The sequence below is a fragment of the Paramisgurnus dabryanus genome, chromosome 8, assembly GCF_030506205.2.
Source record: "Paramisgurnus dabryanus chromosome 8, PD_genome_1.1, whole genome shotgun sequence".
In the NCBI taxonomy this organism is placed as follows: domain Eukaryota; kingdom Metazoa; phylum Chordata; class Actinopteri; order Cypriniformes; family Cobitidae; genus Paramisgurnus; species Paramisgurnus dabryanus.
Genome location: NC_133344.1, coordinates 35,519,739 through 35,585,847, shown reverse-complemented (window position 1 = coordinate 35,585,847; position 66,109 = coordinate 35,519,739). Strand labels below are relative to the sequence as shown.

Genomic DNA, 66,109 nt, shown 5'->3' with positions numbered 1-66,109 from the left:
AAATGTCATAAAGGTTTAAGCTCTTATATTATTGATGTTGTTTTGTTGTAAATTATAATTTTGTAAAGTCACCGTTCAGGTATTCAGTGGTTCCTTACATGAACCCTGTTCGGAACATTATATTGTATTTCTCTCCACAGTACTGACAATGCATGTCAAAAAATGCACCTTTGTGTGTGTTTATGTGGAGAATCAAGTTTATTTAACGACTGACTTAATTTTTACTAATAGTTTTTTTTTCAGTGTGCCTTCATTGCTTACATGCGCGAGTAGGCTACTGGTAAAAAATTTTGTGCTGTCTCAAAAACATTTGGACGTAATCTGGAGACCTGACAAGAATTGAAGTCCACAGATTCTAGTAATAGATCTACCAATGTCTGCATAAAAATTAAATAATGATTTTATTTATTGTTGTCTTTCACCCCATGAAATCTGCCTCCAAATTTTATATATATATATATATATATATATATATATATATATATATATATATATATATATATATATACTAATCAGTTTTGCAGTGACACCAGTGTGAGCACTAAACGTGAACTGGTATGAAAAGAGCACCGTGAACATTCTTCTTAATTTCTTCTTTTTTGTTGTTTCCCAACAAAAACATTACAGCTTACAGAATTATCATTTCTGTGTGAATTGTCATTTAATGCTATCTGTGTTTTCCTCTTCCAGTGGTGATTCCAAGGCCTCGGGTGTGTCAGCCAGGAGAAGTGAGAAGAGAGTATGAGGATCAGATCAGTAAGGTGAGGTCTTCATTAGGGATGCTCATATCAGTTAATTTTCCCGACCGACAACCGTAGCTTCTAAACCGAACATTAACCGTTAACTTATAAGATTTTAATATGAAATTGTCACTGAGTAAAAATACAGTTGACGGTTGTCTATGAACTAGTTAAAACAAAACATTTAATTTGAACGTGCAAACAGCAGCGACAGATTAACAACAGAACCAGGATTCATACATTATCAGATATTCACGCAACATTACCTTATTAAAAAGCACGCGATCGGTCCAGAGGATTAATATCCAAAGGGCAGATTGTCTCCGTTTCATCTACCACAGTGGTCATTTCTAAAGCAGGACGCTTTTCAGAAAGTTTTGCTTTTGCGTCGTCTTTCTCCGTTTGTGCAAAAAGAGAGATGTTTATGGTCAGGGTCAGAGGCCATCAGCAAACGTCTGTCCGGATGTGCGCGAGACGGACCACGTCATCCTGCGTGGACACGTGCGCGTCTCCGTTCAGCTTCCAAACACGCATACAAATGATTTCTCATACAAATGATTACTTTATCAGACCGTCAGAGCAGCAATCATTTGTGTCATTTACAGGACATTCACAAATTAAAGATAGAAAAGTGGCGAAATGTCTGTCGGCTCATGATGACATGCACAATGTATTAACAAATATTTTTTTATTTTAACTGATAATGTTAATCGGTCATAAATTCTTACCTTCGGTTAACGGTTAAACGGTCAATGTGAACATTCCTAGTCTTCATGATGGTCTAATGAGGTTTTTTAGATGCCCGTGCATAGAGTAACAAACACGCTTTACTGAATGTACACATCACAGTTTAAATCTCATGTTTACATTTACTGTATTAATGTATTGTCCCTGCATATTTTCTGTCACCCTTTGGTAAAATTTTTTTTTAAACTGAAGGCATTTAAAAAAAAGTGACTGCAGTTTTGTCCCCTTGTCATGCTGGGCGACATTAAAATGCGTCTGTGGAAATAGAATCGCAATTTTCCAGTTTTGTCATTACCTCATTTCCTGCAATAAACAGCTGGTGGAAGAGAAGCGAGCTTTGGAAGAGGCCGAGAGGAGAGCCAGTGAGGAGTACATCCAACGCCTCCTAGCCGAAGAGGAGGAGCCACTGGCGGAGGCAAAGAGAAGACTGGAGGAGCAGCAGCTAGAGAACGATGAGAGATTGGCCAGACTGCTCAGTCAAGAGCTGGTGAGGTCACACATCACACAGATGAGTTATACAAGGGTTGTCTGTCATTGATCATTGGACAGATATTCAAAGATTTGTCATGCAAATGTAGAATAATGATATACTGTAGGAATTAAAGTAATATTTAGCCGTAAATCTGTAGTGTTACATGTGAAAAACTAATGCAGATCTGCCAATCTGTACACATTTTGCGTAGCAGGTATGCATTTTTAACCTCAAAGTATGCTGGTACGATTTGTCCTGCAATGCCAAACTGAATTGTGGATCCGTTGCTCCCGGCAGAAGTTAAGAATTTTTCACCTTTTTAAGCACGAACGCGTACATCAGCCAATCTGGTGCGATCCAGCCAATTACGTTTATGCAAGACTGAGAATGTGTTGCAGCCACTGTGATTGGCTGTCGCCCACGCTTCAAACAAGCCTTCCATCAAGCTTTAACGCTTTCGCCTCATGTGAATGTACCGTAAACTACATAAAAACTTGGTGATGCCTCTCTAAACAAGCAAGAAAAATAAAGCGCAGTACTCTAAACAAGCAACAAAAAAAGAAAAATATGTCCAATCATAGCACAGGGTTCTTCCACCAAATATAAAGCGGGATAATTGATAAAAGTCGTATGGTCTATCAATTACAAGAGTCACAAAATCCCACGTGATCTCCTTCAACCAGCACTTTTTGACCTTTTTTTTAAACAGAGTCAAGACGTCTGACCACCTAAGGTAAACTGGTCGGGGTGGATGTGCAAAGTCGAAATACTGAATTAGCTTAATCCTATGAAGTCGATGGTCTCGCCCTTTCCTTTTTTAGAAAGTGGACTTGACTGCAAGATGCGCTAATGTTACTTATGATTTGTAAATGAGCATCAAAGTAACCATGATTTTACCATATACTGTACCATAGGCACCCATTTCACTGGTGGATTCTTACACTCAATAACGTGCAGTCATATCTGCGAGAGAGCATCCAGTTTACTTCACATAAAAACAGAAAGTTCTCTCCCAGTGAAGGTTATCCGCCTGACATCCGACTCTTGATAATTGTCAAGAAAATAAAATGTCATATACAAACCACCTCAAATTAAGTGTTATAGATGGAGAATATCTTGTGTCTCAAGCATCCATGTGATCGGTGCCTGTGCTGTACTGTGTAGTGTGCTGCAGTAAAAATAAACAAATAAATTAAAGACAAACATACAGTAAATAGTAGTACTGTCATAGTTATGGTTGAATTTTGAGCAGTGTTAACTCTAAAATACTAACTCAAAATGTTTAATTCATTCATAATTTACATAACAGATTGTCCAAACCTTTGAGTTTCTTTATTGTGTGGAACATAAAAGTAGTTATTTTAAAGAGTGTTGGTAACCAAACAGGTGTCTGCTTTCCATTGTATTTTTTCCTAGTCAGGGAAAACCAGCAGCAATTTTTTTTTTTTATATTTAGTTTTGGTTTCCCAAAAAATAAGGACAATATGAGGGTGAGTAAAAGACGACAGAATATCATTTGTGGGTGAACTATCACCAACTATTTAACAGAAATATCACTACTTAACAGTGTTTGTGCAGACATGCTTTTTTTTAGAGATTATGGCAAGATGATACCTCGAAAGTTACCAAGAGCTGTGTGCATGGATGGATGTGTTAAATTATATGTTAAAAACCTGTGTTCTGTCCTTTCTGCTGATGCTACTAAAAAAAATCACAAGTTTGGCAGGTCTGTACAGTATATATATAATCAGGGGTGCAAACTGATGAGTAATCATGCTTTAAGAACTGCATGTGCATGCAATAATTTGCTGGTTTTGCAATTGCGTTATGTTATACAGTATTGGTTTTGTTTGTACAGTGAAATGCAAAGATAATGTTTTAAACTGTGGTTAAAGTAACATTTGATTCAGCTATATAAAATATCCCCAATTTCGATGCTTCTCTATGCTTATAAAAGTCATAGAATATAGGTGTTCTTTACTTTACAAATTAAACAGAGAAATAACGCTGACAGTGTATGCTCTTAAATGCAGTTTCCTGGACAGGGTTTAGGTTAATCCAGGACTAGGCAGGATAAGCCCTGTCCAGGAAACTGCCCCTTAGTGCGAGTTTTGTGTCTCAAGATGGACACCAGTAGTGTTTATTTATCAATTATGCTTTTAAAAATGACTTAAATATCCCAATTTAACTAAGACCCAGCCCTGTTTTAAGATAATCCCTGTCCGGTAAACCACCCCTTAATGTCATAAAACTTTATTTACACCTGTGTCATTATGGTGTAAATAAACAGAATACAGATACACTCACCATAACGTTTTCTATAAAACCTGATTAAAACATAAACATCAAAAGTCACAATTCATTTACTTGCATATATCCTAAAAAAAATAATCTTTACGCTGTAAACCGGTTGAATTTAGATCATGATTTTGAATGGAAGCCTATGACGCCCTCTACCGGTTGGGAATACAGAGATGGCCACGTATCATGTGTGACAAGTATTCAAAGAGTATCAATAGATTTTTGTAACGTGTTTCAGAAAGATGCTCGCGGAGACAGAGACGTCTGAAAGTGTATCCTGTTTATTTCTTTGACAAAAGCAAAAAGTTTTGATGTTATTATAAATGTACACAAAGTATGGAGTATTTTAAGTTGATTCCACTTTGATGAGAAAAAACATCAGTCAGACTGCATGTTTGACAACCCAAAGGTGTTAAATCAAGTTAAATCAATGCTGTTTTGTTGTTGTGGTTGTCTGTTCAGAATTCAGGACCAATCTCTGAATCATCTTGGAACATTAAGCCCGTTGATGCTACGCCATTGAAGAAAAAGAAAACACCAGGAGGTGATATTGAGAAGTATGTGTCTTTTGTTTTTAATCTGCACCCTACTATGTTAGTTTTGCCATATATGATATTGTATTGTGTTGAGCAGCTGTATTTTTACAAGTTGTGCTAAATTGCAAATTAAAAATGAAGTCAGTTTTTAACAAACAAAATTTACATGCATTTACATTAATTTACATGAAAAATATGCATTTAGAGACTTCGCTCTTGCGGTACTTACGGGCTGTTTACACTTGGCATTATCATGCGTATTTGTCGATTGGATCACAAGTGGACGACGTTAATGTCAGGTGTAAATGGTATTCAAAACGTTTTGAGCTCGTCCACTTTCGACCACTTTCAACCACATTCAGAGGTAGTCGAAAACACTTTCGATCGGATTGCTTTTGTAGTGTAAACGCACATGTGGTTGAATGTGTTCGAACAGCCACACGCGACCCCCTACTCTCTGCCCATTTATCTAATTTGAGGTACTAAACACAAGTTTTACGTCTTTTCTGACTTCTGGGGCGAACACACTGTGAACAGCGCTATTTTTAGCCTTTCATTGATAAATCTAAAGCTCCTGATCTCCGCAGTTTCATTTTGCAAGCGTGTAAAAATCCTATTTCATCAATTGCACTGAAAATTCTGAGAAAGCTCTTACATACACATGTACAAAACACTGTGCAGCATTTTGTTTACATACAACGCAAGCAGCGGACTCCGACATAATATTAGTTCGCGTCCATATAAACTTGTCATTACTCCCGCTCACGTTTAAGTGACAGCTGAGAGACTCGCCCACCGTCTCGACAGACCACCCCCTCACAGTATTCAGGACAGAAGCGGTCGAAAGTGGACAAAAGAGATGGATTTTAATACCAGGTGTAAACGTGATGTGTCTCTCAAGTCCACTTGTGATCTGATCGACGAAAACACATCTTAATACCAAGTGTAAACAGCCCCTAAGATCGAAAACACTTTCTACCAGATTGCTTTTGTGGTGTTAATGCACATGTGGTCAAATATGTTCAATCAGCCACAAAATAATGCACAAACGTTTGACTTTGTGTGTGCCACATCTTACTGACATTTTTTGACATCCCTTGAATGAAAAGTAGATTATTATACATTTTTGTATAGAGTATAAGTAACAGTTTGCTCCTGTACCTCAGGTTTCTACGCCCAGTGCCTCATAAACAGCCAAACAGTGACAGCAGCCCAGACTCCTCCATTATGGCTAATAAGGTGATCATGCTTTTAAATGCAGTTACATATAAATACAATAATAAGTAATATAGATATCACATCTAAACTGTATCAAACACTGTGTCACAAATGAAAATAAATAGTTTGTAACAGTCTCATGATTAATCTTGCATTTAAGGAAAACATTCTGAACCATCCAAAAACCCTCCTGTCCCAATCTGAGAAGAACATGGCTGACCAGAACATACCTGTGCTGGACTACTATGGCAAACCTTCAACCTCAAACTCTAACTCAGACTGCTTAGAACAGACGTACAGCAGTCCAAACAACACTACATCCAAACGAAAGAGTTCAGAGATAGAGGTGGAAACTGAAGAAGATCTACTCAAAAAAAGACCTTGCTGTGAACAGCCACTGGTGGAAAGCCCTGTCCTATCAGAGATGGTATGGTACGAGGAGGCTCTGCGGAGTCGCTGGCAGCAAGAGGAGGAGGATCGACGGCTGGCGTTGCGACTTCAGAAAGAGTTGAACCGTGATAACAGCGTGGACCGCAGAAAGGGTTCGGCCGATAGCTATCAGCTTAGGCAGAAAAACAGCATGGCTTCTCCGAGCTCAAACCCGGATGAGGAAAGTACGAGAAGGAACAGTGCAACAAACACAAGGAGCTCCACAGGACGGAGGGAAGACAAGGAGAAAGCTGATAAGAAACTGTCTGGAACAAGCGCTCATCAAGTAGGGACAAGTTCTGGGAAATGTACCGTGTCTTCTCCTCCAGCAACAACAACTGTTCAGTCCACTCCTCTTAAGAAAGGGACCAAGCAGACCACCCTTACTGAAATGTTTACCAACATGAGCAGCTAAAGCTGTCCTCTCTAGCCTTAGACTGTTTTCTTTTATACTCCAAGGACTACAAATCACAACCCAAAAAATGTTGTAATGGGCACGGCTGCTAATAAAGAATGTTGTGTAATCTTTAGCATTTTCAACTTCTGTCTGTATCTGGTGTTATCCTCCTTTAGTGCCTTTCCATGCTGTTATTTTTTTAGGGGGGGGGGGGGGTCATACTATAAAGTCAAAATGCAATAGTTTTATTTCTAAGAAAAGTTGAGTAGTAAAGAGTATGTAATAGTTTAAATGCTGTCAAATAAAATAGTTTTACACATTTTATTTGTAAGCGTTTGTGGGTGTTTCTCACATAATTTCAATAAACGGAATAATCAGTTTATGGAAAATTAAGTGTTCATGGTGTGTGGTTATTTGACAAGTGTAAAACTAAATCACTAAAGCAAAAGTTCAACTAGGATTTTTCCAGATAATGTTAACTACATTTTTGACGTTTTTGAAGAACATACACTTTTAGAAAGGATGTGTTAATTTTTAACACATCTTTGTGCGTTAAGCATTTAACACATTATGTGTAATTTTAACACACGTGTTGATTTTGTGTTAAAATAAAACACAAGTTGTGTTAAAAGTAACACAAAATGTGTTGTTCCAATAATAACAAAGAGATGGGTGGATTCTGGGGGAACCCATTTAGTGTTAAACATTTGATTCTTACCAAAATGTTTACGCGCTAAAAATAACCAAAGAGTTATTTTTCCTATTTAAAACTTGACTCTTCTGTAGTTACGTTGTGTACGAAGACCGACAGAAAATTAAAAGCTGCGATTTTCTAGGCAGATATTAATACACTGCAAAAAATGACTTTCTTACTTAGAATTTTCGTCTTGTTTTCAGTAGAAATATCTAAAAATTCTTAAATCAAGATAAGACAAAAAATATACGATTTAAGTGAATTTGTGCTTAAAACAAGTAAAAATATCTTCCAATGGGGTGAGAAAATTTTACTTGAATTAAGAAATCTTATTTCACAATTTTTTTTCTCACCCCATTGGCAGATAATTTTGCTTGTTTCAAGGACAATTTCACTTAAATTGTATATTATTTGTCTTAAAACTAGACTTATTTACTAAGGTCATTTTGCTCATCAAGAAAAAGCATCTTAATTTAAGAATTTTTAGATATTTCTACTGAAAACAAGACAAAAATACTAAGTGAGAAAGTCATTTTTTGCAGTGTAACTATGCTCCCATTCTGGCGTAATAATCAAGGACTTTGCTGATGTAACATGGATGCGATGATATTACGCAGTGCCCGAAAATAGTCCCCTTGGTTATTTTCAATGACAGGGGACTATTTTTGGGCAGTACGTAATATCACTACACCTGCTGCAGCCATGTTACAGCAGCAAAGTCCTTGATTATTACACCAGAATGAGAGCATAGTTCATAGCCATATCTGCCTAGAAAATCACAACTTTTAATTTTCTGTCGGTCTTGGTGCACGATATAAGTACAGAAGAGTCAAGTTTTAAATAGGAAAAATCTTGTAACTCTTTGGTTATTTTTTAGCACAATGCTAATGGTCTAATCAGATTCAATGGATTATGCTAAGCTATGCTAAAATTGGAGATCACTTGAATGGTTTCCAAAACGGTAAGAATCAAATGTTTAACTCTAGGTGAGCTGGAAAATAAGCATATTTTCAAAAAAGTGGAGTGTCCCTTTAAAAAGATAGAGATTTAAATATACCAATGCAGCAGAGCAAGCCATTACACACAGGTCTGTACATAAGCAGCAGCAGCACCGTGGTTGAGATTTTTATATACAGTAGTTTTTTAAAAGTTAAGGAACACACACACAAATACAAAACATGGTTAGGCACAGCTTTAAAAAATTATTCAACTCACAGGAGAAAACAAGACAATTTTAGTTCATTTTAATTCATTTTGGTAGAAGAACTTCCAGGACTGCTCCAAAATAATAATTGTAAATTATTTGTGTAGAATTCAAGTTTGTATAGCTTTTGAGATACACTTACAGTATGCATGTGTGTTTTCAGTGAAAGTGTTTTGGGCACTTTGGAAAAGGTAATTTGGGTTTAACCATAAGTATAATCCTTGAATAACTCTTTTCTTTTGCCTATTTGAAGGCAGTATTGCATAGAACAAAAAAATCAACTGATCATCACAGATAAAAGTACAGGTTGGTCATCGGTGGTGTTAGGATATCAGTGTTTTATTAATCAAAATCAATGTCTTTATATCTCCTCATTGGTGTCAAATTACATCTTCCAATGATCTGATTTTTTTTGTAAGCTTAGAATTTCTTCTCTTTAGGGGAGACCGGGGCTGGTTGTCTCAGGGGTTAGTTGTCACACTGCTTATTCCAGACATACTACATAGCGCTGTGGTACAATTTTTATATCAATTTGTTAGCCTTTAATAGCTTACTCATTTGCACTTGTAATTTTGCAAAGCAGACACAAAACATTGAGGTGGGGAGAATTTTTTTTATTTTTATGGGTCAGAGTAAATTTTCATGTTGGTGTTGTTTTTGTGTTGAGATCTTGTAGGATATTAGTCATTCAAAAACAAAACACTCATTAAAAAGCCAAAAGTAGTAGCTTTATTTTGAGTCATCTTTTAGCTATCAAGTTAAATCCGTGTGGCAGCTAGCTTAGCATGTTTGTCAAGAAGTCAGTTGGGGATTTGTCTCAGCTTGCGGGGTTGGTTGTCACATGTGAGTATTGGACATGTAGACCTTTAAAGACTGTTGGTCTGTTTGTTTGTTTTTGTTTGCTGTTAAAATAAAATAAATAAAGCATTAAATAAAGAGGTTTTAACACTTCTCAATACAGTAGACAATTCAAGTAACTGATCACCCACTTTAATCCCATTGTTTAAACATAATGGGCATTGATGACACCTATCATAGGGGTGGTGTTCATATTAAAACTTATTTGCAGTTCCTAGCTTAAAAAGCTAAAAAGTTACACATTATCTTTTCAGATCCTAATTTATCATTGAAATCCTATTGAACCTCTATAGGGACAACCAACCCCATACCCTGTGACAACCAACCCCGTGATGGGGTTGGTTGTCAAATTGTGTCAGAGTGTCTTTGATGGTTAATTACTTCCAGTAACAATACATTTGAAAAGTAAAAAGTATACACATTTAAAGCCAAGACCCCAAGTTTTCATTTCATGTAGGAATTACTGCTGAAAGATTTTTTGAAGATGAGCAATTCATGCATGAGTAAAAATTGTGACAACCAACCCCGGTCTCCCCTACTTACATTGAACGGATAAGTCCAAGGCGGCTTCCATGTCGTTCGGCCATATTGATAAACTATAATAGCAGAGAGGGACAAAAAGCACTCTCAGGATGTCACACACGTTTATTCTTTGGTGGATTCTGCCTTTGGCAAAGTTTAGTATGAAAGTGTGATGTCATACCAGCAGCAACAACGCACATCATTAATCACCATCCAGATACCCCAACACCACCACCTCTGCCACTATTTGGCAACAGCCTTGACTTGATATTTACATGTTTACATCACTGCAATGCAGGCAACACTCTATCAAAGTCATTTATATTTACATGTTTACATTTCTGAAGTGTAGTCAACACTGTGTAAAAGTAATTTACAGTATATTTACATACATTACTGCATTGCAAATGTTTAAAGTCACTTATACTGTATTTACATTTTTACATTCCTGCAGTGCAGGCAACACAGGGAGGGTGAGAAAGATCCTTCATGCAATTTCCACATTGGGAAAAGCACACTGGAGCTACTTTTCTATATGATAAGCATTCAATTTCTAGGCGAGAGGTCATTGTTCAGGGAGCAGCAAAACGCAAAGTTTATCATCCATATGCTCCTGAAGATCTTCACAGCAGTGGCGGCTTGTGACTTCTCTTCCGAGGGGCGCAAATTCAAAATAAGTGTTCAGAGTGTCATGTGTGTTGCTCGTGTTTTTAAAATATGTGTTTATTGCGTCATGTGAACCATGTGCATCATGTGTTATGTCAAAATAAGTGCCTGCAGCACATGCATCAAAACAGTTTATGATAAAAGAGACGCTCACGTTGTACAAAATACACGCAAGACACTCACTTAACAGTAAACTCTGATTACACTAGGGCTGTCACTTTTGAGAAAAATCAAATTCGAACGGATTTTGAATATCATGCAATGTATCCGAATATATTCGAATATCTGGGCACCCCAATCTCCAGTAAAAGAGAGTCTACACGAAACTTTTCACAGCCCATGAGGATATGATCAGGAGTTGTGGATTCATCTGCTTGTTGTTGCCCTTTTCTCTTTTTAGCGCCGCAGTCATATTTTCGTTCAACATGTTGAGGTGAGGATGATTTGTGTGTAACTGAGAACTATGTAACGTAGCACGTTCACATATTACCTCGATCAAAATGTGTTTTGAAACTTAAAAGAGAATATTCTCGGGGTCTATTGTTCAGGGCCCTGGGCTGCAGCCTACTGTATGTTGCCCATTAGGATAATGCGGCTTTGGGTACAACCTCCTTCCTCAGCAAGCGACGCCCTTTAAGGGTCAATTGCACGACCAGGTCATCACTTTTAAAATGACTGCAGATCCTTGTATGAGATGTGATGTTAAATCCATACTGTAATGGTTAACTATATAATGCTGAACTGTATATACTTAAGTTATAAATCGCTGTCAAATGTATCGTATGAAAGCATTTTGCTTATAGTACCCTGAGCTATGAAATGCGCTATCCTTAAGTAAAAACGAGAGTTTGTGCATAGAGTCTATTTGTTCAGTCGCTACTACTCACTTTCAAAACTTTCACTGGGACTGCACTGGCATACTTTCACAGCTTTATACATTCCTATACCCCATCCAGAAACTTCTAGAACCATTCAGAAATGTCTAAATCTTCTCTCTTTTCAGTTCAATTAAAAAAAAAAACAAATATTTGCATTTTCTCTCAACAGGTATTGTTTCGAAATAGTGAAAACTTGTATCTTGGTATGAGCACCTTTTGTACTATTGCCTCCCTATGACTCTTCGCCTTTGTAAGTTGCTTTGGATAAAAGCGTCTGCTAAATGTACTCCTCTAATAAGGGACAAATACCTGCCGATTGCGGTTATATACCGTTCTCCAAAGCTAAACAGAGACTTTTTTATGAATTTGCTAACTTTATACAGTAGGTGGCATCACCACACAGGCTGAAAGGCTCCTGATTGTTGGTGATTTTAACAGTCATGATTGTTGTGATTCAGACATGTTTGCCAAGGGGTTTATTAGTCTTATTGTTTCCTTCGGCTCAATGCAAATGGTCACGGAGTCCACATATCTACACAGTCATACACTTGATTTCATTCTGACACATGGGGTTACTACGATATTGAAATTGTTGATCGAAGTTTTTCATTTCATAAACCTGTGATGTCCACCTGTTTTATTGTAGACCTGGGCCGGATTCACAAAACATTCTTAAGAAAAAAAATGTAATTGTTTTAAATGTGACATTTATTGTGTTGTCAGAAATGGCATTTTAAACACTGACAAAAATTAGTTTAATGAGGAATTTCATACTCTTAAAATGAAATTTAGTGGCTTGCTTCAGTAATATGTCATGAAACACAAATAAGTATTATAGGGGTAACCTCGAAGATTCGATGCTTCGATAGAAGCCTGATTCGACTACCATCTCACAGTCACAAACTGAGTATTTTTCACACAATTTACTTCCCTATACCGCTGTTTTCACTGGCCTAAAATGGGCTGTTGTCTTTCTTGTTCAATGAAGTCCCTCCTTTAGAAATTCATAATGAGTTCTGATTGTGTAGTTGGTTTACTGTGTTGTGACTCAACAGCAGCTTTGTTAGCTGGTGACTGGCTTTTTCCTGTGGGCGCAGGTTAGTAAAAAACGTTTATATTGAAGTCATATATCCATGAAGTTGAGAGCTGTAGTCCAAACTGGCCATTGCGTAGTCCATTCTGTTATGAAAATATATCGCTTGACATTGAACTTTGAGCTTTATAATTTTGAAGGCATAATTAATGCTCTTGTCACAGGATGACTAAGGGCGGAACCAAAATGGAGAGGAGAGGTTCCGCCCGGAGCAAATTTTGCAAACACCGGATTACTTCCTGGTTCTCCGTGGCAGCGCAAATCAAGCTGAATTCATTACAGGTGTGCAAATAAGGAAGCGATCACTGACTGGGCGGTCCCTATGATTACCGGGGACTTAAAAAGACGGGCTGATGAAACAGAAAGGGGTCGATTTCGGGCGAGCTACCTTCTGCCTGGGGCACCATGAAAAATACCAGCCACTGAAGAGTCCGCAGGCCCCGCTGATCCAGCGACCACCAGGAAGCGGGCGGAAAGAGTGCGGGGCTGGTCCGGGCGAAAGGACGGCGTGGATATTTCTAAGAAGGAGTTCAGGAAGTCGCTGTTGGAATTATTGTCATTGTGTGTTCTGCTTTGCAGTTCGGTCAGCGCGAGAGGCTGCTGAGGTTCATGGACGATTTGCTCTAGTGATATTGATGGAGAAGCATTGATTTGACTCACACTGGTAAGCGGAAGACTTTAAAGCTGTTGGAAGTAAGAGCGGGAGAAGAGGAAGAGAGAGAGAGACACAGGCTGAGTACATTTTATATTGAAGGCTCTATGAGAAGTAAGCCGGTTGTGCGTGCAGTATTGTTGTGTGTCTGCTGTTTTTAACAGCCGACCGACCGTGAGTAGACCAAGGAAAACGCTGGAAGTGGATTTACGGCGTGGTGAAGAGTACAGTATCCACCTACGGAGACAAACAAAGGAAATAGATCGTCAGTATTGTGAGTACTCTGTGTATAATCTCTTGCACTGTCGGAACCGCTGTTCCAACGTATATTCCGAGCCGGAGTCTAGGGTTTCGGAGAAGATTAAAGGACCACTGCAGCGATGTTTGTATTGCCAGCCATCTATTTACTATTCATCGGCCAAAAGGCCGCCGACGGAGAGGGGCTGTGAACCTATTTTTATTCACGTAGAAGAGTGAAGAGGGCCGTGGGTGAGTTTGAGACCTTGCTGTGAGATTTACACTTAAATGATTGCTGTGATGCTGTGTGGTGTTTCTAGCAGCCCTTTCCATTGAGCTGGCCGTGAGACAACAAGAGGCCGTGAGGCTGGCAGCCTATTTATTGTTTATGCTGTGCGTGTGGCCCTTGCATTGGGGATTCGGTGGAGTGCTGGTTCTGTCTTTGTATGCGGCCGCTCGTGAGTAGTGGGAGCCCCAGTATTGAGATTAACCCCTGTGTTACAGCTACGAGCCTACAGTGGGAGAGAGAAAGAACCAGAGCCTGTGACCGTGAGAAACTTACCTGTGTGCGGCCGCTCGTGAGTAGTGTGAGCCCCAGTATTGAGATTAACCCCTGTGTTACAGCTATAAGCCTACAGTGGGAGAGAGAAAGAACCAGAGCCTGTGACCGTGAGAAACTTACCTGTGTGCGGCCGCTCGTGAGTAGTGTGAGCCCAGCACTTCGAACAAATTGACTGTTTTTGTGTTCTTTCTGCCTCCAGGAGGAAGAGGAGGGCGCCACGGGATCAACAAACCAAGGCAGAAGAGTCTTATCTGTTGCCTTTCCCCCGAGAGTGTCTTGGTTCTCAGACACTTGGCCCCCTTGGTCCCCTCCCTCCTCCTCTACGTGTCACCGCCCACCTGGAGGGCAGAACAGAGACCTTTTAGTTTTAAACTTCCCCTTTCCCCATCCCCCTATCCTTTTTTAACTAATTTAAATAAAGATTACATTTTTATACTTACCTGTTCTTGTGTTGTTTGGTCATTGGGTTGGCTTTGGGACCTCCTCGAGGTGTAAACTAGGAAGGGGCGTGGCTTAACTACAGTAACGGCCAGCCCCGACCTGTGACACTCTAACAGCAACATTACACACCCACTAAAGTTTGAAAAATGGTATCACGAAAAACGGACGCTTTAATATGCAGCCTATTCTGATAATGCTATTCAAATAATATGTGAAAAAGTAGCTTCAATAAATATTTTAAACGTGTATGAATAAATCCAACAACTCCCAGTCAGGGGCGCCACTAGCATCTAAAGTCTTTGTCTGCTGCAATTCAAAAATACAGACCTATTACGTTTGCTATTGTTTTTGACCACTATTATCAATAGCCCGAGACCTACCATGTCTGTAGCTATAAGATGATTTATTGTGCAAATGTAAATTGAATAGAAAAACAGTACAGCAATCAAATATTAAGAAAAAATGCAACAAATTAAACAAAGATTAAACACACATGATATGGTGTGTATATACCGTACCTTAACCCAAAAACCTTTAGCTTCATCCACTAGATAACTGTGACCTGCCTGTGAATACCCAGCTGAAGTATTTATTTTTGATTTACTGTTTTCTATATTAAAATATTCTACATAACTTAAAGAACATTCTGTGAAAATATAAACTTGATATCTTTAATATTGACTAAGTTCATGTCAGCAATTGAAATCATAGTGAAATTAATGCTTGAAATCAAACTGTAATGCTCTTTATCTCACATTAGATTTGAGACTTTAGTCTGGTTTTCTCGCATACAGGGGTGCCACTAGCAATTTAGGGCCCTGTGATAAAATATGAGGTTGGACCCCCTACCACACCCATTTTGCATTAAAAAAACAAGCCAACCTAGCTATCTAAAATCTTTGTCTGCAAATTGATAATACAGACCTACCATGTTTGCTATTGCTTTTGACTACTATAATCAGGGGCGTTGCACAAGATCTCGGGTCCTATGCATAGGCAGTCCTGATGGGCCCCCATGCCCCACCCCCATAATATATTCTAGACTTTTCAAGGGCCCTCTCTTCCTTTTGGGCCCTGGTAATTGTCACAGGGTGACCATGGTAGGGCGTAACCCAAAAGCGGCAGAGATTGGTTCCGCCTGAAGAGGGTTTCCGCCCGGACCCAAATTTTCACACACCTTTACTTCCTGGTCTCCCTGGCAACTCAAATTATGGATTCACGAGCAACAGGTGTGGCAATTTAATGTGGCAGCTCATGATTGGGAGAGGTGATGCAGATGGGCAAGATAAATAGACCTGTGAAACACAAAGTGAGGGCTGATTTTCGGGGTAAGCTTCGCTCCACCAAGGGCGGATTAAACATCCACTCCTCTGAAGGCGTCGTTGATTCGGGGATCGCTGAGGCGAGTGGAAAGAAGACGGCTGCAGGAGCCGAAAGGAAGGAGTGGAGGCCGTTTATACAAAGATCCCACAGAGTTGTTGCAGTGGAGTTTTGGTCGCGTTGTGTGGCTGTGTAGCTGGGCTGTGTATTGTGGCGGTGCAGTTGGAACGGTGCATTGGAGCAGTGAAGCGGATGTTTTGGACACGAAGACGGAGTGAGGAACAAAACAGTGGCTGGAAACCCAGACAGAGGATTGTTTGGTTTGGCTGAGTATGATTTAAAAACCTCTGTTGTATTTGGGAATACTGACTCACCGTTCTGTAGAGGTGTATGTGAAACAGTTGGATGACAGCGATTGGACTTCGTGTTACACGAGAGGAAACCAACCAGTGGGGGAGCCGAAGAGACGAAGAGAGGAAGTGTGATCACCCCTCGTGAGTAAAGAAAGTGTATAATGGCATGTGTATATCAAGAATACAAGATTTAACGTGTGTGTGAGTTTGTAGTAACTGAAGTAGCGGCCCCATCACGGAGTTGACTGGTGGGTGAGCCGGGAACACAACACCACCGGGATTATCGCACCAGCTATATTTCAACCTCTGGCCTCTTCACTATAGCGCCCCGCGGATTCTCCGACCGACTCTACAAAAGACCCTGGCCTGACCTTATTGTTCACCAAAGTGTGTCGTGGGTGAGTCTGGATTTGACAGAGTGAGTGTGTACACGTGATTGTATTGCAGTGAAGTGCTGTGTACCTGTTGTCAGGAGCCATTATAGGTCGGAGTTGGCCGTATTCGAACAAAGACGACGGCGTACGGCGGGTGAAGTGCCAGTCTATTATACGCTGTCTAGCAATCTGGTGTGGAGGCCGGTGGGACACTACGAAGTCTCAGGTCCGAACGACGTGTATCACGGTGGTGACGGTGGAAAAGGGTACAAGAAATCAAGACCGTACGTGCGCCCCTGTCCAGAGTCCAGAAGTTCCATGTACGGGAAGGAGAGGGCAGCGTTCGGCTCGGCAGTGATGTTTTATGTTAATTATAAGTTTATTTTAATTCTACTTTTACCTTGTGTGTCTGGTCATTGGGGTGGCTTTGGGAACCTCCTCGAGGTGGAAACTAGGAAGGGGCGTGACCCTTTAGCTATCTTGGGTCCGTTCCGACCTGTGACATAATCAGTACTGGTTTTACCCCCAGTCCGACACCCCTGACTATAATCAGTATTTAGTCAGAGACCTACCATAGCTATAAGATGATTTTTTTTGTGCAAATGTAAATTTAATAGAAATAAAATCAAATAAATAGGAATGAAATAGGAAAACAGAGGATTTAAGATAAACTGACAGAGCTTAGATCAAACTTAGATCATGTGGCAGTGGTGAAGAAAGAAGGTAGCTCACACTAGACACTTAAGCTTATAATTTATTCAGTTTTTTAATAATGCATAAAAAATGCTGGTTGTATTCTGGTAAAGGGACTGAGAAACAATAATAGTCCTTATACCATTGCAAAAACCATTTTTTGGCATGGTGGTCTAAGACTTTGGGACGGAGCTGGTTTATTTGCATGCCGGTGCAGATAAACAAGGGCTTCATTGTTTTGTTTATGGGCAATGTATGAGTTTGGTTCTATGTAATGATGTGTTTTTGTGTTTCAAGTAGCATTGGATTCATATAAAAATATTATATATCATCACATGAAAACTGCAAAAGATAAGTTCTATGAAAATCTGAAGAAATGATCTCACCAAGCTTTCAAAATTATACATTTTGTTCTAGAAAAATTTCAAAGTAATTGTAACTGCTATTGCGTCGTTTTTGCTTTACTCATATCCTATTATGGTTTTCTTTTAGTGTTTCCATATTTGTGGTTTAAAATGGTTGCAGCACTTCCCAGTGTGGTCCCGTGCCTCTCGTCACAACATGAATAATACTCACTGCTGATTCCCTGTCACTCAAATCCCCCAGTTCTTTCATAATGAGTTTGCAACTTGTTTAAAAAAACCCTGGAAATGATTGGTTATTAATTAGCTAATTAGCTAAACTGAACTCTGCAACAAATACCTTGTCAAAAATAACAAATGTTTTGGTTTCCTAAAGACGAGGGGAGGGGAGACTGCGATCATGGATCACTGCTACACTCTAAGAAAGGATGTGTTCATTTTTAACCAGTCTTTTTGTTTGTTTTATGCTATTTAACACATTATGTGACCTTTTGTGTTAAAAGCATTTTTAGAGTGTATGTATTATTTATTATTCCCTTGTAATCAGAAATAAACTACTCTATAATTACTCTATTGTTTTTTTAATTATTTGTGGAAATTTACCGGAAGTTATGTTTGTTCCATGAAAGCCATTTATGTTGTTACTGCTGAAACTGTCTATAATTTCATGCTACTAGCAACTTCATATGGTATTGCAAAATACTGACTGTTTCATGTTACATAAACATTCTCTCGTTTTTCATTAGACATATATTACCCAATTTGCTGCAGGCTGATTTGTATTTTCACATCAACACAGTAATGTGTAAAATGTGTTTACACATATCTTGCGAATCACTGTATCAGATTCTTACTATTTGGTTGTCAATTTGCATTAGGCTGGAATTGAAGACAGTATATAAAAGTCAAATAAACTAGTGCTGGGAAAAGATTAATCACATTCAAAATAAAAGTTTTTTTGGCATAATATATGAGTGTGTGCTGTGTGTAATTATTATGCAAATATATAAATACACACATTCATGTATGTAGGGCTATTTAAGAAACATTTACATGTGTGTGTGTGTGTGTGTGTGTGTGTGTATATATATATAGATTGTTATATATTCTATATTATATATAAATAAATAAAAAAGTATATATAAATTAAAAAATCTGAAATGACTATATGTATGTGTGTGGTTAAATATACATAATAATTACACTCAGTACACACACACAAATTATGCAAAAAAAAATCACTTATTTTGAATTCGATTAATCACGATTAATCTTTTCCCAGCACTAAAATAAACACCACATTTCACTTAAGGCAAGTATTATCATATTTAGCCCCATAACATCCAATCCTAAAACATTTTAGTTTCACAGACTTAGCCAGGACTAGGCCTTAATTAAATTAAGATGCCTTAAAAAGCATGGTGTGGATCATGTTTATAAAAATTTATTCTTACCAATATATGTTTTGGCCATTGTTTGTATATTGTATATTATATAACTAACTAAATAAATATATATACATTTAAAATATCAAGATTTGTATAAAGTATAAGTTTGAAAATATACTTAATTTTTTTATTTTACTTATACATTTAAAAAGTATACTTTATGCATTTTATACAAACCTCAATATTTTGGCCAAGAAAAATATATTTTTTGATGTATGGGTTGTAAAATTAGAAATGAATTTGTTGCCCCTGAATTACATTTTGAAATGATAATTTTTACAAAATCAAAATATATTTATTTAAGCTTTACTTTCTACAAAATGTATTTAGCAAATATTTCAAACATATTTTTGGCCAGAGAAATTTATTTTTTTTGCTGTATTGAAATGGTTCTAGGTCGTACCTTAAAGGAACAGTATGTAAGAAATTTATATCAATTAATCATAAAATGGCCCTGATATGTCACTAGACATTAAGAAAACATTTTCATGTCAAATACTTATATCACTGACAACAGTGGTCTGGCCAGGATATTGTCATTTCAAAAGTGGAGTTGCAGCCCTCAACTGATGTTTATGTTGGCATTTTGTGTATTGGCCACCAGTTGTGTGATTGCAATACCAGTTTTAGCCACAAGTTTTGTGATTGCAATACCAGTTTTGGCCACAATCCTACTACTGTTCCTTTAAGGGTTGTCTGTGAAAGCGGGGTTATAATAACAAAGCTTTTGATCATTTCGCTGAACATATCTCAGTCTTTCTAAAAACCTGTATTTATAGCCATATAAGTCATGGATGTCAGTGATTCAGCTCACAATGTATTTTTCTCCTCTTTCTGCATTTTGACATTTAAAATCCCCCTGCAGAAGTTGTGAGTTTGCTGACTAATGGTGGTCTGGTCATTTGACTTCTGGTTCTGGTTCAGAGCCGCATCATCACTTACTCATGTAACTCCACTCATTGCATGATTGCCACAGTGGTGTCTATATCTAACAAGGAGTGCATAGTCTTTTAGTTTTTTAATATTATGATTTGGAGCAGTTATTAAACCGGGCCGGGTTTCCCGATAACGATTGAACTTAGCTCTTAAGAGCGCTTTCTACGAGCTACTTAACGAACATTCGTTGTTCATTTACGTGCGTTTCCCAAAGATGCACGTTAAACGATCGCTCGCAGCTGGGTTTTAAGTGCTACTTACGAGTCGCTATCCGTTTGTCAAGTGCTTAAATGTCACCTATAGAATGACTCGAATTTGTAGCAGAAGCTTGTTTAGGCTAATGATTTTCAGCTGATGTGCACTAATGTTTTTTTTATAATATTTTTCATTATTGTTTAATGACTAAATATTATAAAATTTAGTCATTAAACAATTATTTGTTTAAAATTATTTTAATGTTTTAATAATTTGTGCATAATGAAATATTATTTTCCGTATTTAGTTAGGAATCGTCCCACTGCGAAATTCCTTCTGCATTTTATGTAATAGTTTATATTATTATTATTATTAGTTTTTTATTATCTATGTTTATTTATTATTAGTGATTATTGCATTGTAACATACATATTTATTTGGTTTCCTTAATCAGATGCCATTTCACTTCAAAACAATTTTTTTTTTTACTGTAGATTAATTATAGAAGCAATTGGTAGGAACCATTTATCAATTTAATAGTACCAACTATTACCAAAATTATAATTTAATTGCTATTTAATTTTGATTTCTCATTTTAATTTTAAATATATTATATTAAAGTAATTTAAACAAATAAACAAAGAAGAACCCAATAAATAAACATTACATTATCGTCATTGCAGGAGTGCAATTTGCTGGTTGTCCTGCAGGTGACCTTGTAACTCTGTTGTCTTACGATGCACTTATGTATGAACGATTACTCCAGAGCACTCGTAGATCTACGATGATTTTCAAGTGCTACTTAAGTTACAAAGCTTTTGGGAAACAGCCTGTAATTTTAAGATGATTCGTACGATCGTTTTTACGATCAACTTAGCCTTACGATGCTTTTGGGAAACCCGGCCCAGGACAGTTTTATATAGGCAGGAAAGGACCTCGATATCTGAATTTATGTCACCCATGCTGCCAGTGTAAGATGTCAGCTGTCGCAACTCCGTCTCACGAAATTTCGTTATATAGTCACACACATTTTTGATTCTTTTATTGAGATATTATCACAAATTTCTGCGTTTTTTGTGAGGCTGTGTAGGCTGTCGCATACAGTCTTTACATTTTACACAATCTTGATTACCTACTGTATATTGTGGTGCAAATTAAATGCCTTGTTAGGGGCCACATCTGCAACCCAAACACTCAATGAGTGAGCGACCATCTCTAATAAAATAGTGGATGTTCTGGTAGATTTTGAATTTATTTATAGAATTAATAGCATTTGTTTATCATTAGCAAAGAGGAGCGAGACGATTGGCTTAAAACCGATAAAAAATAAAATGTTTATTTGAAAGATTTAGTTTTGGTATAGATGTAGGATTTTGTCTCTGAGCATGATTGAGCTTCTAATCTATTGCATATGTTGTATGATTAATATAGGTTAGTTAAGCTAAAAAAAGTTTGCTCCCAGTGAATATATAAATATGTCTTCATAAACTAATTTATCAATATAAATATTTCATTTCATTCAGATCCAAAATCATGACTCTCTTACTTGAATTAACATTTTTGCTTAACTGTACAGTATAAGGCATGTGAAAAGCTTTTGTTCACCCTTTAACCTTGTTTATGAATATAGCTGGATCTCAGTTCCTCTAAAGTATATAAAAATATAACCAAGGCATCAATTTTAAGCGGAAGCAATTGTATCAGCTACACTGTAATAAGATTCCGTAGAAATTACAGTATTACTGGCAGCTGGATGCTAGTAACTTACTGTAGATTAAAATTTATGTTAATTACCTGCAACAGTTTGTTCAAAGTTAAATGAAAATTAAATATTAGCAAGTCTTTATCTTTACAGAATAAAACTACAATAACAGCCTCAAGCAAAGCATTCTGGGAAACAAAATCTGAAGGAAAAAAATGAAAAAGGTTAATGAGGATTTTTGGTTCCCAGAATGCTTTGCATGAGGCTGTTGTTTAAAATTTGTATTCTGTAAGACAAAGACTTGTTAATGTTTAATGTTCATTTAACTTTGAAGAAACTGTTGTCAGTAAATAACATAAATTTAAATTTACAGTAAGTTACTGGCATCCAGCTGCCAGTAATACTGTAATTTCTACAGAATCTTTTTACAGAGTAGTGTCCATGTTGAACACTATTCACATTTTCAATTGTAAAATCATTTCTGAAGGCACAGTTTTTGAGACAGTTTAACAGGTTAAACTATTGCAATTCCAAAGTTATTTGATATAGATACGTTATTGAGATTTACATGTTCATCTCTGTCATTGATCTGTTATTTGTAATCATTTCCGTCACTGTAGACTGGCGTCATGTATATTATTTCACAGATTGTATTCTCTTTGAAAGAATACAAGAACTTTAGTTTCCACATCCTTGTTTTTTGCATGTGTCATAAAAACGTGGGTAGGCAATGATTATTTAAGTCGTGACCAGCTGAAGTTCCTTATCTTGGAATATGCTGGGTACTCTGATTTCCAAAAACTACACTTAAGTGAACAAAACATCAGTTTTCTCCTTCAGATATATTGCCGCCAATCTGTTTTATTCTACACTCTTTGCACAGGTGAGTGTTTGTGTTACATGAATATGCATTAAGTACTTCAAGCGTTATTAGTTGGCAGATAGTTTGGTGTTTTCTTATTTCCAAAAATGTAATACAATTATGTATTCAAAGTTGTTTAAGATATATTTCTAAGTTTAGAGTAATTATAAAAATGCTTTTTGTCGCCACTGTATTTTAAGTGAACAGGTTTTTTTAAACATTTAAAATGCTGCTTCTATTTCCTACACTCTTAAAATTAATGTGTTAAATTTACACATCTAATGTGTTGTCCTTAACTTAACACATCTTTGTGTTATTTTTGGAATAACATGCGTTGTGTTGTTTTAACACATCTTGTGTTGTCTATTTCATTTATTTGAAATCAAAATCAACATGAAATGACACATAATGTGTTAAATAGTTTAACACAAAACAATGTGTTAACACATCCTTTCTTTAAGTGTGGGAGAAAAGAAAACATTTATTTTGCAGACAAGAATTGCAACAATACTGTGCAAAAGTCTTAGGCTACCATCACCAGCTTTGTTGTTTAGCAAAGTTTTAATGTCCATCCAAATTTATTTTTCACTCTTTTTTTAAGATATAAACAAACAGTAAAGGAAATATGTACACAAAATTAAAAACAAAACAATTTTCAGAACTAAATGTCTTCTTCAGACATCAGTCAGTCTTTAGTGTGTGACCTCTGTTAGCACGAAACACATCTTTTTTTGAAAGATTTTTTGAGCAGACTGAAGTCCTGAAGTCTTTCGATTAGATTTAGAAATTAGGATTTAATTTGATTTAGGTTTAAGAGATCCTGCAGCTGCCTGCTATTGTTTAAGATGAAGGGGAGTTTACCATAAAAACTTGACACTTCAGCTTATACAGTTTTTATTACTACATACACATTTCCTGTATTTTCTGGTTGTATTGTAATAAAGAGACTGAGAAATAATTATATTTGATCACTATACAATTGCAAATACAACAAACCTGATGGTAGTATGGTGCCCTAAGACTTTTGCACAGTACTGTATACCAACAACATACAGTTTTATATATAAGATGCATTGTGTTTCCCATGAATTTATGTCTTTGTCTGTCTATATGTCTCTTATTTGTCTGTAATCAATTCTGAATCGCAAAGTTCTGATTCTGTGTTTCATGCACAGCTTGTACGTGTATACAGCTCTTTGATCAGTAGGAAGCCCTTATCATTCTACAATTTTGTTGTTTAAGAGGTGCACTGAAAAAAGCCACACTCGTCAAACACAATCATTCAACATATTTTTTATTGTCATGAAAATACCTGAAACAATTTGAAGAAAATCCAGATAAATATGGTTATTGACATTTTCTGGAATAGCGTTTGTAATGGCACTTCTTCTGCGGCACAAATGGAGTTTCTGCATGAGAGCTTTTGTATGTGGTGCATTTTACAGTAATTCATTCAAATTCATTTATTGAGAAAAGGCACCCAGCCCTAAATATATAATTAGAATGTGTCAAATATGATCTGATCTTATATGTCTTGTGTTCATATAAACAGGGTTTGTATGTGAGATGTGTATCGCACAATGCTCCAGATGTGTGGGAATAGCTCTAATTCCCATGGCAGTCGTGTGCATGGTGGCAAATGTGCTGCTGTTATTTCCTGACCTGAAGTTTCAATACGTGAAAGAGCATCATGTAACCAACGAGGCTGTGTTGAGTTCTGGTATATGGGCATCTGGTTTTTTGGTGAGTTCTCACACAAGCTGTTTGTAAAGTGATGGTGATTGGGTGATAAAGTGCAACAACATATTACTAATTGATTCTAAATAAAACAAAATAATTAAATTAACTATATGAATTAACTATGTAATTAACAATTAGGATTTATTATTACAAAGTTATTAATTAATATCAAGCTATCACTATTTGTACACGGTTAAAAATGTATTTTCTTCATAATAACAACATCTTTGTTTCCATCTATTTAACTTAATAATTTCTTTCAATTTAGTTTTTAAACTTTGAGTTTAATTTAATTAATTCGCAAGCTCACACTGTAACTGTGGAATCACTTTAATACTTCATAGTTCATATTAGTACCTCAAAAGTACACATTGATACCAAATGTATACATATCTTTACCTAAACGTTACAAATTAGGATATTCTAACGGACAGTTTATACAATTTTTAGATTTTTTTTTAAACATAATATGAGCTAGCTACAGCTAATAAAGTTTCTCATTATTCAACAGACAGGTTAATCTGTTACCTAATAAAGACTGCATGGGTAAATGTTTTCTTTTGTTTTAGTTTTAATAGATATTGTTCAGCACAATGCCATTGTTTTTATTGTTCTTTAAATAAATTAAGATGTTATGTCATTTGTCAGTGTTATATACACCACAAAGAGTCATCTGCAGGGTTTAGTTGCACATGATATAGCTGTCATGTGGATTTTCCACAGTAAGTGTCTCCACTTATGCTTATGTGTATGTTATGTGTTTTGTGTCAGGTGCTTGTGGCTGTTCGAGGATTTGCATCACACTCTGATCAGAAGGGATGCTGTTACTTTAGGACTCAGGTAAGAGCACTGCAATGTGTTTAAAATTATTACCAAAAATTGATCAAGCATAACAGTGAACATTTCATATACTCATGTGATATTATTATGTTGTCAACTTTAGTGCAGATCTTATGTGTTGTTATTTGTTTAGATGTTGTGTAAGTTTGGGTACACATGCTTGGCTCTGGTGGCAGCCGGGTTTTGTTTCATGGTCAGTGGCACTGGTTTGGCTCTTGGACCTCTCTGCCTGCACAATGGAACTGAGGGCCTAAAGTGGGAACGACCATTAAAAAAAGTTAAACATGGGTGAGTTAGACTTTAGATTCCCCTATATGTTTAGTTTTACAAAGATGATAGCTATTTTTTTAAAGGTGGCAAATTTTGTTTCACTTACCAAATCAGGTCAAAACCAAGGGGTTCCAAGTATACTTTTTTGGTTAAACTAAAAAATATCTGTTATTGAGCAAGTACCTAATAATATGTGCCAAACAAGGTCTTATCTTTCCCTGAACAGTGAGCGCATAAGGATTTATTTGTAATGATAATAATAATTATTTGTAATTTAAGTTGTTGTGTGTATCGGTATACAGCTATTATCCACTAGATGGTGTTCATACCCAATTTATAAAAACACATTTTCAACATTTTAAATTCCGTGTATGTTTTGATAACCATTCTGAATCTTATCTCTAACAAAACTCCTTTACAAAAATGCAATAATTTCAGCTTTTTGCTCAAAATTTGATATTTACCTATTTGAGAGGTTATAAAAAGAGAACAAATGATGATAAGATTAAACTTTTTCCCCGTTTTGTTTGTTTGAAAGCAGAGGGTCTGTTCTTTCATTTGATACATTTGTATGTTTATATATTCATAAGAACATTTTCATGGAAGGCATTTTGTAAAACTTTTGTGGAAAAAAAAAAGCTGGGGACAACTTAAAAAAAAAGGCTGGCGGGAAATGAGTTAAAGTACAGAAATGTAACATGCAAAATTAGGTTTCAAACAGAGATTGCGATGTGTGCAGTATTATACAATATGGCCAAAAAACAAAGAGAAAATATATGTACAAAAATAAAATTTTGAATGTTAGCATAGACCCTTTTACAGCCCACGTGATCAAATCACCGAAGTGTTGTTCCCCAGTGGTTCTAACGTTTATCAAAACGGTTTCCCAGCATCAAAATGCGTTTGGTTGCACTAATACTGTATATATATACTATTATACAACAGTTCTTTCTGGTTCTCGAATCTGATTGGCTAAGAGCTATGCGATATTGTGCTGATAACGGCACTGTAACCGCATCACCTTTCGTATCATTCCGCCACCTAGTGAATGGAGGTCCTAAGCAGGCTCATCTCTGAATGGAAAAACACAGACGCGCTGTTTTGAATCACTCTCCGTGTGTCTCATTAGTTTACTAGCTCATAAATCAGTCTGTGAATCCCCAATCGGAAGTAATTATTCTGTCAAAGATCAGCGCTCTTGGATGTTACGTTAAAGTTAATGGGAGAAATGTCTTGTCACATCGTGTGGACGATTAACACTTGGAAAGAGGAATATAAACACTCGTTTTTTTCTGGAGCTATATCTTTTATCAGAATGCGAAAACACCGTGGAAATGCAGGTAAGCACCGCAGCTTTTAAATGTGGACATTGATCATTTACTTTATCGTGATGTGACTATTAAAACATGTTATGAGATATCGCCACTGGTATATTTATAAGCAGCATGCAAAAACATCTAACACTTATAAAAAACCATTTTGTATAGTACTGACAAGAACAAAGTTTAATAATAATAATCGAGTGCTCGTATCACGTTAAGAATAAATGAGAAAGCAATAGTAACGTTATACAAGTATAGTTTTATTAACTTTTACCTCGCGCCAAAACAATAACAACACAAAAGACACTAAATATGAATAAAAAAACAAGTAATCGTTTGATCATGACACCACATACTGCTGATTTGATCTCATTTTGACGATCATAAACAAACAAGGCCAACATGAGAGCCAGGGTATCTCTGTCAGAGATGTAGCCCAGAGAGGGCGGTGGTCAGCGGGGCGAGTGAACACTCACGTCCGCTCATGCTTTGGTTCTCATTCGTACCGAATCTCAGTAAGCACTCGTTCAAACAGGCGCTATCTTTACTAATCGACTGCAGATTTAAATATAATACATATACATTCTCGACTAAACTAATCTTAAAACTACACTTTGTGACCAAGAAACGGTAATATAAAGAAACGGCTTTTCCGTCCATTGAGTTGTTATGAGCTTCAAAGCAGCCGAAAGTTTTACCTGTCATTCTGGCCGCCCTCAAATCCGTGGCGGAAGAAGTAGTTCCCAAACAAAGAGGCTTTTAAAATAACTCCGTTGTTGTTTTTTAGTTTTCGTTTTTCAAACGTGTGCCGTCGAACTGTTGTATAAAAGCAATATCGCTCTCGGAGTCGTGTGATATAGCTCTATATCATCACGGCTGTGATTGCCTCCGGCACTCGGCCTACGGCCTCGTGCCTCTGGCCTAATCACAGCCGTGATGATATAGAGCTATATCACACTCCTACTCGAGCGATATTGCTTAAATATATGTATATATGTATCTGGCCACTTTATTTTTGGCCATCTGCTAACGCCTTCTATCTATTCCACTATAGAACACAGATATAGTAGCAGTGTTTGAAAATGTTGATAAAGTCAACTTTCTCTGTCTGTGTTGCTTCACTGCTGATTCTTGCCATAATCCCGTTGCCAATATGCGCGCGCATACGTTGCCACATCATCATTGTGTACAAACAGTAAAAGGGTCTATAAAGACAATTCTCATGCATCTAAATGTCAAGATGATTGCTATGTTTGCTGTGTCCAATACCCTCAAGTCTATTATAAACATTTGAATACATCAGTACTGTGGATGTGTCACAGTTTTTAATGGGTTGCCTTGTTATCATTCCTTCTAGAATAAATAATGACGTAAACTGCATGCACATTCAATAAAATTGGTTTCTGAAATTCAAATGTTCCTCTGTGTTTCTGTTAACCCAGAGATACACTTTACCTGTATGAACCGGAGAGATGGGCATCAGCCTGTGAGGAACCTCGAGGTGTCGTCACCTGGAATGTCAGTCTTTTTTCTGTTTTAATGGCAGCAAGTGGACTTCAGGTCATCTTCTGTGCTATTCATCTCCTCACTGCAATTTTAGGTGTCCTTTGTGGACCAAACTGCTGCAAAAACAAGGTACATGTTTTGGCAGTGTGTCTTTACTCTTGTTTTTACATTTCTCAAGCAAATAGCGCTGTTAAATATTTGTTTCCCTCTTTTATTAGGTTGTTCCTGCTTAAGGAGACTAGAGGAAAGGTTAAGATGATCTGTATTTTCCTCTGCATGAGCTATGATTGTTTCATCTATTTAAAAAATATAGAAAATAGTCTTTGAAAATTGTCCTGTAGTTGACACCTTGATTTGTCATTTTAGTTCTCATTAAATAAGCTGTTTATTATGTACTGTATTATGATACATCCATAAAGATTATCCACTGTATGTGTGCATTAATTGTAGCTCTTTCATCTGTATGAGAGCAAAGTTTGTTGCTATTGAAATATAAATGTAAATTAGCTTTACTTTTTGTTGTTTTATTATTACTTTTTCATACTGTATTATAGTATGACTATGAGTATAAACACACAATTGCTGTTTACTAAATATATTGCTTCTAAGTAAAATTGTACAGTAGATTTATATATATATATATATTCTATATTAATTTATTTCTGTTATAATTTATAAATACAAAATACACAACAATATCAGTTGTTTTATTAACACTTTATGATAAGTGTCAGTATTTGTTAACATTATTTGCCTTAGCTGACATGAAATAACAACAAGCAGTATAGTTTTTCAGAATGTATTAATCTGTGATAATGTTATTTAATACCAATGCAATTGTCATGTTAGTTTATTATGCATTACCTCATGTTAAAAGTTTGAACTTTTTATTTAAAAATGTCATTAGTAAATGCTGAAATTAACATGAACTCACTAAATAAGTATTGTTCATTGTAAGTTTGTGTGCAATAATATTATACAAATACAACCTTATAAAGTGTTACTGTTTTTTCTTTATAAATGTATTATTTTACTTAATGGTTATAAATGCCGGTGTTGCATGTGCTAGTGGTTTAATTGTCACATTACTAAACTGCTGTAGTATTTCCAGAGTTTTATTCTCATTTACCCTAGTGTTGCATCCATCTAACAGTATTCTACTGAATTAAATGCATTGAACACAAGGGGGCTTTTTGTACATTATCCATAAGGTGTTAAAAAGTGTTTTTGCAATTGCAACCCTTAAAATCAACTCCAGACCTTTAATATCTGTCATTCATATGGAAATTATTTAACAAATAGACAATACCTGTCCATAAAACAGCTTTTAAGTCAACTTTCCCATTACTTTTGACCCCTTTAAAAAGGGGGAGCTACGTATTAAAAGTCTGTAATTCCTAAATCCTTCAGCCAATATGGATGTGAATACCCTCAAAATAAAGCTGAGAGTGTGCACTGTAAGACAATATTCATAATATGACTGTAACTGGAATACATTTTGGTAAACAGCTAAAATAACACAAAATGTGCCTCTGTCCCAATATTTATGGACCTAACTGTGTATTTAAAGTGCTTTTGTTCCGCCTTTCTTACAGTGCTGACACTGTGTTATAAATGTAGCAATAAAGCAGTTTAGATGTGGGTTCATAAACATTTAACAACATTTTATATATATATATATATAAAAAACATTTAAAAATGACTTGTAATGTGTACATATTTGATTTATTTTAAATAAATGTGAATGGTAGTTGCTCCTGTCCTGCTTTAATGTCATAAACCAATTTATCCACGCAGCACGCATTATGTCCAACACAATCATCTTGGGTTTGTTTGGGGTGCAGTGACACGCGGCTGTATACATTTGTGCTATGGATATCTGAGCTTAAGCGTACCGCACCCTGGTAGTACGGAGCGATCACACTTGGCAAACGAACCGTACTTTGGGGTTAAACGTACTCTTGTACGGTATGGTTCACATAATTATATAAATATAATTGGGTCCCCAGTGCTTCTAAAAAAGATCAACCCAGTAACTTAGTTTTGGTAAACCATTCTCTGCAAGCATGTGAAAAAATAGGTCATTGAAATTTGGCTCCCCCTGTGATGTCAGAAGGGGATAATACCACCCCTTAATCTGCACTATCCAACCACAGCACTGCCATTCAGTGCAGAGATCAGCTCATTTGCATTTAAAAAGGGCATACCCAAGATGGCACGTTTTTGCTCACACCTACAAAGTGGCAATTTTAACCTGCTATAATAAATTATCTTTATGATATTCAGGGCCGGCGTCAAGGGGGGCATTCGCGGACCGTGCCATTTATAGTGTGTATTAAACTGCTAAAGGCAATTCTTGAGGGCACTGTAGGGTATCCTGGAGAACGTAAAGGAATCCCCCTCACTTAATCCTAAGTAGATCACTAGAATTTTTTTTCATTTAAGTTTTAATTACATTTTTTCATTTAAAATATATTGACCTCTGACTGAACGTTGTGTATGTTTTAACAAAAAGATGCAAGCAGACAACATCAGTGAAATACCCCAATGCATGATCTATGGAAGTGACAAAAATAGAAACAGAAAGTGGCTAATTCATATGAATTTGTACGAAGTAAATCGTAGAAAAGGGAACTTAAAGCTTTATTAAAAAACAATAATGAAACATGTGCTTAGGCATCAGATAAACAGAGTGGATGTAGCCATGGATGATGAAAGCCTTTGCTGTTTACTCTTCCAGATCACAACATCTGGAACACAAAAAACTGAATTATTCGATTTTTTTATATGCACATGAAAAGGTTACAAGTTAAGTTAGCCATAAGCAATCTTTCCTACAATATTAAGACACTTATCATCAAGCCATACAAAGTGTGTCCTCTGCCTGTGAGAGACAGAGTAAACATGCTGTTACAACTCAGAAACAATGACCAACATGCACAGCGTGTTGTCCTAATTCATCACCACATTTTATTTAACAAACTAATGTGACAATAACAAAGGACTCAAAATGAGGCGTCACGAACCTACAGCAATTATAGTTTAACTATGATATTTTAAAAAGCATACTAACAAATTTTCCATGGCCCAGTTACAGTTTGTTTAACCATTATCTTTTTAATAAAACTACAGTAATACAAATGCTAAACAAAGATGGCTTTTTCATAGTAAAAGTACAGATGTATTTCTACTTATCTTGTCTGCATATAGTAGTGTGCAAGTGTACTGCTAATAAAATCACGGCATTGATTAATCTCTAACTTCTTCAACTTGAGTTAATACATATCTAGTTAACTAAACGTCATTTTAATACTAGCAAACTAAAAGAAAAAAATGATTCACACATACCGCAGATCCAGCCGCATGACTGTTTTCTGATTCTGCTCCACCACTGACTGCGTGCAAATAGACCATTTTGCAAGATGTAAACAACATTGGTCCAGAAACTTCCTTTTTCAGTTTGTAACTGTTTTCTTTATTTCACAGACATCTTAAAAATATTTGTTAAACTTTTTGATTCAGTTTTATATGTTCAGTTTTTGATTCAGTATGTTTATATGATTGTATTTTATCCCTAGGTTTATGTATTGTTAAAAAACTGATAACAAAACAGAAACAAGTGCTTCTGGACCAGTGTTGTTAACATCTTGCAAAATGGTCTATAACCACACTTGCGGTTTTTGCACTTGAAAGCGGGTGCATGCGACAGGAAGTAAGTGCGCAAGACTGTCCCATGTCTTAAAACTGACAAAGTGCAGTGGGCTAAACAAACACTAAACCCACACTTCAAAGCGATATTGGCCCTGTCCCAAATGGCTCACAACGGACTTATGGACTTTCTCAGAGTCCACACTTTGATGACATCATGTAGTGCAGACCTTAGGGACCCTTGATGCGAGTCCACGAGGGAGCTCCGGAGTCGTATTTTGGGACAGACTTGAGCGTCATGCCGAAAATAGGAAAAGAAGTTGTCAATGAACTCCTCCCTTCCGTCGTCTGATTGGTCTGATTGCTCGTTCGCAAAGACTTCTAGGTTGGTAAAGTGAACAAAACCTGCTGCAGTGCGGGCTTTGCAGAAGACCGCATCAAGGGTGCAAAGGGGGCGCTGATGAGCGCACTTCGAAGCGTAAAAATGAAAGATGGGACACCCTACGGACTTGTAGACTAAGTGACCATTTGCAATTTAAGGCCACAAGACCGAAGGTCCACATGAAGTGCGCCATTTGGGACAGGGCCACACAAGGCTAAGCGTGTCCCATCATAAATCTTATTCTGGATGTAAATCGTGAGACTTCTGCCCAAACCTCGCAAGATGTCGCAGAATTTTTTTTTTTAAAGTTAATAAATGGATATTACCTATTACGTTGGTAATAAAACTAAATGTCATTTGACATTTCATTGGTGCCATGTATTTTGTAAAACATGTGCAACTGCTTTTATCACATAATTAGAAACAACATTAATTGTGTCCTTAATTCATAGACTACTGAATAAACAAAAAATTTAGTAAAGTTGCGTGAACAAAATTTTTACAGGTGCAAAGAATTCTGCTTCTGAAAGTTTCACATAGGTGTAGATATCTTTAAGTTCAGCAAATGTTAATTTCAGAGAGTGTTCATTTTACTTAAAGAAAAACTTTAAAATATATATTTTAAGTAGCCTGAATAAAAAACGAATACGTTTTGGTGCAAATTGCTGCCACTCCGATTAACATTTTTACACTTGCTAAGTGTGTCCCATCGGGTAAATAATTCTACATGTATACTTGGGATCTTCAAGCCCACTAGAACACTTGAGCCAAATACAGGAAATATGTCACGTAAGTAGTCAAGTGGGCAAGTGCAAAGACCGCAAGTGTGGTTATTTGGACGCAGCCACTGTCTCACTGTCTCTGACTCAAGCTGATGATGGAACACACGCTGGCAAGTTGTATACACCCCAATCCCTTGAATCCGTCCAGATTGAAACGTAGAATTATAGCTTTATAGAGTTGCAAAGGAATTTATTGGTTTGAAAAATCATTGTTGTATTGCAGAGATAAAAATCCATTTATATTTTTATTTCTGCTCTGCTTTACTTATATTTGTGAAATTTAATTTTCCTTTGCAATACAGTATTTTTTCTCTTTCTTTTGCGATCCTTTTTATGCTTGCATTTTTTTGCTCAATACTTCATTTTTCTTTTGCAAAACTTTATTTAGCTTTGCAATATTTTATTTTTTTGCAAATATATATGGCGCTGTATTGACTCCATGGGCTCTATTTTAACGATCTGAAACGCAAGTGCGAAGCGCAACGCGCAAGTGACTTTGTGGGCGGATCTTGGGCGCTGTTGCTATTTTCCCGGCGTGAGAAATAACTCTTGCGCCGGGCGCAAATCAATAAGGGGTTGGTCTGAAGTAGGTTCATTATTCATAGGTGTGGTTTGGGCGTAACGTCAAATAAACCAATCAGAACGCTAGCCAACATTCCCTTTAAACGCAAGGGCGCAAGTTCCATGGCGGGTTGCTATTATTATGACGGATTTACCAGGCGCACGCCAGGAGCGGTTCACAGCCGAGGAGACCGACGTCCTTGTACGGGGGAATCCCACGCTTGCCAGCATAAATCGGGCACGCCGTGTAACGGGAGGTGGATCTGCCTCAGGACTTGACGCCAGCAGAGGACATCGCTGCGTCCACCCTCACCGCTGAAAGGGTTTGGGGGCTTTGAAATCGGACCCAAGAAACGCAAGCAAGGTCCAACCCCAAAGTACTCTTACAAATCAAGTTCATATACATTAAGGTTTCTTATGAAAACATTTTAACTATTATTTACATAAAATAAACGTAATACAGCCACACAACAAAGTTATGAAAATATTTTAATCGTTATTTGCATGAGAATAAATAAAAACTATCACCACAATGCTCACCACTATGATTCCCCTTATCTCGTGTATTAATATTTTTAAGTGTAACAATTTATGATTTGCAAAAATAACTGTTGCATCTGTGTAGATTAGATAAGCAAAGTGTATGCGCGTTGTGCACGCTATACATTATGGTCAAGCATGCGCCCTTAAAATAGCATAATGAACCACGCGCAACGCGCCACTGACTTTAGACTAGTTTTTTTTGGTTAGTAGCGCAATTGTTTTTTGAAACTGCAAAATAGCATCAGGGATGGTTTGCGCCGCAACACGCCTCCTTTTTGCGCTGAACCGCCCAGGGAGCGCAAGTTCATTCCCTAGTTTGCTGACGTGCATCTGTGGAGGTAAAAACCCCGCTGTGCGCCGGCGCAAAATACGAATGATACATGCGTCACTGACAAAGTCAATTGCGCTGGGTCCAAGATAGGGCCCCATATGCGTTTGCAATTTTTATGACAAGATCAGGAGTTTGTGATGCGCTGTTCTGTCCTGGTAAATAATCTCAGCTTCAGCATAAGAGAAGATCAGTAATATCAGAACGGCGATTAATTCGGCCTCATGTTGTACTCAGGTCAGTGAGATCTTATCACACCAACCTCAGAAATTAGACACGTTTTTCAGAATTTGATCAAAAATTTTTTTAAACCCTGGAGGAAACAGTACAACTAAAAGAATCAACTTGCAGGCTTGACACACTTCCTTTTTCAAAAAAGGTACTTAATTGTTTAGAAACTGATCTCTTAAAACTTGTTTTTTTTCATTAATATAAAGCTTGGAACAATTGAGCAATTGTGAAAAGCACTATATAAATAAAATTCATTGAATTGAATTGACAAACTCGCTCCAATTTAGGTAAGGAAAGGCAATGAAAGTATATTTGTATAGCACATTTCATACAGAGATGTCATGGCCAATCAAACTGAGGGAGCACATGCCCGCTCGGTTTTTTGAGCCAAATGGATTTTGCATGCAACCTCAAAATCAAAGAAGCGTCCATTAATCTGTTTAGTTGTCTTTTAATCTGTTTAATATGCACAATATTATCAATTCTGTGCTTCATCCTTGTCACTTTTCAGAGATTTTTGCAGTTTTGATGGTGTTTTGATCGTGTAACATTACTTTATTCTGGCGGCAGGCGCTGCAGTCAGTCGTCTCACGAGCTCTTTGCTGTTGCATTTGGCTATCTGAGAAATAAAAACGTGTAAGAAACGCTCACAACATTTCCAAACCCCAGTACGGTAATGTGCAGTTAACCTCCTCTGTGTAGAAAATGTATGGTGTAAAATGTGACAGTCTCGACGTTATATTAGTAGATTTGTAAATTCTTCTTGGTACAACGCCAAAGTTCGCCAGACATCACGGGGGCCGGAATCGCATGCTCACATATGAGGTACAATCTGTAACTCTAATAATTTTATCAAACATATTTCATTCATAAAAGCATTATTGAACATTAAAATCGATCATGTGGCTATAGCTTATGTCATTTTCGTTGTTTATATACTTTATGGATTTAAAATTACATTAATTTTATAGGATAATGCAGTTGTTGTGCAAAATGCATTTATTACACAAATAAACAAGCCATTAAACAAAACGTAAATAAACAAAATATGCCGTTTCTGATGTAAATATGATACCAATATGTCCGATTGAATAGTATTTGATATAAAAGTTAGTCAACATTTTTATTTTGGAGGTTTTAGCATGAAGGTAGGGATGCTCAGATTGTTAGAAATGTAAGTGCTATGGAAAAGACTGAAAGCTCTATAATATTTCGTTTGATGTCTGTGTATGCACAAATTTCTGTGAACTGTGCACACTGTGCCCCCTTAAAAAGATTGGTGCATGACGCCTCTGATTTCATACATAGAGGTATTTAAAGTGCTTTACATAGAAACAAGAAAACTCTATAAATCAAAAAGAAAAACTGTAAAAATAAGAGACATTTAAAATCACAATAAAAATGAAGATACACGAGCATAAAAATTAACAATTAAAAGAAAATAAGTGTGATTTTATAAAAACGGTTTAACGTGTTAAAAAGAAGAAGAAAAAACTGAAATAAAAGTGACTGCAGTTAAAAGAGCAGTAGCCTCTTTCACACAGTATTTTTTGTAAATTACCATGAATTAACCAGTTAATAAAAAAATTTAATCTCGGTTAGAAAGTGGAACTTACCACTAAACTGGCGCATGGTGAGCTTAGTGTTGCATTTGTAAAAATGGCGGGTTATTATGAGTTCATACCCACAGTCCGTATTTTGTTGTTTTTACTTCTTTGGCAAACGCTGACAGTCACGTAGTTGCTCGTGACCAAACAACATTTCATTAGGTGACTTTAAACGTTACTGAACTCAAGATGTTATGATTGACCCAAAGCTGTCAGTGCGTTCTGACGTTGTCCGTTATAAATGCTGAGGATCCTTGTTTTCCGTTCACAAATAGCGCTTACCAGCAAATGACTAGTAATCCTGCAACCTTTTTTCTGCTAAATTGACAGCACTGATGTACCAGAAAGAGTATGTTCACATATGACCTGTTAAAGGCGCAAATGAGGATGTTTTCGCCGACTGAGAATCCAAAAACAAAAAAGTTTTTGAAATGAGCGCATGCGTAAGAACAGCCTCCCTCCTTCACAGCTCTTTCTAGGGAACGCCTTCCAAAACTTGTGCATGAGTATTTGAACACGAGTGTTTGTTTACCACTGGCATATGCTGTGTCGCGTCAGTGGATTCATTATGTGAAATAATATGATAATAAACACATAAGATATAACGTTAGATCAGTCGACGCTACTCCTATTTCAACTAGCATGTAGCAGACTGGTCACTGCCTTACAACTAAAGAACAAGAACAACGTCAATATACCTGAATAACAGTACAACAATAATTATTCCCCAAATAAAGAATAATCACTGTTACCTGTCGAGAAGAATTTTTGAAAACTGAACGTCTCTCTTGACACCTCTCTGTTCCTTCATTGCTCTCCAGCGTTGAAATGTTTCTCCAATAACGACTCTGGTTACATTACGTTCTTCTGACAATTTTCTCCTCTTCTCAGCGAATTCAAATAAAAGTCTTTCTTTTGGGTCCTCCATCAGGTTTCTTCTCTTCCATGGTGCAAATTCAAGGAGGAAAGCAGGAGCGCCGACAACGAAAACAAACCGAAACTAAAGACGGAGTTTCATGCGCTATGCGCATGCATCAACTGTGTAAAGTTACTGGAGTGCGCACAACTCTCACAAGGATCGTAATGGCATTGATTGACAAGCCAGAGGGCCAATCGTTGACGCGATGATCTCATAAACTGATGTTTTTAAGGCCCTACCTTGTGCAAAGATGACATGTATTAATATTGTTACATTCAGTACACCAAATAAATAGTCTTTTATCAGTTAGTAAAGACGGTTTCAAGCAATATTGCAAAAATGTATAAAACAAACATTCTCTTTAACTGCAATTTATCATTAAAGACTATATGTATAAAAGGGATTATTGTCTCCATCTGGAATCTCTTTTCTTGCACTACAATGAACGCAAGGATTGTAGGCAACAGTTTACTTCCACAGCGACGTGGACTTGATACACATTATCGTAATTATACCCGCTTCGAAGTTCCTTACTTAGTATTTTTGTCTTGTTTTCAGTATAAATATCTGAACAATCTTAAATCAAGATGTATTTTCTTGAATTCTAGTTTTTAGACAAAAATATACAATTGAAGTGAATTTGTGCTTAAAACAAACAAACAAATCCGCCAGTGGGGTAAGCAAAAGTTAGTTTTTTTCTTACCCCAGTGGCAGATTGTTCATTTGTTATTATATAATCTGTATTAATACCAGGTATATAGGCTACCAGCTAATGTAGTCTCAATTTGGGTGTGAATCTTTAAAAAAAAATGTAGCATGCCAAAGTCAATTTTAATCATATAAAATGTATTTTTTCCAACAACTAAATTGTGGCCAGCGAAAATGCTGAGTGACTAGTTACACTGGACAACCACTGGCCACTGTGGCTGGTGAGCAAAAAAGTTAATGTCAAGCCCTGTATATATGTGTTTTCCTTTGCGCTAAATCAACATGAATAGAGTGGGTTTTAAGAAAAATCACTATTTCCCAGTTTTCTTATTTCTGCATGGCCAGTTTTAATGAATCTGTGGCCACCCTAGCTTAGTCTTTAAGATGAGAGTGATTATGAGTTTAGGTGATAAGGGAAAATGCTGTGAACCAATAGAAATATCCTCTTCTTCCTAATTGTGTTATTCTTCTTGGCCTGTAAAGAGGTGTCTGGCAATTGTCCTAGCAGGCCTTATCTGATTGAACTGGGTATTTGTGTATATTAGCCCTCAAAAGCCAGTCCCAATGTAGCAAACCATTTTTCCACCATGGATGTTAGGGAGGGTCCTTAATAAATGCCCTCAAAGATACCCAGTGCCTTAGTGGTCAGTTTGCACATTTTGAAAATGTCCAGCCGTTTAAAAAGACATCTATTCTACATGAAACGGTCATGATTATAAAATTATAGTCAATAGGAATAATCAGATCCGAAATCCTTTTTTGTGGGGGGAACCCTGAGTACAAATGCAGACACACACACACACACACACATGCACACAACGCAAGCACGCACACACGCGCATACACATATGCTGTAGATTGTCACATGAAACCAAAACCATACCCAGAAAGCAAGCTGATGAAATACTGTACTTTACAGAGCTTCACATCTATTCTTAAGTCATATATTTCAAAATAAAGAAATGAATCCTGTTTTGAGGGGGGAACCTCCTGACCTATAGATCAAAACGTTTTTTAGGATCATGGGAAACATTACAGTCAAGTGTTTACAGTTTTTTACAGACGCTAGGACACATTTCTCAATACTTCGGTCACTCTTGCAAAACTCTTCACACAGCTCACCTAACCAACTTTCAGCTTGGCAAAGCAGTTCATTTCACATTCAAAATGCACTACAACTACCAAAACAATTTATTCAGGTCTCAAATCAACTCATTCTTCCAGAACACTAGCAAAGGTTGACAGCCGACAGTTGTCACCCACAAACAATGACCAAAAAACACTAACAACATAGCATTATACAATGTTTTCTTGTGTAAAAAAAGGACACATCTCTGTTTATAATTGTATATAAGTGATATATGTTACTGGAATGAATCAAACATGATGCAGAATTCCTCAATATTTTATGTTCTTTATTTTTTATTTTTTACACTAAGTAATTCCAGAATACAAGAATTTGTATACAGTACACACCATCCACTGATACAGATACAATAGTAACGCTAACCTACTCTGTCTTTTCCATTTGGCCAATTGTTTTTATAGCATTTATTTTTGAGATGTAAAATATATTTCCATAAAATATTACTGTAGAAATGTAGCAAATTGCTGTCTTATTCAGTTTTGTATTATGTTATTGTTTTGAACATAAGTTTAACAATTTTAAAAACAGTATGTAAGCATGTGCAAAGTGCAAATTGGCCTGTATGTATAAAGAGTTTTCGCAGTTGTTGTGTCTGAGTGAGAAAAGAATTCATGAAATTTGAGAGATGTAGTTATTGAATGTATTTTGTGCCAAAGCAATGATAACTGATCCTCAGTTTAGCCCACATAGACTTCTGTTGTGCTCACTGTGTGAAGAGTTTTGCAAAAGTGACGCAAGTATTGAGAAATGTGTCCTAGCGTCTGTAAAAAACTGTAAATTAGCTATCATTGTATGTTAATGTGCTTTAATGCCTTTGTTTCTTTTTCAAATCCTTGAATTAGTTTAAAAAAACTGTTTACTGCGTCATCAAAAACATCTGACAATATTAAGTTCCTGTTTAAAGGGAGAGATACACACTGATATTAACATTCAATGTTTAGAGCTGTTGAACGAAAGTCGCACGGTAAGTGAAACTACACAAAACTACAAAAATACACAAACTTTATTAAACTTTATTTCAAACTTATCTAACATAATACTAGTTTAAAATATATTTTTTTTAAAATAATATAATTGTAAAGACTTTTTTGGACAAAAAAGTAATATTTTTGTATTGTAAAATCTCAACATATTGTTCTAGACTTAATTTACAAAGTGTTTAAATAGTCTGAGATTACTCTAATGGTCTTAAATTGATGAATACACTGTCAGAAAAATTGTAAAAAATGGTCCCAAGCTGTCATTGGGTCCGTACCCTTTTAAAAAGTGTATATATATACATTTGATACCTTTGAGGCACTTACTGTATACAAACTCTTTAGGTGCAAATATATATATATATATATATTTTTTAAAGGTACCAGCTACCCCCGTGGCAGTTAGGGACCATTCTTTGACCATTTTTCTAACAAATAAAAAATACAGAACCTACTGTAGTATCAGGTCTTGGCACAGTGTGTAACAGAGATATTGAGAATATCTGGTCAATATATAGTAAATATCAAGATTAAAGAAAACAATTTAATGTACATGTAGATAATGTAGATAACAGTATGTGGGGGGATGAGGCTTTTTTAAGTGTGAAATTGAAGCTGAGGTGTTAAACGAGCTTGAGGTTTAAGTGAGAACAAGGAACCAAAAAATTCTAATTTACAGTAGTATGAAAAATATCATACTTTTTTTTATTTCTGTCTTTAGAATGGTTAAAATACATTACTGCACTTTAGACTTTTTGCAAAATGTGTAGACTTTACAATTTAACAGACAAATTTTCACCTCTAGGTTACGAGCCTGCTCAGCATGGAAGGAAACACGACAAATTCAACTGAAAGATCATGTGGCTTGTCTGAAATGCCAGCTCGTACGTTTTTCATATCTGTCTACACACTGATCTGTTCGGCAAGCCTGGTGCTCAACAGTATTACAATATATGTGTATTTTTGTAAAGTTACTCATAAATCCAGCATCACAGTGTATCTGAAGAATCTAGCTGTGGCCGACTTGTTCGTCTGCCTGTGTTTGATATTACGCATAATTAAATATGCTGTCAGTTCAGAGGAAATTCATCGTATCTACTGTAACTTTGGGGCTCCAGCTTCCTACCTCAACATGTACTCCAGTATTCTCTTTATGGGCTACATTGCTGTTAACAGGTATAAATTACAGTGTGCTTATACTATTAGTCAGTGGTGACCAACCCTGTTCCTGGAGATCTACTGTCCTACAGAGTTCAGCTCCAAACCCAATCAAACACACCTGGCAATCCCTTACGAAAATTAACCATGGTTTTACTACAGTTAAAAAAACCAACCCATGGTTACTGTAGTAAAACCATAGTAACTACAAAATAACCATGGTGTTGACAATCATGGTTTTCAAAAACCATAGTTGAACCATAGTTAGTGTAGTAAAACTACACTTACTACACTTTTACCACAATAAAACCATGGTTAATTTTCGCAAGGGATTAAGCATTTCAGGGCTACCTAAAAATTAGAGTCAGGTGTGTTGAAACTAGGGCTGCGTACAAAAAACTCAAGGCAGTGACTCGTTGCCTCGCTGCCTCATGAGGAAATGACTTCGGAGGCATGAAGGCAGCTCAGAGAAAGGCTTTCGGACACACTTCAAAGGCAGCGTGTTTGAAATATAAACAGAGAGCGCCTTAGTGATAACTAATCACATATTTGAAAACTACAATACTACTTTCTCGTTAGAAATGCAATTAAAAGGTGTAAAAAGTGAAAATCTACTTTTATGTACAGTAAATTTGTGCTCCAGTCACTTCCTTGGCCGACATTTTATTTTTTCGAACTCGACCAGTCTCGACCATGAATTCGGCCATGCCTTGATGCCTTCCTGCCTTGGAAAGCTGCCTCAGAAGGCAGCAATTTGGAACCAAGATATGCAGGAGAGTAGATCTATCGGAACAGGGTTGGGCACCGCTGTATTAAGTCATTTTCAGGAAATTGTGCCATTTGTTCCTGAACGTTGAGTGTGATTTAATTTGTGTCGAACACTGGTCAGACCAATATGAACTTAAACATTATTATATGTTGACCTAGAAAACCTACATTTGTTTAAACCAGTGGTCTCCAACATGGTGCCCACGGGCATCAGGTTGCCCGCACAGAGTATGTAAATTACCCGCCATAGCACATTCTATTAATAGCCTCAATTTTAACCCTCTACAGCATGGGTGGCGAACGTCGATCCTGGAGAGCCGTAGTCTTACAGAGGCTGCGTCCAAAACCGCATACTTCCATACTATATACTAGGCAAAAGGCAGTAGGCGAACAAATAGTATGTCCGAAACCTCAGTATACACAAAAGGGTAGGCGAGAATTCGGAGGTACGTTTACTTTAGTACCGTCTGAAACCGCCTACTTAGATACTATATAGTAGGAGAAACAGTACGTGGACAGAGTAGTATGTCCAAATCCTCAGTATTCACAAAAAAGTAGGCGAGAAATCCCCAGATGACCTACTGTAGTAAGTCCCCTCAGATTTTTAAGCAAGCATAGATGTATATTTATCTATCACAGCTTTCCCATGATGCTACAAGAAAGCAAGCAATCGTCATATCGACCGAAGACCACCACCTCCAGTGTGAAATACATGTAAGTAGCTATTACACACAAGTAGCGCGATTCCTTCGGTTAAATTAGCATTTGTTAAACTACTGAACAGTAAACTATTGTTGAAGGTGTAAGACAGTATAATGTAGTATATTTGTGATTTTGCTGTAAAAAGTTATTTATTACACACAAACTATGTTAAACACACATACTAAATATCTATTTAACTTCTGTATGCTACAGATTGAAATTAATAAAAAATGTATTTAAATGTAAAGTTATTTTAACTGTTGTAATTTCAAGGTGTAGTATTACAGCACTTTTCTGATTCTTGATTTCTGTGCAGTTGCTTGATCATAGTCTTCCTCATCCTCTTCCCTATCACCTGGATCTCTACACATTAACGCGAGCATTGAGAACATTGTTTGTGTACACAGAGTTTACTAAAAAGAAAGGTTTTGAACAACTGACTTTGGCTGTTTTGGTGTCCGATCACCATCTTTGCCAGACATAAAGAATCGATCTCCGAATGCGAATGAATGAATCTCATATATGAGGCTCCTTTTTCAACTAGAAGGTCAATATTGTTATTCACTTGCGACAAAACAACGAATTATCCGTGCATTTATATGGAACTATGCTTTAGGAGCTATCCATGTATACTCTCATCCCCTCCTTACATCGCATTCGGAGATCGATACATCTTGACTGGACACCAAAACAACCAAAGTCAGTTGTTCAAAACCTTCTTTTTAGTAAACTCTGTGTACACAAACAATGTTCTTAATGCTCACGTTCATGTGTAGAGATCCAGGTGATACTTCAAGCAAAGTATCATGTTGTTTTGAGCCTTCTTAGTGTTGTAAAAAGAAAATCATACAGAGAAGTCTGATTTCGAGTCACTCACGACTTGCGGTATTGTGATGTCATCCTCCTGTCGGTTCTTGTGGTGCCGCATGAACTTGACCAAGGCTACTACGTCATAAGTCACATGATAATGTTAACATGATGGTGGATGATGTCCATACTAATGCGAATGTACATACTGTTTTAGCGGTCGTTAAACTCATTGAAATGAAGTACCTACTCAGAATAGGATGCCGTTTCAGAGACAGCCATGAGTTTAGCTCCAGTTCTTATCAAAACAAGCAGGTGATGTTTAATCAGGGTTAAAAACCAAACTCTGCACGACTGCGGCTCTCCAGGGCCGACGTTTGCCACCCCTGCTCTACAGCAGAGCGGGGCCCTCAGGCAACAAACTACAACCCCAAATCAGAAAAAGTTGGGACACTGTAGAAATTGTGAGTAAAAAAAGGAATGGGATAATTTACTAATCTCATAAACTTACATTTTATTTACAATAAAATATAAATAACATATCAAATGTTGAAAGTGAGATATTTTGAAATGTCATGCCAAATATTGGCTCATTTTGGATTTCATGAGAGCTACACATTCCCAAAAAGGTTGGGACAGGTTGTCGTGACTTTGGTTTCAGTGACCGCTGTATTTTTGTTTCTCTGTTCATGTTTTTGTGTTGACAGTTTCACACGTGCGCGGCTCTGTCACGGGTGTCATCAGTGTCATTTCCTTCACCTGCGTCCCTCACCTGATATTCATTTGATGCCCAATCGGTTTAGTATTTAATCCCTGTGTGTTTGTTTGTTCCTTGCAAGTTCGTTTTGTATGTTCCTGCCCGCTAGCTTGTCTAGTTCTAGTCCTGTCCTGTCGTGCCATAGTATCTGTCTCCTGTTTTTTTGATTTTGGATTACTCTCCGTGCTCTCTGCTGACTTTACCCCTTTAGATTCCCCGCCCGCTGTCAGTCTCTCCTGAGTGGCGTGTCTTCCTTCTAGCCACTGTGAACACTCTGTCCGTGGATTCTCCGAGCGCCTGTCTCCATCTTGCGCTGTCCAGCCGCAGTGCGCTCCGGCGCGTAATTCTGCGTAAGACTCGGACTGCCCCTGTGCGCTGTCCAGCACGGACTCTGCTGAAGACTCTGACCGCCTCTCTCTCTCTCTGCCCGTTGCAGGATTCCTCTCTACCACCTGTCTCGTGTGCCAGCAGCTGAGTTGACTACGACTCTCCCTGCGTGAGGTGATCGGCCTTATATACTCTCTCCCACCGTTCGTTGTCTGGCCGGAGCCCAAACGTGTGTGGTTCTTCGCCCCAGTGCCTGTGTGTGCTCCCCGCTCCCAGCCGTCTGCCTTGGTGTGGCTTTTAGCCCAGACGTGCTATTGTCATTTTACACTCATTATTATTTAAATAAACATTTCTGTTACCTGCACTGGGATCTTCTGTTTTCATTGCCTGACACAGGTATTAATAAGAGGCCAGAAAATGTAAATGTACACATAAGGAAAAGCTTAAGGACTAATTTGCAACTTATTAGGTTAATTGGCAACATGATTAGGTGTAAAAAAGCCTGTCAGAGTGGCAGTGTCTGTCAGAAGTCAAGATGGGCAGAGAATCACCAATTCTGCAGCGAAAAATAGTTTTCTGAGTTTCTCAGAGAAAAATTTCAAAGAGTTTGAAGTTATCATCATCTACAGTGCATAATATCATCCAAAGATTCAGAGAATCTGGAACAATCTCTGTGCGTAAGGGTCAAGGCCGGAAAACCATACTGGATGCCAGTGATCTTCAGGCCCTTAGACGGCACTGCATCACATACAGGAATGCTACTGTAATGGAAATCACAACATGGGCTAAGGAATACTTTCAGAAAACATTGTCAGTGAACACAATCCAGCTAAAACTCTATAGGTCAAAAAGGAAGCCATATCTAAACAACCCAGAAGCGCAGGTGTTTTCTCTGGGCCAAGGCTCATTTAACATGGACTTTGGCAAAGTGGAAAACTGTTCTGTGGTCAGACAAATCAAAATTTGAAGGTCTTTTTGGAAAACTGGGACGCCATTTCATCCGGACTAAAGAGGACAGTGACAACCCAAGTTGTTAATAGCACTCATTTCAGAAACCTGCATCTCTGATGGTTTGGGGTTGCATGAGTGCGTGTGGCATGGGCAGCTTACACATCTGGAAAGGCACCATCAATGCTAAAAGGTTTATCCAAGTTTTAGAGCAACATATGCCCTCATTCAGACGTCGTCTCTTTCAGGGAAGACCTTGCATTTTCCAACATGACAATGCCAGACCACATACTGCATCAATTACAACGTCATGACTGCATAGAAGAAGGATCTGAGTACTGAAATGGCCAGCCTACAGTCCAGATCTTTCACCCACAGAAAACATTCGGCGCATCATAAAGAGGAAGATGCGACAAAGAAGACCTAAGACAGTTGAGCAACTAGAAGCCTGTATTAGACAAGAATTGGACAACATTCCCATTCCTAAACATTGGTCCTCCTCCAGCTTTTCCTTTATATGTACATTTAAATTTTCTGGCCTCTTATTGCTACCTGTCCCAACTTTTTTTGGAATGTGTAGCTCTCATGAAATCCAAAATGAGCCAATATTTGGCATGATAAATTGTATGATGGATATTTTATCAGTGGCCCCCAAGCTCCCAAAAAGTGTGTGGGGGGAATATCCAAAAGTTATGCCATAGAGCAGTGTTCTTCATCGCACGGGATTGAGTCGCATGAAACTCGGCAAGCTTTAATTTGTGGCTCGCATGGCAGTAAATAATACAGTGATATGATCATGCAGGCATGCGCTTTTTCTGTCTTTTCTGCTACGGACGCTAACTTTGTAAGAAAACCATACCCGTTATATCAAGATGCACGTCGGTAAGCTTGTTCAATTGTCATATGACAGCAAAGTACTGTTAAATCAGACTGCTTGTTATGCTTTCAAATTGCTCTCATGGCAAAGTAATGTCACTCGCCAATCGTTCTGTGCAGCGCCACATAAAATTAAGAGAAAGGTGGCCTCCTAGTGGTTCAGGGGGCACTGAATATACATATTATAAGAATGCTTAGTATTAAAATCCTGTTTTTGTCATTAAGGGAAATCATCGTCTCAGTTACAAATTTGACTGGTAAATGATAAAGAATGATTTGCCCTCATATTTATTGCATTGCAACAGATTGATGAGTAGACATGCTATTTATGATTGTATTTAACTTTTGATACTTTGCTGTAAAGGCGGCTCACCTATTGACTCTGACCTATCAGTTTGGCTCTCATTAAAAAAATAGTGAAGACCACTACCATAGAGGGTTAATATTTATTTATTGTATATTTTTATTTTAACTTGGCTTATTTTATGTATGCTAACATTTTAAACAATGATAAAACATATCAACGTAAAAGAAAAATGTTTTGAGTAGACAATATCAAAAAAGTAGCCCTCCATATTGTTTTATCCATTAGCCCTTCCTCACAAAAAGATTGGAGACCCCTGGTCTAAACCATGTCGTTACGAAAATAAAAAATTTAGAAAATTCAAGCCATTATTTTTTACTAAGGAAATTTCACAGCATAACATTGTTAAGCAGAAGTGATAAGCAAAGGCAAATTCTAAAATTCCTATAGAAATTGCTTAGAATATTTAAAAATAAAATAAAAAAATTGTTCTGAATATTTTGTTCGCTTTTAAAATTTTGATGATATAAAGTTTTTTATTACATTTTAATGGATTTTTTATCCGATGGTGATGGATGGGTGCATGCATGCAACATTTTTATTTTAAAATTGAAATTGTTTAAACACAAATAGCAATGTTTCTATAAGTTTGTTTAGTAAAAATCATTGCTTTTTTTTCAGGTACCTGAAAATTGTGCGACCAATGGAGGGTCACATTATGCAAACAATAAGTTCGACCCGCAACATCTGTATAACAACTTGGGCTTTCATCCTCACTGTAAATTGTTTCTACATGATTGCTTTTGCCAGTACACAAAGTGCTGCTACAAGAAGTCCTGCGGAAGGTGATTTTGACTGTGACAGTTATCATAACAGTTTGCTCAAAAAGATTTACAGGGTCATACAGATCACTTCCTTTGTAATGTTTCTGTTTGTGTCGGTATCATTGATGTCACTTTACTGGTGGACTGTAAAGAGGCTCAGACAAGCTGAGAGTGCTGCTCCAGCACAAACCAGCAGCATCAAGCTTATCAAGTCTAAGCGTAACATGAAAGTACTAGTTGGAGTTTTCTGTGTTTGTTTTGTGCCTTATCACCTGGTTAGACTTCCATATGTGTTCATCAAACCCCTGCTGCATGAATGTATACAAGTTCAGACTTTCTACATTCTAAAGGAGCTGACTGTGCTGCTTGCGATGCTTAATGCCTCTTTAGATCCGATTATTTACTTTGTCTTCTGCAAGGCCTTCAGGGCCCAAATAAGACTTCGACAGAGATAAAGAACAAAAGGACTGAATTTAGAAATGTTATCAAACCAATGCTGTCCAACATTTTTTAAATTACATTTTATAGGATGAAATTTTAACAAAAACATTTTTTTTCCAAACACCCCCGATCTAACATTGGTCAGTCTAACAGATAGTCATGTCACAAACCCACAGCCAATGTTTCATTTTTGGACTTATGGGGAAGCTCAAACAAACTGCAGGGATTCTTAATTTTGCGAAAATCAACTACGGTATTAATTTATTATTTATAGTTGTTTCTGCACATTGACGCGAAATTGCAGGAAGTATTTTAATATTTAAAAATATATAATATATAAGTAAATATTTATTGATAACGTTTGGGTTGGGAGAAGAAACTTCATACTGTATAATGCAAACAGAGCCGGTTCTTGATATTTGGAGGTCCTACACTGTAAAAAAAAATTTGCTGAAATTTTTTGTTGAATCAACTCAGATTTACAAGTCATGTCAACTTATTTACTTATTTATCTTGACTAGAGATGAGTTGCTATAACTATAGATGAGTTGTTATAACTTATAAAATGAAGTGACTTTCTTCAACTATATTTTATAAGTTGTAGCAACTCATCCTTGTCAAGATAAAAAATAGTAAGTTGACATGACTTGTAAATCTGAGTTGATTCAACAAAAAATTGAAGGCAGCAAAGATTTTTTACAGTGTAGGCAAAAATTATGTCGGAGGCCCCTCGCACCCCTCTAATTTTCATGATATTGTGAGAAAGTGTCATAAATTGTTTTGTTTGCTGTTTGACTTTAAAAACAAACATTTTTAACTTGGCTATTTTGATAGTCAGCTCCCTATACGCAATGCTATATTGCACACACATTCAAAGTGTCTAAACAGAGTCAGCAACGCTCAAGTTTGATCTGTCCTAAAATTTTACAATGCATTACAATCATTTCAAAATACCTGTTTCATGTGCTACACTGTCTTTGCATGCTCTTTTTACTGAGCAGAAGACAAAGGATGTATAGCCGCTTCAGCATCATTTAACTCTTTCCCCGCCATTGACGAGATTTCTCGTCAATTAAGAGAAAACGCTTCCCCGCCAATGACGAGATATTCCGTCTTTCCGCAATACCGCTATTATCCACCAGGTGGCGCCCTTCCGCAACTTTTTAAAACCGGAAGTATTTCCCTATGCCAAGCGGCTGCATGTCCGTGTCTGTTTTAAAGATCGCTCTGAATGGATGTCTATGAAAAGTCCGTCATAAAAATGGAATTATTTCTGCTTTTTGCTCAAAATATGGTGTTTTTGCAAAAACCTACCCATATTCAAAAGCTGATTGCAAAAGAACCACTAAAGGTAGGATGAAATGGTTTTTTTTTTGTTTGAAAGCAGAGGGTCTGCTCTTTCATTTGGTATATTGTATGTTTATATATTTAAAGAAGAACATTTTCTGGAAGGCATTAAACTTTGGTGAAAATCATGAAAAACGCTGGCGCTGGCTGGCAACTTTTTTTAAAAACGCTGGCGGTGAAAGAGTTAAAGTCGGTCAGCTGCCGAGTTTTGGAAGTTATTCATCATATAGGCTAGGCTTCTGCGACTACATGTGGCGCTTCAATAACCGATAGTTGGATGACATCAAAGTACCGCGAGACATTTGCCTACTCTACTCTTCCTATAGGTAGCACCGGCCCTGAGTCCAACAAAGGAGACCACATCTCAAAGAGCTAATAATATAGTATGAAAAGCATGTTAACCCATTTAGTCTTGTTAATACATTGTTCTCTTTAGTCTTATATTAAACATTTCGAGGGGTAAGAACCATTAGGGAGTAAGTGACATTTTGGTTGATATGGAGATACATATTTATCTCAAAAAAAGTTATTGATGAGCTCTTTCGGCTGCCAAAAGGACACAAGTGAATTCTTAATCAATTTGGAGATATAAAAGTTTGAAATTAGAAGACAAATTCAGATCAGATGGCATTTTTTGTTCTGGCCCTCCTTTAAAGTTGAAATGTTCCTTACGAACCTTTGGCTTTCACCCCTCAATTTGTGTATTTGTACAGTTACATTAATACAAAAAATGTATGTAATTTACATGTTGTATGCACTTTGTCAGTAAAAAAAAAAAGTTTATGTGATGATGGCATCACATAAATAAATAAACTGTTCACCCATATTTGAAAATTATTTCCTTACCCTGTAGGCAAAAGACCAGAGCCCATGTTCATGAAAAATCTTAGCACATCTTAGTTTCACCTTTAAATTAAAGAAAAGATCCTATCAGTGGCGACTGGCAACTTATCTTCCAAAAGGGCGCAAATTCAAAGTATGTGTTCGTAGCATGTGTGTTTCTCGTCATTTAAAAATAAGTTAATTGCGTCATGTGAAGCATGTGCATCAAAATAAGTGCCTGCTGCACACACATCGAAACAGTTTATGATTAAAGAGGCGCTCACATTAACAAAATACAAGACACTAACTTAAAAATAATAAACTCTGATTACAAATGAGATTATGCGAGTATCTGGCAAACGTGAGCATCACTTTTATCATAAATCCTTTAGACAACTTATGAATTATATATTTTCTTTATTTTTATGTATACTGTATATGTATATGTATGTAAATATATCTGTAACACCAGATATGGTGGTACTCATATACACCAGCAGTGTACATTTAACACTGGCAATTTAGGTTATTTAGTGTTTTAAAAAATCCTAAAGTTTGCCTTCTCAGAGTTTTTCAGTATAAAAGTAAATCAAAGTGGTTAGAAAGCTTGAAAGAAAAAACTTCATTCTTTTCCAGGATACTATAAAAAGAAATTATGATATTCAGGGTTTTTTTAATATGTTTTTTGTATTTTATAAAGCTTGAAAGACAAAACTTCATGGTTGTAGAATTTTCCAGGATACTGTTATGATCACCGCAGTGGCTCCTTCTATTGGCCACCAGATGCTTCACTACACATCACCGTCAGGACTCCATCACCCAGAACCCCTTGCACCTCACTGATTACTGCCACACCTGCTGCTCATTATCCAGACTACTTAAACTATGCTCTTCTTACCCTTTCACATTGCAAAGAGGGTCTTGTTATGGAGCTTTTCAATGCATAGTACCCCACGGTTTAGTTTAGTTTGGGTCGGGTCAGCTCACCTCACCTCACTTTGGCGTGGTTAGCTTTTCCATCGAGTTTAGTATCACTTCGCAGTGGGAGGGATTATAGGCAAGTCATTATATATGCGCTGCCTACTGCTGTGACATCATACAAGTGAGAGCGTCGTTGTATATTCCCATACAGTTATTTATTTTCTCAGTCCGCCACAAAATTAAAATTGACCACCACAAACAGATGTTTGCACATTGCGTTTATCACTATACCTCTGTCTCACATGACCGTTTTTGTACAAACACCCGTGGCGTCAGCCGACGTTGCTCCATGGAGCCTCATTTAGGTTGCATTTAAGCATATGTAATGCTGACGTGTTCATCATCGCAAATGTTCTGCTACAAACTGCAGTTATGGAAAAAACTGTTATGGTGTCCCTGATTCTCAACCTGTGGATGTTTTTCATCGCTAAATGGGAGTTTGGGAACTTTTAGCAGAGCAGATGACAACATGTTTGCTCGAGACAGCGCAAGCTAGCATTGAGGAAAAAGCTAATCTTTTACATTTTACCGATGACGTGACGATTCTCTCAGACCAATCAGTGATCTACAGTGTTTTCGCGTCACGTTTGGTTTCAGCTCAGGTCGCTTGGAACCCCAACCGAGGTGGTACGAAAAAAAGTATTGGGTACTACGTACTGCACCCAATGGAAAAGCTCCCAAAAGTAGGCTGACCCAACCCAAACTAAACCAAACCGTGGGGTACTATGCAATGGAAAAGCGTGTCACACTGCATGTCTGAGCGGTTCTCACCTGTTTTATGAGTCCCTGGTTTTCGATCTTGCATGTATATTTGAATGTTCTCTGAGTCTGTTTATTCCCTGTTCTGTTTTGTTTGCCCAGGTTTTTGGACTCATTACCGGTGCATGACCTCCTGCCTGTTTTATGCATTTATGATTGTGGATCACCCTTATGATGTGCGTACGTAGACTTTTAGTAAGAATCCTACAGTACGCACAGTTTTATACATGAGGCCCCAGCACCTTATGTGTGAGGTACATGGTATGTTGTGTTTATTGTGCCTTTCTAATATTTTTTACATTACAGTTTTTCTCAGTTGCTTTGGTGCATTTCTCAAATCACTATTGACATTTGCACAACAGTTAGTTCAACCTCCACAACATTTAGTCATTTGTGCACATCATACTAGCAGCGTCTAAAACGAACCATTATTGCCGGGGGTGAGGTGTAGTCTACAACCGGTAACGGACCCACAGCGCTATCGCGTTAAATCCTGGTTAAATCTCACCATATTTATCTCCTTTATGTATATTACACATTTATTGAATATATTTTGAATAACAATAATGCCTGTAATCATTTATCTATCGGACCTCGGTTGGCGTTTTGGTGTTTATCAGTAGATGGCGATGTAACAGCCTTGCAGTAAGTGCATGCACTCGAGACGTGATGGATAAACTTGTATCTGCCGCAGTTCAGCCTGCATAATGGATCGAAAAGTTTAATCATGTTACCCCGATATATTACGAGGTAGTGAGTCAGGTTTGTAACCTGAAAGTTGCCGTTTCGAGTCCCACCGCCGGCCGCTTGTGACGTGCCCCTGAGCAAGGCACGTTAACCCCATTGATCCCCGGGCGCTGGCCTGGGTGCCCACTGTTATATTGGCTAATTTACTAGAGATATGAATATTTGAGATATCCACAGTGTATCCATTCCCAGCTTTTCTACCAGCTAACCTACAGTTGTGTTAAAAACATGGTAGTGTACTAATAAAAGTGAATAAATTGCAAAATAGTTATAATTTTATGCCGCATGATCATAAACAGTGGTGTTAAAAAAAATAGCAGTGCAACATCAATAACCTGATAAACCACTTAATAGTAGTAGTAATATTTGGTGGAAATTATTTAAAGAAAAACAATAGAGCCATTGTATATCCACATTACTTGCTCTGAGTTATAGATTCATTTAATGAAAGTGGCGTGATCAAAATAATAGCAGTATGAAGTTTAAAATTAGTTAATTTTTTTGAAAACTGCTTCTTTTTGTCCTTTGTTAAGAAAGAGAGAAGGCAAATGTTTCGCCAATTGTTATAAAATATATCTGCTGCTGAATTTCTAAATAAAATGGGTTGTTTCAAACATTGCTCAGAGGAACAAAGCAATTTGATTAAAAAGTTGAAAACCTTTAGAAAGATAAAAGATTATGTTCTTGTGACAGTCACTGATGCAAGAAGCCCCAGTAAAGCACCACTGCTAAAAAAATACATCTATAGAATTACATCAATACATCAGCTGGCCCAAAGAAAAATGGTTTAACATTTTGTGGCCTGATAAGTTTAAAATATTTCTTTTTGGGGTCTATACAGAACTTCAGGCGACCCCCGGGTACTAAATTCAAGCCACAATACAGTGTAAAGACTGTTAAGCATGGCGGTGTAAAAGTCTTGGGATTGAGATGTTCTTCATACTGCCTTGTTGGGCCTATTTATCAAATACAAGGGAACATGGATCAGTTTGACTACAGTAGAATACTTGAAGAGATTATGTTGCCCTTTGCCGAAGAGGAAATTCCCCTAAAATGGGTGTCAACAAGACAACAACCCCAAACACAAAAGCAAGAGGGCAAAATCTGGTTCCAGACAAAAAGGATTAAGGTTATAAAGTGGCCAACTCAATCCTCTGATCTCTCTGCACCATTAAAAACTTGTGGAGTGACATTAAAATGCAGTTTCTGACACAAACCTAAAAATTGACAGGAACTGTAGATACTACTGTTTTAAATTAAGGCAGCTGAAACATGCATTTTAGTCTGGGACTAGGATAAGCCCTGTCCAGGAAACCGGTCACAGCACACAAATACAAGTCACAGTTTCTGTACTATTTCGAGATTTGAAACCAGACTGAAACACCTCGTGAATACCATTTAAATCAAGATAGGAATTTAATTGCCCAAATACAAGGTCCAAAATTAGCCAAAAACGTATGTATCCAAATTTGATTTCTTCATTATTGGTTCCTCTGCTGCATGTTAAAAGACTTCGGTTCAACTCCCGAAGCAAGGCTACTGTAAATAATTGCAAGGATTTTTGACCAATGGATTCAAATGACTCTTTTAAAAAACAAGAAGGAACAATATCCATCCCACATGAAGATGATTTCATTTTAACAATGATCTTATTCAAAGAGTCCAAAAACACCATCTCAAACTGATAAAAATGGCAGGGCACTCTGTGGAGATCAGTGTTCGAATTATGTCAAAGCTTATGGGGGGTCCCCTAGCTAAGCCCCATCCCACAGCCAATCCCCCGCCCCCCTTAGGGTTCACAAAGTAAGATGTGATCCTGGATCAACAATCATCTGATCCTGTTTTAATCAAAGGAACCCCAAAATACCCTTAACTCAAACCCTAAACATTTTTTATTACTCAAATTAGTGTGAAACACTGGCAAGGCCAGAAATTTTAAACAGAATAGGGGTGAAATAGGGTGGACCTCAATGACTTCTTTCAAATTTCATAATTTTACTATATAGTAGTGGTTAAATGGATTACATTGCGTTTTTTGAGTCATAGATCGAATCATTTTCGGATCAGCAAAACTGAGGGTGGGAAAATAAAATAAGAACAAATTCAGAAATTATGAGCATATAAAAATAGAAATGAACAAAGTTACAAATAAAGGTAGATCTATTTAGGTACATAAATAGAATGAATACTTCTTCCTTGTATAAATTATATATAATTAATCTTTTCAAAGATACAGAAGTGATTTTCCTTTGTTTGCTGTTGTTAAATTAATATGAATGACACAAACATAAGCAGATAAGAACTGCTGCTTTCAGAAACAAAGATCTGATTTCTTTCTAAACTGTTTGCACTCACTTTAAGACATAACTGAATGTTTTTTTATGAGAATATGTGCCAAGACTGTGATATTTCAAGATTGTTCTCTGTTTGCATGCTAGGAAACACGCGTGGCACGTCTCCATGTGTCCGCTTGAGTGTGCTTCCATTTGAATATGTGTGTGCGCACACATAACAGCTCACTCTAACATTTTGCGCTCAAATAATTTAAAATCGCTTGCATGTTAACATTTGTAAGGTTTAAAACCACACATGCAAAAGATAAGCTTTGTATAAATAGTTATTTATTTCTGAATGATGTGTATTTGAGCGATTATAAAGAGACTATCATTTATTATCATTTATGCTTGATTTCTTCTGCTTTCCCAATAAAATATTTTGTGTTTCTTTTGACTGGGGGGACCAGCCTCGCCACTGGTGTGAAATAATAGTTTGAGAAGAATTAAAAATAAAAACCTAATCCTAAATATTTCTAAAGATTCTTAAAGTCAATGAGGTGAAAATAATCCACAACTTGTCCGTCAATTCCTCCAGAAAAAAGCGGGAGGCGCACTTGAGAGTAAATATTTATTTCAGACAGAAATCATTTGAATTAGTTTACTTTGCGGCAGCGCAACATGAGAATTTTAAATTCATGTAGTATTTTAATAAAAACCAGGGGACCCCCCTAATTCATATTTTTGTGCTTTATGGGGGATCCCTCAAGGCTTACAGGAGGTCCGGGCCCCCCCAATTCGAACACTGGTGGAGATAGATACAAAAAATAATGGCAGAGACTTTGTAAATGTTCAGCCATTTCAAAAGACATCTATTCATGAGACGGTCAAAAGTTTTGAACCACTTATTTAAAGGTAGGGTTTCACATTTTGAAAAATGCTAACGGTAGCCGCCTAGCAATGAAATCACGATCCCACCCTCCAGTCAAATCGCCATCCAAAGTCACGCCCCTTTCAAAACACATGTACACGCACAGATCAGACAGTCACATCTTATTCACCAGTGAGAAAACCTTGCAGTGTAAAGTGAATAACATTTTCAAAATAACCAACATAAACAACTGGTTTACATCAGAATCAGTTAAAGCACACTTTCGGTTGTGTAGATGTAGTAACTATATTGTTACACTAATCTGTAAACGAACACAAATTTCATAAGCAACACAATGTTTCATCAAAGTAGAATATCTGAATCCATCTCAATACAAACATATCGCCATAAACATACCTACCTTTCCAAAATAAACACTGTAATGACCCTTTCAGACCCTTTGCCTCCTGCAGCTGTTTGCATCTCATGGTAAAGCAGTAAAATTACCGATGTTAATGTCACAGGTCGGGGCGGACCACAGATGTTACAAGCCAGAGCGTCTCTCTCCCTAGAGGCTGTGACACTTCGGGATGGCTCTAGAAGGTAAACCCAAGGTAAGTGTTTCAAATGGCTGAGACTTTTCTCTCCTTAGGGGCTGTGGCACTACGTGCTGGCTCTGAAAGGTAATCACAAGGTAAGTATTTCAGATGATTGAGGCGTTTCTCTCCTTAGGGGCTGTGACACTACGTGATGTTTCTGAAAGGTAATTACAAGGTAAGTATTTCAAATGATTGAGACGGTTCTCTCCTTAGAGGCTGTAGCACTACGTGGTGGCTCTGAACAGTAACCTCAAGGTAAGTATTAAGAGGTTTCTCTCCTCAGGGGCTGTAGGACACAAGCAAATAGCATTTAGCTATGGCGGAGGGTAAGTACTTTGGCTGAGGACTGGAACTTTTGCTTCCACAGGGCAACGTAGGACACAGACAAATAGCCTTTAGCTAGGACAGAAGGTAAGTACTTTAGCTGAGGACTGGGACTTTTACTTTCCCAGGGTGACGTAGGACACAAACAAATAGCCTTTAGCTAGGGCAGGAGGTAAGTGTTTTAGCTGAGGACTGGAACTTTTGCTTCCACGGGGCGACGTAGGACACAGACAAATAGCCTTTAGCTAGGACAGGAGGTAAGTACTTAAGCTGAGGACTGGGACTTTTACTTCACAGCAGTGATGTCAGACACAAACAAATAGCCTTTAGCTAGGGCAGGAGGTAAGTGCTTTAGCTGAGGACTGGGACTTTTGCCTACAACTGGGGTTAAGAGATCTAGACAGGGGCGAACTTTGAAGGGCTCCTCACCAGATGTAAGTATTCACACCACCTTTATCTTCTGTCCACAATCAACTTTCGTGCATACAGATACTTTCCACTATAGTGCAAAAAGTCTCACTTGCCTTGTTCGTTCTCTCCACCGCCTCACCAGGGCTTGGGGATTTTCTCGATGTCCGCCTGGAGAATCAACACTGAGCTCCGGAACCCGATCGTCCTTGCTAGGCGTCCATACAAGGGGGGGGGGGGGTTAGTCCATGGAGGCGTATAATTTAGATGTAGCTGCACAAAATTCGACGTCCACTTGTTCGCCAAACTTCTTCAGTCAAGTGGTGGTCACTGAAAACAAAAGCACAGCACAGCACTACAACCTTTTCCACATGTACACACTCACGCAAAAGACCTGGACTCACTTACTGCACTCTACACACTTCAGTGATTTAGGGTCATCAACCAACGACTGACTTAAACTTGCCCTGGGGTGCACTGGCCGCCGTCCTCACTGCAGATGATAGACGATCGTCGACGTCCTGACACCCCCGTTCCTTCCTTTGTTCTGCGGGTTTCTGGCCCTCCCACCACACTCCTTCGCAGTGGGGCCGTATTCCTACAACAGCTAGACTCACAACAGTTGTCCCATGCTTCAGACTTCCAAACGATATAACTTTCACAATGCATACAAGGGTACCAACAGGCACCAACATTGGAGCCAACACACACTGGAATTTAAAATTAGTTTTAAAATTACACACAACACATTAAAATAGAGATATGCTAAGAGCTAGCACGCTTACCTCTAACGACTGTCAACAGACATGGGGGGAGGGATCAGACATGACACATACAAGGCTTCCCAGCAAGCAAAAACCAAGACGTTGAAATGACGGCTAATTATAGACCCAATATAGACCGGCTATGAGTAACCCACTTTTACCCTAAATAGCTTTGAATTTGGTTACATGCCATTTTTGCCAAAATAACTTGAAGATGTATGATATTCCAACATGTAGGCAAAGTGTTCTAGGACAGAAGGTAAGTACTTTAGCTGAGGACTGGGACTTTTACTTTCCCAGGGCGACGTAGGACACAAACAAATAGCCTTTAGCTAGGGCAGGAGGTAAGTGTTTTAGCTGAGGACTGGAACTTTTGCTTCCACGGGGCGACGTAGGACACAGACAAATAGCCTTTAGCTAGGACAGGAGGTAAGTACTTAAGCTGAGGACTGGGACTTTTACTTCACAGCAGTGATGTCAGACACAAACAAATAGCCTTTAGCTAGGGCAGGAGGTAAGTGCTTTAGCTGAGGACTGGGACTTTTGCCTACAACTGGGGTTAAGAGATCTAGACAGGGGCGAACTTTGAAGGGCTCCTCACCAGATGTAAGTATTCACACCACCTTTATCTTCTGTCCACAATCAACTTTCGTGCATACAGATACTTTCCACTATAGTGCAAAAAGTCTCACTTGCCTTGTTCGTTCTCTCCACCGCCTCACCAGGGCCTGGGGATTTTCGCGATGTCCGCCTGGAGAATCAACACTGAGCTCCGGAACCCGATCGTCCTTGCTAGGCGTCCATACAGGGGGGGGGGGGGGGTTAGTCCATGGAGGCGTATAATTTAGATGTAGCTGCACAAAATTCGACGTCCACTTGTTCGCCAAACTTCTTCAGTCAAGTGGTGGTCACTAAAAACACAAGCACAGCACAGCACTACAACCTTTTTCACATGTACACACTCACGCAAAAGACCTGGACTCACTTACTGCACTCTACACACTTCAGTGATTTAGGGTCATCAACCAACGACTGACTTAAACTTGCCCTGGGGTGCACTGGCCGCCGTCCTCACTGCAGATGATAGACGATCGTCGACGTCCTGACACCCCCGTTCCTTCCTTTGTTCTGCGGGTTTCTGACCCTCCCACCACACTCCTTCGCAGTGGGGCCGTATTCCTACAACAGCTAGACTCACAACAGTTGTCCCATGCTTCAGACTTCCAAACGATATAACTTTCACAATGCATACAAGGGTACCAACAGGCACCAACATTGGAGCCAACACACACTGGAATTCAAAATTAGTTTTAAAATTACACACAACACATTAAAGCAACACTATGTAGTTTCCATGTAAAAATGACTAACAGCTCCCCCATGTGGTTGAAAAGCGCAACAGTGCCTGGTATCAGACACTCTTCTGCAGGCAGGGGGGGGGGGCTGTGTGCTCTACCCTCCACCGCCACTTTCAGAGTGTGCTTGTAGCAGCTAGGAGGTTGCTCAGGTTGCAGCAACAGTACAATTTGTCCAGTTAAAAGTTGTTCTATCACTGAAATAATTTTAGAGACATTATTTAAAGGTAAAAAAACTACATAGTGTTGCTTTAAAATAGAGATATGCTAAGAGCTAGCACACTTACCTGTAACGACTGTCAACAGACATGGGGGGAGGGATCAGACATGACACATACAAGGCTTCCCAGCAAGCAAAAACCAAGACGTTGAAATGACGGCTAATTATAGACCCAATATAGACCGGCTATGAGTAACCCACTTTTACCCTAAATAGCTTTGAATTTGGTTACATGCCATTTTTGCCAAAATAACTTGAAGATGTATGATATTCCAACATGTAAGCAAAGTGTTCTAGGACAGAAGGTAAGTACTTTAGCTGAGGACTGGGACTTTTACTTTCCCAGGGCGACGTAGGACACAAACAAATAGCCTTTAGCTAGGGCAGGAGGTAAGTGTTTTAGCTGAGGACTGGAACTTTTGCTTCCACGGGGCGACGTAGGACACAGACAAATAGCCTTTAGCTAGGACAGGAGATAAGTGCTTTAGCTGAGGACTGGGACTTTTACTTCACAGCAGTGATGTCAGACACAAACAAATAGCCTTTAGCTAGGGCAGGAGATAAGTGCTTTAGCTGAGGACTGGGACTTTTGCCTACAACTGGGGTTAAGAGATCTAGACAGGGGCGAACTTTGAAGGGCTCCTCACCAGATGTAAGTATTCACACCACCTTTATCTTCTGTCCACAATCAACTTTCGTGCATACAGATACTTTCCACTATAGTGCAAAAAGTCTCACTTGCCTTGTTCGTTCTCTCCACCGCCTCACCAGGGCCTGGGGATTTTCGCGATGTCCGCCTGGAGAATCAACACTGAGCTCCGGAACCCGATCATTCTTGCTAGGTGTCCATACAGGGGGGGGGGGGGTTAGTCCATGGAGGCGTATAATTTAGATGTAGCTGCACAAAATTCGACGTCCACTTGTTCGCCAAACTTCTTCAGTCAAGTGGTGGTCACTGAAAACACAAGCACAGCACAGCACTACAACCTTTTTCACATGTACACACTCACGCAAAAGACCTGGACTCACTTACTGCACTCTACACACTTCAGTGATTTAGGGTCATCAACCAACGACTGACTTAAACTTGCCCTGGGGTGCACTGGCCGCCGTCCTCACTGCAGATGATAGACGATCGTCGACGTCCTGACACCCCCGTTCCTTCCTTTGTTCTGCGGGTTTCTGGCCCTCCCACCACACTCCTTCGCAGTGGGGCCGTATTCCTACAACAGCTAGACTCACAACAGTCGTCCCATGCTTCAGACTTCCAAACGATATAACTTTCACAATGCATACAAGGGTACTCACAAACAGCTGCTAATCCTCTCCTTTCCGTGCCTTTATCCTTCCAGTGCCAGCTGAATTCCTCCGTTCTGTATGCTCCTGCTGCCAGAACTTCTCTCTCGATGACACTTTCGGTGAGTATTCCTGTTGTACACACTTAGCACAGATCAGTCGGTTTACACACTGGATTAAACACATCCACGTTGCCTAATGCAAATACTCAGCCCGCTCTTGTTTTCCTCTGTCTTCCTTCACCCAGTCGCTCATTAATTCCTCCACCTTACTAGTGTTGTGCTCGCTCCCCACTCTGTCTCCTCTCGCCGGATCGGCTCGAATAAACTTCTGTCGTTGGCAACTTCTGGAGCCCCTTATATCCTCCTCCTCTTCTCCCTGTCTTCCAATCCACGATCGCCACGTTTGTTTGTCACACCTGTGTCCCGTCGCGCCTGATTTTCCCTCCCAAAGAACCCGGAAGTGCCGGTGTTTTCGCTTTTTGGTCCGGGCGGAACAAAAATTTCCAACATTTGGTTCCGCCCTTAGAAAGTCACCCGTGACATTAATTTGGGTTTTTGATCTTTGCTGATCCAGGCAGTTTTTGTTGTTGTTATAAAACATGTCTTTCGTTTTGTGGCTCCTGTGCAGGTTGTCAATTCAGCAGAAAAGTTTGCCATTCTCGCTGTTTACAGACAGGAGGTGAGCGCACGTGAACGCATCGATGACGTATGGTGTCTGCGTGGACTCGCTGCGCGGTGGGCATTCAAATTACGCTTACGTATGAGGGACAAAAAAGGAAACGTCCGTTCGGACCGAAATCTATGATTGGTCGAACATTTTTTTGGTCCTAAAAATGTTTCAGGATCAAATCTGTTACCCTACCTTTAATCTTTTTTCCACATTATAGAATTATAGTCAATAGGAATAATCAGATCAGAAATCCTTTTTTTTTTAGGTGGAACCCCAAGTAAACACTCACACACAGATTGTCACATGAAAAAAACCAATACCCAGAAAGCAAGCTGATGAAATACTTTAATTTACAGATCTTTACAACTATTCTTAAGTCATCTATTTCAAAATTAATCATTTTAAAATGAGATTGTAGCTTTGTAATGAAAGAAATTTATCCTGTTTTGTGGGGGAACCCCCCCGACCTATAGATCAAAACGTTTTTGAGGATCATGGGAAACATTGCAGTCAAGTGTTTAAATTTGCTATCACTGTATCTTAATGTAGTTAGTTTTGTATGCCGTTGCCTTGTTTATTTGATTGAAATCATTTTCCAAAAAAAAGAAACTGAGTCATCAAACACATCTGACAACATCAAGTTCAATTTTTTTTTTTCAATTCAATTTTATTTATATAGCGCTTTTCACAAAAGTCAATTGTTTCAAAGCAGCTTTACATAAATAGAAGCAGTGAAAAGCACAGAAAAACGACAGATAGCACAACAAAATACATGATAGCATGAGCAGTTAAATTTGCTGCGGCTATGACTCAATATTATAATTGCACGTATTACTAAAGCAACGTATAGAAGAGGAAGCTAGGTAAAGCCCAAAAAGGCTGCCTCCCCGGGGCGAAAAACCCCCTAGGAGAAAAAAGTTCCTGTTTAAAGCGAGAGAGGTGTTGAACGAAAGTCAGACGGTAAGTTAAACTATACAAAACATAAATACACTGAGGCTTAATTCAACTTTATTTTTAAACTTATTTGAAACTTAATACCAGTTTAAAATAAAAAAAAGTGTTTAAAAGAATATATTTGACTAACTTGATAATTTTACGGACTTTGTCAAAAAAGTTATTTTTCGTATTGTGAAATCTCGAAATGTTGTTCTAGACTTAATTTACAAAGTGTTAAAATAGTCAGAAATGTTAGAAACTATGTTTTTAAATCGATGAATACACTGTAGGAAAAAAAAGGTAAAAAAAAATGGACAGAAGCAGTCACTGGGTAAGTACCCTTTTAAAAAGTGTATATATACACATTTGATACCTTTGAGGTACTAATACAAACTCTTTAGGTGCAAAGATATATTTTGACAAGGTACCAGCTACCCCAGCTTTGACCATTTTTCTAACATTGTAGCAGAACATGTTTAGATATAAACCAGTCAAATTTAATAAAAGTACAGAATCTAGTATCAGGTCTTGGCACAGCGTGTAATGGAGATATATCTGGTCAATGTACAGTAAATATCAAGATTAATGAAAACAATTTAATGTACATGTATGTAGCAGAGCGGTGCTAGAGAGAGACATGAGCCTAAGATTTTAAGGAACTCCAACTACGCCACCCCGGGAATTGCACCCGGGGATATCTCAAATTACCCAAAATGATGGGTGAAGGACACAGGTTCGGTCCCTTATAATAAAGTAGGCAGGAGACGTGGGTATAATGCAAAAATGTTACAGGATTTTATTTATAAACAAATATTCAAAACACTATATTAAAAGACACCAAGTACTCATACTCCTTCAAAAGAAAGAGGAATGCACAATATTAATTATAACAAAAATGTAGAATCAAAACAAATAAAGAAAAATGTTACCAGCAGGGCTGAGGCTCCCAACGGCAGAGGAGAGAGTTTAGTTCGAGCAGAGCACACTTCCACACAACCACACACACCAAAGTGCACTCAAAATACACTACGAAAAACACAAGATGTTACACAGCACACAATGAGAAGCACCACCACCACTGCAGAATTTCCTGTCACCCGTGGGACCCCAGCTCCTGCGATAAACCAAAAATAAAGGTTAAAGACACTTAACAGAACATAAGTTAGCACATTTAATAGATGGTTCAACTACTTCTTACATGCCTGTTCTCAACTCCTCTATAATAGTGACAATTCATACCATACACAGAAGCAGAGACAATAAAACATTGGGAGGGCTAATTACACATACCGCCCCCCCCCTCTCTCAGTGTATTATTCGGTTCACTTGCAGCAAACAGATTATAAATACAAGGAAAGAAACACTTAACGTTAATAAATCAGTCTGGGGAACCACAGAGCTCATACAGAGCATCATTTAATCTTTAAAACATAAAATGTTCATGTCCCCAACACATAAATGTTAAATAAAGTACTACGGTGCATTATTAAAAGATCGACCAGACACCAGCAGCACCCTTTAATAATGGCACACAGCAAGCTAAATAGCAGCGCTAAAACAGCGTGAACATGTAAATGGCAGACATTATCACGGCCCGGAACGAGAGGGAGAATCCTAAAGCGGATAAAGATATAAACATTACTAATACACATTACCACTTTCGTTAAAGTTGCGGGTTATGCACTTACCGCTTCTTACGCCAGGCACAACTTTACAGACAGGGAGTCAGCCTGAGAGGCTACAGTAACACTCTTAAAACCCATTAAACAGTGCTAACAGGCACCAACATTGGAGCCAACACACACTGGAATTCAAAATTAGTTTTAAAATTACACACAACACATTAAAATAGAGATATGCTAAGAGCTAGCACGCTTACCTGTAACGACTGTCAACAGACATGGGGGGAGGGATCAGACATGACACATACAAGGCTTCCCAGCAAGCAAAAACCAAGACGTTGAAATGACGGCTAATTATAGACCCAATATAGACCGGCTATGAGTAATCCACTTTTACCCTAAATAGCTTTGAATTTGGTTACATGCCATTTTTGCCAAAATAACTTGAAGATGTATGATATTCTAACATGTAGGCAAAGTCAACAGGTGTTCAAGACGTCTATTAGATTTTCACTGACAGCCCAAATTTAGCCTGGTTTTAGCCCAAATTGCTTGCTGGGGGTTCAACCAATCAGCCCTTAAGTAGAGAGCCCTACTCTCCGATAGTTGAACACTAGCCTGGGTGCCAGCCGATCTTAGCCCCGCCCACAACATTTTGAGAACGGGAAGATCGGTCTGGAGTTTCTTCGTTGAGGAGCTACTATGCTAGACCCAAAGCTGATTGAACCAATCAAATTGTCAGGGCGGGCTTTATACGATGATGGACAGATGATCAACAGTAACGCAATGAATCACGTCACCAAAGAGCGCGTGTGTTTAATCTGTTTAACGAAATGGCTGCCGCTGTAGAATTCAGATGTGTGGATTCTGACATTGAGTCTGTTCTAAAAGATATCGACAGAGCATTGATTTTAAAAGAGGAACAGAGAATCCTCTTTTAGAATCCTCAAGAAATTGGTATCACAGCGATGCAACTCGGCGTGCATGACAAGATGGATATAATTAGCGGTCGTTGCCAGCTTCTTTTCGGAAGCCCGGAATCGTGGTTGCTGAATAAGTGGAGGGACATGCTAGGCTCCAATAGTTTCAAGCCAACGTAATGGGTATCGTCATGGATGAAGTTCACCTAACATACAAATGGTAAGAGATAGTCTTACTGTATGACTTAGTAAATACTTAATGTTGTGATATAAACAAAATGTTGCAGGGCTCGCAAAATTTTTTAATCCCTGATAGCCCTTCGGGCAGGCACTCTTTCATTTTTGGTAGCCCGAAATGAATTCAAGTAGCCCGAATAAAAAATACACTGTTTAATGTAGAATATTGATAAATCCTGGATTTCCATGTAAGCCAACTATTTCTGCCCATCCCCAGCTAACAATTTGGTACCCAAAACGGTCCCCTAACATTAGTTTTTGGTTTCTAGAATGTTATTTTCCAAGGATTTTGTTTAATAGCAAGGAATGTTTTCTTTAAAGAAAATAAACATTCCCCTAATGTTATTTTTAGGTTATTTTAACGTTCCCCTAACGTTAGAATAATTGAATGTTATATTACTGAATGTTATATTATATGAATGTATTATAACACAGGTTATTTTTAATTTAATTTAATATAATAAATTACCTCAACACATATTTAGATAACATGGTATTTTATCAAATATATAAACAACCAGTGACTTTAACACAATATAGAAGACTTAAAACAGATATTTATTAAAAAGGAATAAACATTTAATTCCCTTTAGGTTAACAGATCTTACCATAGCCGTTTATTTTCGCTAGAATAATGTTAG

The 66,109-nt window shown here is 37.8% G+C and overlaps 3 protein-coding genes across 5 annotated transcripts in view; all 3 read left to right on the top strand.

The window, feature by feature from the left end:
- rnf168 (ring finger protein 168) overlaps positions 1 to 7,211 on the top strand; it is a 9,297-nt gene extending 2,086 nt beyond the window's left edge. For both annotated transcript variants that reach the window (XM_065281674.1, XM_065281675.2), the window contains exons 3-7: positions 691 to 761; positions 1,804 to 1,974; positions 4,723 to 4,817; positions 5,963 to 6,035; positions 6,175 to 7,211. In XM_065281674.1, coding sequence (XP_065137746.1) covers positions 691 to 761; positions 1,804 to 1,974; positions 4,723 to 4,817; positions 5,963 to 6,035; positions 6,175 to 6,858 — 1,094 coding nt within the window. In that variant the 3' untranslated portion in view covers positions 6,859 to 7,211. The remainder of the gene's footprint in view (positions 1 to 690; positions 762 to 1,803; positions 1,975 to 4,722; positions 4,818 to 5,962; positions 6,036 to 6,174) is intronic.
- Positions 7,212 to 22,378: 15,167 nt separating this feature from the next.
- Positions 22,379 to 29,189, top strand: LOC135771433 (transmembrane 4 L6 family member 5). Of its 2 annotated transcripts, XM_065281673.2 has the most exons (6): positions 22,379 to 22,913; positions 24,445 to 24,635; positions 25,404 to 25,472; positions 25,606 to 25,760; positions 28,507 to 28,699; positions 28,789 to 29,189. In XM_065281673.2, the coding sequence occupies exons 2-6, from the start codon at positions 24,459 to 24,461 to the stop codon at positions 28,801 to 28,803; spliced, it is 609 nt and encodes a 202-aa protein (XP_065137745.1). In that variant the 5' UTR covers positions 22,379 to 22,913; positions 24,445 to 24,458; the 3' UTR covers positions 28,804 to 29,189. The 2 variants fall into 2 exon arrangements, with proteins under 2 accessions (XP_065137745.1, XP_073671581.1); XM_073815480.1 differs by lacking the exon at positions 22,379 to 22,913 and having other exon boundaries at positions 24,326 to 24,635.
- Positions 29,190 to 40,356: 11,167 nt separating this feature from the next.
- LOC135771432 (G-protein coupled receptor 87-like) lies at positions 40,357 to 50,469 on the top strand. Its single transcript, XM_065281672.2, has 3 exons — positions 40,357 to 40,390; positions 41,209 to 41,579; positions 47,732 to 50,469. Exons 2-3 carry the CDS (start codon positions 41,227 to 41,229, stop codon positions 48,327 to 48,329), a joined length of 951 nt encoding a protein of 316 aa, XP_065137744.1. The 5' UTR covers positions 40,357 to 40,390; positions 41,209 to 41,226; the 3' UTR covers positions 48,330 to 50,469.
- The last annotated feature ends 15,640 nt before the right edge of the window (positions 50,470 to 66,109 follow it).

What these genes read in the sequence shown, in the direction of transcription:
- LOC135771433 (XM_065281673.2), top strand. Translation starts at nt 24,459, where the DNA reads ATGTGTATCGCACAATGCTCCAGATGTGTGGGAATAGCTCTAATTCCC. An exon ending in TATGGGCATCTGGTTTTTTG is followed by an intron (nt 24,636 to 25,403) that starts GTGAGTTCTCAC and finishes GTTTTGTGTCAG; the next exon opens with GTGCTTGTGGCTGTTCGAGG. An exon ending in GCTGTTACTTTAGGACTCAG is followed by an intron (nt 25,473 to 25,605) that starts GTAAGAGCACTG and finishes TTATTTGTTTAG; the next exon opens with ATGTTGTGTAAGTTTGGGTA.
- LOC135771432 (XM_065281672.2), top strand. Translation starts at nt 41,227, where the DNA reads ATGGAAGGAAACACGACAAATTCAACTGAAAGATCATGTGGCTTGTCT. An exon ending in GGCTACATTGCTGTTAACAG is followed by an intron (nt 41,580 to 47,731) that starts GTATAAATTACA and finishes CTTTTTTTTCAG; the next exon opens with GTACCTGAAAATTGTGCGAC.